Here is a 63,785-nt window from a genome sequence, read left to right as displayed (position 1 = left end):
GAATTTTGCTCAGGACACTACCTTCAGGAGTCCAACAGCCCAAGTGAAGCACAAAACGAACTCCTAGTTAAACAGAGGAAGCTTCAGAGCCAGCTAGCCCTGGCCTTATTCAATCATCAATCAATTTTGGAGCAATATGTATTGTGCCAAGCATTGTGCTAAAAGTGTCAAGAATACACTGAGGAGCAAAAGATCTTACTGCTATAGAATTCATAGTCTTGTGGGAGAGAGAGACAGACTTTAATCAAATGAGCAAACAAATACATTTATAATTACAATCCATTAATATGCACTCCAAAGAAACGTATAGGATGCTATATCAGTTCTCCTATGAGAAGCAGATGCCACGAATGAAATTAGACATGCAAGAGATTTATTGACGGAAATTCCTGGGAAAGACTAAGGGAGAGGAGGCAAGAATAGGCATGGACAGACTTCAGAATGCAATGCAGGTCTAACAATGACAAAGGAGGACAGAAAGAGGATTTGGTAGGAAGAACCACAAACAACATTGTTGTTCTGACAAAGTCTTGGCAAGATTGACAGGAATTCCCTGAGCAAAGATTGCCCATAAAGCCATCCTGCACTGGGCAGAAATAACCCTGCTCTAGTGTCCTCACCATGTTTGGTCATTGCCAAGGGCAGCCTGGGAAAAGCATAGGTTCACTGCTGTGTGAATGCAGCAACGAATCTGAAGGTTCAGTTAGCTACACTCTTCACGGCAGTTTTCTTTAAGGGAGCTCTAAGGGCACATCTCCATGGCCATTACCGTGACTAGAAAGGCAGTGTAATGGAGTAGGGGGAGTATGCACTTCAGAATCCAGCAGATTCCTCACCGAAAAGTGAGGTCTTCTTGAGCAAGTAACAACATCTGTGAAGTTGAGCTAATAGTGCACACCTCCTGGGACTGTTGTAAAATGTAACTGAACTGATACATTTAGAGTGTTTATAAAGCTGGCTGCACATACGAAGTGCTCAATAAATATTAGCTATTATTATTGTGGAGCCATGACAGTAAATGAACCTGATATAATCTAGGAGGTAGAATACTGACTTTTGATCTGAGGCACAAGTCTAGAAACTGGGCTGTGCAAAGACTCTTAGGCAAGAGGTAGCATGCGATGTTTGAGAAAATGAGAAAAAGAAATCTTGTGACATTCAAAAAGGAGACTTTAAGCAGCACCAAAGCAAACTAAAGAAAAATGAGAAGGCGTCGGCAGGTTTTAAAGGAAGGTATGGCATATTTAGACGTGCAGTTTTAAAACATCCCTCTGCCTGCAGGATGGAGAATGAATTTGAGAAGGCTTCCTAGAGCCCAGCTAGAATCCATGGCAGAAGGGACAAGATGGTAGTGGCTTGGAAATAGAAAGAAGTTGATGGAATCAAGAAATATTTAGGAGATTTAATATCTACTCCAACCTGACTTAGTAGCCACATGACCCAAGGATAGGGCAAGTTTCTCAATCATTCTGAAACTCAGTTTCTTTATCTGTAGCATGAAACTTTTTATACACAATTTACAGACAAGCTGTGAGGATTCAATAGACAATCTAAGTAAAATAATGTACCAGAGGTGACCTTGGCAATATTTGTTCTTTCACATCTCATCCCTACTTTCATCCTCATGGATAGAGTTTATTCCCTGCTTCTTTCTTCAATCTGTCTGATATTTACATATTGTCACTGTCACACTCATGCAGCTGTGACCTTTTATGGGGGACTTGGGAGGCTCACCTGTCTCTTTCCATCACACAGTGAGATCCCTAAAGGCAATGACTGAGATTTGTTTTGCCCTTGCATCTATTTGAGGGTCTGGCGCCTAGTTAGCCATTAACAAGTATTTGCCAAAATGAATTAAACTAATTTGAGATTGTCTGTAACGGATTTCCTCCAAACACCTGCATGCATCAGAAATGGAGATGGGTGAGGTCAAACATCCTTATCAACAATGCCACAAATCCGTTCTTCAGTTGATCGCCATCTCCAACCATTCCACAAATGACTGAAACCACAATAGGGGTTTATGACATGATGTCAACATCCATTCCTGAGCCTTCCCAGACATGTGCACCTTCATGAAGCAGCAAAACACTCTTCCAGGGAGGTAAAAGGAAATGAAAGCCTTTTTTCAGATATTCTGGTTGTGGAGAGATACTTTTAAACACATTCATGATCAACACAAATGTTCTGTAGAAGATGCTGATTACAGAGTGATGGGGACAAGCACAAGGGTTATGCATTTCTAGAGGGAGCCTGTAACAGTTCACAAAACCTTTTCAAATTGCTGAGCACACAAACGCATGAAAAAGGCTTCACATCAGCTCTTCTCAATGCTGGGATGGCTCAGCCATCCTAATTTGGCAATCAGGGAAATGGCTCTAGATCTCAATCCAAAAGGCTACTTATTCAGCACCCTAGGAAAGGTTGAAAAAATGAAGGAGCTGTTTGTGGCCATGTCTCAGCAAAAGATAAAGAATAGAAATGCATTATTCCTTCAAAAGAATCTCTCCATTCTTGCTTGTGTAGCCAATTGACATTGCAAATGGCAGACGCTAATCACAGACTTCCGTTGCTGCCTAAAGCCCAGCCAGTAGGGGACTGCACCACCCCAACCTGCTATCAAATGGAACAGCAATTGAATCATCTGATTTGACTGCCTAATTAATAATAGATAGTTTTGAGTGACTGCCTTTCAATTCTAGAGGAACTACAGAACTCACCCAAATACATCGTTTGGAACTTCAAATGTCAAAGGCTATACATTCACACTACGCACTCACATGTTTGTATGAACGTATGGTCCTGTGAATTATGAAAGCATCAGTCTGTGGATTTATTTGTTGTCTGAATTCTGGTGATATAATGCTGAACAATGAATAATGTGCAGGCAATGGCTAGAAGAATGTAGGGTAAGGTGGAACACTGACAGTTTCCAAAACCCTATCATTTGTAGTTCATCTTCACAATTTTTGTCATATATACGTACTATCTGTTCTGTCACTTACTTAATATTTTTGTTTAAATCAACTATAAATTATTCCTTTTTAAAAATTTAGCCTTGTCCTGAGCAACAATACACATGAAGTTATGGATGGGCAGCACTACCTGTATTATTTTTCAACACACATTAAAATAAACACATAGTTGCAAAACGTTTTTAAAATGTTCATCTTCCATGTAAAATGCTATTCTTAACCTGGAGTAAACAAATCACTAAGGGGTCTGAGGATAGAATCCATAGGGTTCATGAACATGGAAGGAAAAAGTTTACAGCTTTATTTTCAGAAAACCATAATAGAAATCTAACACTTTCTTCAATTATGAACGTAGATCATAAACCACAGTACCTCCGACTGTCACCAACAGAAATCGTAGATATTCCCATTTTATTATAAAGATACGTGCACGTGTATGTTCACTGCAGCCCTGTTCACAATAGCAAAAACATGTAATCAACCCAAATGACCATCAATGATAGACTTGATAAAGAAAATGTGGTACATATACACCATGGAATACTATGCAGCCATAAAAAGGAATGAGATCATGTCCTTTGCAGGGGCATGGATGGAGCTGGAAGCCATTATCCTTAGCAAACTAATGCAGGAACAGAAAACCAAATACCATAGGTTCTCACTTATAAGTGGGAGCTAAATAATGAGAACACATGGATACACGAGAGGAACCACACACACTGGGGCCTGTCGGAGGGTGGAGTGTGGGAAGAGGAAGAGGATCAGGAAAAACAACCAATGGGTACTAGGCTTAATACCCAGGTGATAAAATAATTTGCACAACAAACCCCCATGATGCACGTTTATCTAGTAACAAACCTACACATGTATCCCTGAATTTAAAATAAGTTAAAAAAATAAGAAATAATAGATATTTCTTATTTTTTAGGATGGTAATTCCTAAAAACCAGAAGAAAAGTGAGGTAAGCTCTATGATTTCCCAGCTTACTACTTTGAGAGAAGTTCCAGGCTTTGGTATAGGAAAAGGCAATTGAAGTCGAGGCTGGCAGACTCTCAGATGAAAAGATAGAGCTGCAAGTTTTGAGGACAGCAAAGAAGCTTAATTTTGTGGGACAGCCTGAAGAAATTCCCACCCAAAAGGAGTAGAGGAAACAGTATCTAGTACTCACACAAAGGCTGGGAACAGGGCCTCTTCCAACCAGTCAGACTGAAAAAAAAAAAAAAAAAAAAACTCATAATTCACCAGACTAAGATGCGCCTGGCCTCAATCGTGGGAAATAATTAGCCCTAGACTAAATTCTGCTCTGGTGTTGCTTAACAAACCTTAAAAGCAAGAGTTAGAAGAATCAAGTAGTTTTCATGTAAATAAACTGAGTCCCAGAATAAAGCTCAAAAATGTTTTGTAGAAATACAAAAACATTCAGGCCACAAAAAGGTAAAATTCATAACGTCTGGCATCCAAGCAAAAATTGCCAGGTGTATAAAGAAGCAAGAATGGGCTGGGCACAGTGGCTCATGCCTGTAATCGCAACACTTTGGGAGGCTGAGGTGGGTGGATCACCTGAGGTCAGGAGTTCAAGACCAGCCTGGCCAACATGGCAAAACTCCATCTCTACCAAAAATACAAAAATTACCCAGGCATGGTGGTGCATGCCTGTAGTCCCAGCTATTCAGGAGGCTGAGGCAGAAGAATTGCTTAAGCCCAGGAGGCAGAGGTTATAGTGAGCTGAGACTGTGCCACTGCACTCCAGCCTGGGTGACATGAGACTCTGTCTCAAAACAATAAAATAAAATAAAATAAAATAAAATAGAATAGCAAGAATGTAAGATTCAAAATTAGAAGGAAAGTCAATCAATTGAAATGACCCAGAACTGACATATATGTTGGAATTTGCTGACAAAAGCATTGAAACACAGATTTCATAACTGTATTCTATATATCCAAAAAGTTTAATAGAAATATGAAAGATTTTTTTAAAAGCAGAGAAAATTTAATATAAAAGATAAAAAATACAGTAACTCACATGAAAAATACACTGAATAGGATTATTGGCAGATTAGACATTGCATAAGAAAACATTAGTGAATATAAAGTAACAGGAATATTAACTATGCTAAATATTTCTTTAAAAATAAACAGAATATCAGTAAGCTGTGGGAAACTTCAAGAGTCCTAAATAGATATGCAATTGGAGTTCCTAAAAGCAAAGGCAGTAAAGGTAAAAAAAAAATAATAATATTTAAAAAAAGAATGGCAGATAATTTTCCAAATTTTATGAAAATTATAAACACACATATCCAAGAAGCTCAATGAACCCCAAGCATCAGAAACACGAGAAAATGAGACCAAAGCGTATCATAATCAAATTACTTAAAACCAATGTAAAGATAATATCTTAAATGTAAAATAGAAAAAAGGTATGTTTACACAATGTATATACACACAATGTGTATAAAACAAAAATAAGAATAGTCGTAATTTCTTATCAAAAACAGTGCAAGTAAGAAGACAGTAAAACAGCATCTTTAAAGAAATGAGAAAAAAAAAGTTTGTCAACCTAGAATGTTATACCCAGTGAAAATACATTTCAAAAATGAAGGCAAAATTAACACTTAGGATTTTATAATCAACAGAACCACACTAAGAAAAATGTTAAAGGTTTTTTTCAGGCCAGGGAAAATGATACCAGATGAAAACTGGAATCTATACAGAAGAATGCAAAGTGCTAGAAATGGTAACTATTGGAAAACATATAATAAATTTTTCTTATTATTTAATTTCTTCAAAAGATAAATTACTGAATGACAAAAACAGTAACAATGTAGTGTGCGGTTTATAATATGTGTAAAAGTCAAATATATGACAACAATTATTTCTCTCAAAAGGGGAGAAATGGAAGTTTACAATTGTCAGGTTCTTATACTGTATATGAAGTAGTGTAATATAACTTGAAGGAAGACTGTGATAAGTTAAAGATCTATACTATGTACCCAAAGTAATCAGTAAAATAGCAAAAGAGTTATAGCTAATAAGCTAATGAAGGAGATAAAATAGAACCATAAAAAATTTTAACTAATCTAAAAAAGACAATAAATGCAACAAAGAATAAATGGAGCAAATAGAAATCAAGCCACAAAATAATACATTTAAACATGATCATGTCAATATTCACATTAAATGTAAATGGTTTAAGACAAAGATTGAGAGATTTCATTTAAAAAAGACCATCTTAATTCTGTCTACAAGACACCCACTGTAAATACAAAGACACAAATAGGTTAAAAAAAAAAGATAAGTAAACATACACAGTGCTAATGCTAATCAAAAGAAACCTGGAGTGACTATATTCATCAAAATGTAGAATGTCTGCTCTTAGAAAGATGATGTTAAAAGAATGGAAAGATATGCCACAGAATGGGAGAAAATATTGGCAAATCATGGATCTGCTAAAGGTCTTGTATTCAGAACATGTAGAGAACTCTCAAAACTCAATAATAAAAAAGCAAATAAACCCAAAAAGATGTGAACAAACACTTCACAAAAAAAATATGGATAGCAAGTAAGCACATGAAAAGATGTCCAGTGTCATTAGTCATCAAGAAAATTCAAATGAAAATCACAGTGAGATACCAATACACACGTTCTGACAGAATCACTAAAAGTAAAAAGACTGACATAACAAGTGTTGGTGAGGATGTGGAGAAACTGGTAATCTCATACAATGCTGTTGAAAATGTAAACTTGCACAACCACTTTGGAAAATAGCAGTTTCTTTAAAAATTAGACATAAACCTACTATGTGATCCAGCCATTTTACTCCTCAGCATTCACCCAAAAGAAATGAAAGCACATGTTCATGCAACGACTTGTACATGAATGCTCATAATGGCTTCATTTATGATCGCCCAAAACTCGAAACAACTCACACGTCCATCAACAGGAGAATGGATGAACAAATTGTAATATATTCATACCATGGAGTGCCACTAAACAAGAAAAAGGAATGAACTACTGAGATGTAACATGGATAAACCTCAAAATAATTATGCCTAGAGAAAAAAGTCAGAGCAAAAAAAACCAGTACATAGTACATACTACATGAATTCATTTGTTAAAACTACTACACTAGGAGGCTGAGACAGGCAGATTACTTGAGGTCAGAAGTTCGAGACCAGCCTGGCCAACATGGTGAAAACCCATCTCTACTAAAAATACAGATATTAGCCAGTTGTGGGGGTGCATGCCTGTAATCCCAGCTACTTGGGAGGCTGAGGAAGGAGAATTGCTTGAACTCGGGAGGCAGAGCTTGCAGTGAGCCGAGATTGCCACTGCACTCCAGCCTGGGTGGCAGAGTGAGACCCTGTCTCAAAAAAAAAAAAAAAAAAAAAAAAAAAAACTTCTGGAAAAAAATAAATGAATATATCCTAACATCAAGCAGATCAGTATTTGCCTGGCCTTGGGAAGGGCAGGGAGAGAAAGAAGGAGTGGGTTACAAAGGGGCAGAGAGGAAACTTCTGGGGTTGATGGATTTGTTCATTACCTGAATGGTAAGGATTGTTTCCCAGGTGTATACATATGTCAAAATTTGTCAAATTGTACACCTTAAATATGTGTGGTTTATACTGTGTTAATTATACCTCAATAAAGCTGCATAAAAAGCAAGAGGAGGAGGAGAGAGCGAAGGGAAAGGGCCAAGGGAGGAGAAGCAGCAGCTAATGCAATAGCGGAAGCAACAGCAGCTGCCCCCAAACAAACGTCCCCTCAGGTTCCCTTAGCAGAAATAAGTCACATGGCTTTGCTCTATTTACAAGGGAGGCTATAAAGTAAACGTCCAGGGAGCTCACCCTTATTGTAGAAAGTGGGCTCTGGCATCAAGGGAGAAAGGAAGAAACCAGGAAGATGGAGTTTCAATCAGTAGCCAACAGTGTCTGCTACTTAAATGCTGGACGATAGATGATCCTTTAGCTCTGCTTTAACAAAAACTGTTTTACTAAAAGTAACTAATTTCCTCATAAGAGGCATTTCGGATTGTTATATTTGTTTGCCTCAGGAAAACTCATAAAAGCAAAAGTGGATATACATGGTCTAACGACAAGAGAAAAAGTCAAATCCTCAATTCTGGTCCTGTTAGAGACTCTCTCAGAAATAGGATCCAGACTGAGCTTCCCCTCTGTTCACTGCCAGCTTTGCAAGATGTCCACTATGTGGGTATGGCCAGCAGAGGCCTGGTGAAGTGAGGAATATCCTTGGACAGAAGTCAAGATCTTAAGGAGAAAAGCTTGCCATTCTAAGCATAGCTTGGTCAGTGAGGGCAGGGGAAATTCCAAATACATAATGACACTGACATTCCCAGTTTCTCCAAAGCCAAACCCCTACACACTCATGTCTGGAGTCAAGAGAAAGCTATAAGGAAAAAAAAAAAAAAAAAAAAAAAAAAAAAAAAGAGTTGTTTGGCTAAGAACTCAATTAGATTTGATCACAAGCAAAACAGACTGGTACCAACAGAGACATACAGGAAAGAGGGGTATGGAGTGGCTTATTCTCCCAATTTGTAGTTGAGTATTAACAAATCACCAGCATTTCAGGATGGAAGTGCATGTAAAACAGGGCCCAGTGAGAGGTGGTGGTCCCCAAGAAAAGCAGTGATGAAACCAGGGCAGGGGAAGGAGGACAAAATGGCCGAGAGACTGAAAAACAACCACATCTGTTCATGAGCAGATGAAAAACACCCACCCAGGGAACATGGAGGGCTATGCACCAGTGACTGTGGGAGAGAGCTGGGTTCTGCAATTACAGGGGATGGAGTCTATTAGCCAGGCTCTTCTGGTTGAATATAATAGAAACACAACTCAAAATGTCTTAGCAGAAAATAAAAACAACAAAAAAGGAAATGTCCTGACTCATGTCATCAAGTTTAAGGGCTACAACTTCCAGACGCTGCTGGTGCTCAAATAACACCGTCAAGCAGCTCTGCTGGTGATCCCTGGTCTTGGCTGCATTCTCTAAGTTAGCACTGAATGTGAGCATTTATATTTTCAAAGCTATCAAACAAACCCAGCACAATTAAAAAGAGCACTTTTGGCTGGGTAATTCCAAAATCCATAATAGAATTGAGTGTTACTGGGTTGAGGGATGTCATGTGTCTGTTTCTGAAGTAACCCCTGTGGCCAAGAGAGTAGAACTGACTAATTGGCTAGACCTGGATTATGCACCCATCCCTGGAGTCAGGCACAGGAGGTCAGCCCCATCATTTAGACACAGACAGAAAGTGGGGAAAAAGGGGTTCCCAGAGGAAAGCTGAGCAGCTGATATCAGAAGAAGGGAAAACAGATGCTGGCCAGGCAGCAACAACAGATTTCCTCTCTGGAGTAAGAGCTAGTTTAACCCAACAGGAGTTCAAGCTCATTCCTCCAAACAGGACTGGTCGTCAGGCTAACAATGGCTGGCAGTCTGCCCTCCACAGCCTCTCAACTCTCCTTTCCTTTGTTTCCCTGCACAACTTCACACCATGCTTTCAGGGTCTCTCATGCTGACTTTGGCCTACAGCCTCATATCAAGTAAATATATCAGGTAAAAGCATTTGCTCTATGATGTTAATAGTAATATGTAAACTCATCCCAGGGTGTCTTGTACAACATGGAAGCATCTCCAACGTCCATTCCAACTTTACCTGTGATGCACAGTCCGAGGAGTTTCGGGATGACCCCAGCTACTAATATAAAGGTTAAATTAGGGGGAGAACACTTCCCCAAAAGGAAACTGTGGCATTTTTAGAAAGGGGAAATGGGCACAGAGTTGTCCAGAAATTATGAATCTTACTCTATATTCAAAGCTATTAACAATGTGGTGGCTCACACCTGTAATCCCAGCACTTTGGGAGGCCAAGGCAGATGGATCACTAGAGCCCAGGAGTTCAAGACCAGCCTGGGTAACATGGTGAAACTCATCTCTGAAAAAAATACAAAAATTAGCCAGGTATGGTGTTGCACGCCTATAGTCTCAGCTACTTGAGAGGCTGAGGCAGGAGGATTGTTTGAGCCCAGAAGGTCAAGTCTGCAGTGAGCCATCATCGTACTACTGCACTTCAGCCTGGGTGACAGAGCAAGACCTTGTCTCAAAAAAATTAAAAAATGAACAAACAAACTATTAACAGTGTTTATAGTAATAAAGGATGACTTATTTCTACATTTTACTTTTACTTAATTTTTTTTAATTTTTCAAAAACATGCATTCATTCCAATATTGTATAAAAGGAGAAACATAGTACATTTTAGATAACATTATCCTCTTTCAGCACTGATTGTTTTCATCAGTAAGGCTGTATTCTAAGCAAAAATTTTCAAGTTCAGAGGAAATGATACCACTGGCTTGACATCCTGGAATTTGACCATCTATTCCAAAGTTATTTGAATGCCTCTGGCAATAATATCTTGCAAAAAAAAAAAGATTCTACGACATTTCTTTTTTCTAAACCACATCAGATTTTTACAGAAGATGGGACACGAATTATGAATAAATCAATCAATATTTGTTTCTCCTGTTCTTCTGAGAGCCTGTCCTGGTTCTATTTTCTAGGGTTCATTGGAAATAAGTTCTTTAGGGGAAATCTCATGGTGTCTGGGATCTTTTTTTATTTCTTCATTTCCTTTCTTGTTAAGCCATATTACTCATAATGGCAGAGTGCTAGCTGACTATATAAATTTGCCCCTTTCTGTTTATCCTGTAGTTGCCTGTCAAAGCAAATAAGCCTGCTTTGCATTAGAGCTTGGAAATTAAATTGTGGGAGAGTAAGACCCTCTAGTTAAGGTAAACCAGAGTGGTGTGAGTTCATACCCAAAGGAACAAGAAGCAGAACATCTGTATCTGTGGCAATTAGGTGACCTCGGAGTAGGAAGTGAAAATTTTTCCAAAGCACACTTATATACCCAGTGTAGCCAATCAGTTTTCTTAAATATAAAAGCATCTGTTTTTAACCATCTTACCTTATCAAGACTGTGGCTGTAAAAGTTAATTCTCACTGATGCCATTCTCATAACTAAGAAGAAAATCTCACTTCCTACTTAACTTCCTCTACCACTGTGTCATAACTTTAAATGGAATCCAAATCACTAAGAGATTCTCTCTTAAAATACAGAAGCGCAGAAAAAAGTGCTTCTGATTATGGCTCTATGTTCTTAACCCTGAACACCACTTGCATATTTTCTGGAACACTTTACATTTATCACGAGTTAATAGTAGTAAATATTATTGAGTGCTTGCTATGAACTTTCAATTGCTAGGCCCTTGATATACATTACCTTTTTTAATCCATACAACTCTAAGCAGTTAGCATTTTATGCTCATCTTACAAACACCAAAATTGAGTTTCAGTTAAGTAACTTTTCAAGTGGAATTCATCCATTTTTTCCAAATATACATTAAAATAAATATATAACTCTGAAAATAAAAAAGCACTTCATCCATGTACTGTGTGAAACTTATCTCTTACTACTTGTTGTATATGTACCTCAGATTTTGAAAATTTTAAGGGAAAAGATTTTTTTGATCTACTGAATGCCTTGCTATGCCCACTCCTGCATGTGTGCATTCCAAACTGTTAATTGCATTTGAGCTACACAAATGGAATGATTAAGTTGTATTACTAAGACCAAGCGCAAGCAATGGGCAGTGCTCGAACTTGGACCTCGGTCTCTCTGAGGAAGATATGGAAGCCAGCGTTAATCCATAGGTTGGAACTCAGGTGTATACATTACAATCCCAGCTCCACTGCTCACTAGCTGTGTGACCTTAGACAAATTAGTGAAACTCACCTTTGATTTCTTATAGCAGTAGATCCTACCTTGTATTGCCACCGTTCCTCTAAAGATTCAATGAGGTAAAGCACATAGAGGCAGTGTCTGGTGCATGGTTGGTTCTTATGGTAGTCAGCCTCCAAGATGGCCCAGGTGATTCTAGCCTCCCAGTACTCATATTCTTGTATACACCCCTCTCCCACTAAATAGGACTGAACTGTGTAGAAAACTGTGGAGGTGACAGTGGTGTGATTTCTGAGACCAGTTCATAAAACATTTTTTAGCTTATGCCATGGTCTCTTAGCTCACTCTGGAGGAAGCCATCCATTATGCCACGAAGATACTCAAGCAGACTTCTGAAAAGGCCCATGTGGAGAAGAACTGAGGCCTCCTGCCAAGAGCCAGCACCAGCATGCTGGCCATGTGAGTGAGCCTTCTTGGAACTGGATCCCCCAATCCACCATAATCGAGCCTTCAGATGACAGTGACCCCAGTTGACACTTGGACCACAATCTCATGAGAGACCTCAAACCTGAACTACCAGCTAAGCCACTTCTGAATCCTAGACTCACACAAACTGTGAGGTAATAAATGTTTATTGTTGTTTTAAGCCATGAAGGTTTGAAGTGATTTGTTCCACAACAACAGACAACTAATGCAGTGCTCCAACAAACAGCATGTTCTTTACCAAAAAGCATCTTTCCACAAAGCAAAGACCTTTACAATAAACTTTAAGCTTTCTAGAACAGAGTAGGAGATGCAAATAATGGTTTTGTTTTGTTTTTTTAGGTTTGGGGGTTTTGAGTGGTGCTATTCAGGTGACCACATGCCTGCACGCAGGATCATATCCATTGAGAAGTTCCAAATTCCATTACTAACACCACCAGTTTGGACACCCACCCTAATACAACTACAAATCAGCAAACTAGTTTGCATTTTCAACATCCATCTGCAGATCCCAAATATGCCATCTTTCCCCCATGATTTCCGCCATTCACTGCCTTGTTTCTTTTCTTCTGATTTCTCCCAGAAGCCTAAAGCAATGAAAGAAAAGCATGCAAAGCAGTATTTCCAGTGAAGAATCTGGTTTTTCCTGTATGTTATATCTTCCCCACTGGCAGCACGCAGCAACAGGCACAGAGGGAACAAGAACAGGATTAATATTTTCGTATTAACAAGACTTACAGTAGTAGCAGTGTTAGCAGTCACATCAAAATAAATCACTATCTTATCAACCCATCCAAACACCCCAGTTTCTGTTGCCCTGTACAAAACGCCTCATCTACCATTCCAGAAAAAGTTTTGGAACCGCAGAGAAGTCCTTAGCTTTTTCCCCAGGTTCTAGTGATAAGTGGATCTACTTCTCTCCTACCCTGTCTTAAATTGGGGAAACATATACGAGTAAATGATAAAACTTCTAGATACTCTCTCCTAGATACTCTCTCTGCAGTCTATGCTATTGATGGGAATGTAGCTGGATACAACCATGTTAGAGATGATTTAGTGACATAATTATACTGTATTAACTACTCATTTCACACTGACTTTGAACTCAAGCATTTGTCAGATGCAATCCCACCGTAGCGTCAGGGATCATGAGAGCAATACCAGGGACACAAAAATGATGGGGCTGAGCAATAAGTGCCAACTTAGAAAAACAGGTCGCCACATTCTATTTTAAAGGACAGTGTGTCAAACTTAAACAAAGCAAATACATGTTGAGCACCTACTGTATGCCAGGCTTTGTGCTCAGTTGCATTTGCATACATTATTATCCTTGCAGTCCTCAGAGCAAACAAATCTATTGGCACGTGTTATACTTATGCAGAACAGCATAAACTAAGGGTTGGAAAACCCTTTCGCCCAGGAACCAAATCTCCTGCTTCCTGTGTTTTAAATCAGTTATACTGGAATGCAGCCACATCCACACATTACATATTGTCTATGGATGCATTTGCACTACAACAGCAGAGTTGAGTTTGCAACAGAGCCAGTATGGCCCATGCTATGAACTAAATTTTGTTCGCCAAAAATTCTTAGGTTGAAGCCCTAACTCCCACCCTAAATATGACCATATCTGCAGACAGGGTCTTTAGGCAAATTAAGATTTAATGAGGTCATAAGGGTAAGGCCCTAATCCAATAGGACCATGGCCTTATATTTTTAAAAAAGAAAATGATCGATCTCTCTCTCTCTTTCTCTCTCCACCCACCCACCCCCTCAACACCACCCCTGCCAGGAGAATACACAGCAAGAAGGCTGCTGTCTGCAAGCCCAGAAGAGAGCCCTCACCAAAACCCCACCATAATGGTCCCCTGATCTCAGACTTCCAGACTCCAAAACTGTGAGAAAAGGAATCTCTGTTGCTTAAGCCACCCAGTCTATGGTATTCTGTTATGGCAGCCCTAGCTGATTAATATAGCCCACAAAACCTCCAATATTTACCATTGAGTCCTTTACTGAACAAGTTTGCAGAGCTTGGAAGCTTTTCAAGCAAGCCGGAAGCCCTTGAGAATTCTCCACTCACTCTCTGCTCACCATTGGGAAACCTATAGTTCTCTTAACATAGGGTGGTTTGATTTGAAAATGCCTAAATATATAACTACTCATTTTCCTTTTGCTTTTTTCTTTAGTCCATAGCAGTTCCAAAAAATATGGTGAGCATAACAGGGATCTTGAATGGAACGTTGAACTTCTGGTTCCCAAGCCTACCATCCCGTTTCAGCCAGTTACTTCATCTTTCCAGATCTCAAGCAAAATTCCCTGGTGTCTTCCTTGACCCCACTTTCTCTCTCAACCTACCCTCACCCCTCCAATCCATCTGCAATCAAATCTCCCTCCAAAGTAGATTTGTAATTTAAACTCTTCTCACACTGCTGCTGCTACCTCCCATTCCATCCCCAGCAGGGCTCCCTGATGCTACTCTTGACCCTTTTGGTCCATTCTTTACAGGGAACTGGTGTTTTCTGTTCAGCTTTAAGTCAGATCATGCCACTCCTCTTCTCAAAGCCTCCCATGGGCCCCACAGCACACTCAGTAAAAAGTAAAGTCCTACACCACCTGCCCCATCCGCTCCTCCCTGACTTCATCTCCAGCTAATCTCCCTCATGCTCCATCAGCTGACCTCTAACTGTTCCTCAAACACACAAGGCACCTTCCTTCTACCAATTCTGGTCCCTCAGCTATCCACATGGGTCTCTTCATTCTGCCTTCACATCTCTGTCACCTTCCTGATGAGTTCTTCCATGACAACGCTATTTATAATTGCAGTCTCCCCAGCAGCACAGCAACCACCTGGAACTGCTAACTAAGTGAACCGGAGCAAGTCATCCCCTCACTCAGACTCTGACCCATAAAACAAGAGGGAAAACAACTATATCAGAGGATTACTTCGAGGAACAAACAAGATAATGCAAGGATACATATTCTATGAACTATAAATCTCTAAGCCAGGGGTCAGCAAATGTCTTCTGCAAAGGGCCAGATAGTAAATATTTTAGGTTTTATGGGTCGTAGGGTCTCTTTTACAACTAAATTCAGCCACTGTCACCACTGCAGAATGGAAGAAGCCATAGACAAAACTTCATGAATGGACATGGCTGTGTGCCAATAAAACTTTATCAAGTAGTGGGCCAGATTTGGCCACGGGCTATACGTAGCATACAGATCCCTGCTCTAAATCATTACTTACTGTTATTATTGGTAATGATAAAAATATACATGAAGATCTTAAATGCCCAGGAATACAAAACGTACTCTGTATCAGTTGCGTGTGTGTGTGTGTGTATTTATAGTGTGTGTATGTATATATATAGTTTGTTTTCTCCTGGTAGAACATAAACTGCAGGGGGAGCAGGTATCTTATTTCCTGTGTGCCTTGCATACTGTTCCAACTTTAGCACCAAAAACAGCACATAACACATAGCTGCCCTTCAGGAAATACTTCTGAAGGAATGAATGAATCCTGTATTTTATCAATGATTTTAATAGATCTTCTGATGTATTTTTGACTACATGTAATGGTTGCCTTACATTCTGATTTTGCAGCAGTAGCTCTCAACCAAGAAACATTCAGTCATGTCTGGAGACATGCTTGTCACAACTGGGAAGGGGTGGTGATAATGGCATCTTGTGGGTAAAGACCAGGGGTTCTCTAAACACCCTACAATGCACAGGAAAGCCCCCCAAAACCAAGAATTCTCCAGCCCCAAATATCAACCGTGCTGAGGTTGAGAGACCCTGCTTTGGAGCCTAATGTCCCATGAAATCTTACTCCACTGTGTGTACCAACATTTAAATGCACATACTCCATATCCATTAGAATCTTAAACTAATAAGGCATTTTCCCCCTCACATAAATAGAAGCCATCATTAGGAAATCCAACATGCTAAACAGCTCGCAGAATGTTCCATAATGTCTCTTGCTTAGACAGCTGAGGACCTGTCAACTCACAATCACAAGATGGCTACGCCCCCTTCAGTATCACATCCCCATTCTGGGCAAGAAAAAGCTGAGGATCAAGTGCATAAAGAATATGTCCCAGATGAGTGTGACGGCCACTGCCTCCTACCCCCCTGGAGCCTTCCTGGAAGCTATAGCCAATTATTTCACTTTTATTGGTCAAAACTATGTCTCTAACATCAAAGAAGGCTGGGAAGTATAATTTTTAAAACTAGGCATGTTGACACAGCCAACAAATTGTTGTTGTGTCAGTAAGGAGGAAGGAACACTGGACATTGTATGAGTATCTGGCATTGCTACCACATCCTTCAGTTTAGAATTATCACATCTAAGAATTTTTCACAGCACACAAAGATGTGAATAGTATGAGAATGTTCATCCCAAAATGATTAATATAGAAAACTGGAAACCATCTAAATACATGTAGCTGGTGCTGATGGTGTCCCACCAAGATCTCTTTAATGAACTGGCATTCCTCCCGTTAAATAGCAGTGAGAGTTGGCTGTTAAGAGCTCAAGCCACAGCATCATCTCAAGAGGACAAGAGGATTGCCAGGATTCTTCCTCTGTCCTCTCCTGCTTCATCCACTCCCTTGATAAATCACGTTTATAAAAATGCCCATCTCAGGCAATGGTTCTAGGAAACCAGTACTTAAGACAACATACATCAATAGGAGGCTGACCATTTAGATTAAAATATAAGCACAAAATAATGAATGCCAGTTAGAATTAAGCAAAGCTATTTACAACAATATTGACAAGATGTCTGAGATATTTCATTGAATGCAAGATAAAAAAGCAAGTTAAAAAACATTATGTATAATATCCCTTGATTTGTATTTTAAAAACACTATACTTCAACCTGCTTAAATATGTGTATTTCAAAAATTTCCATAAAAATGCAAAAGAAAGTGTTAGCATTTGTTTCCTCCGGTTACTTTTCCATCTTCTATTATTCTGTATTGTTTGAATTAAGAAAAAATTATTTTTATTTTGTGACTTAAAGTTTTTACTTAAATCATCTCCATTATTCAATAAGGTGAGATGTTTAGATTTTTGGTTAACATAGTATTTGCTTCCAAAAGATTTCAACGTTTAAAAAATTAAATAGAAAGCTTAGGTTCCGGCCGGGCATGTAGGCTCACACCTGGAATCCCAGCACTTTGGGAGGCCAAGGCGGGCGGATCACCAGGTCAGCAGTTCGAGATCAGCCTGGCCAATATGGTGAAACCCCATCTCTACTAAAAATACAAAAAATTAGCCGGGCGTGGTGGCATGCACCTGTAGTCCCAGCTACCAGGAGACTGAGGCAGAACTGCTTGAATCCGGGGGGCGGAGGTTGCAGTGAGCTGAGATCACACCACTCACTCGGGCCTGGGTGACACAGCCAGACTCCATCTCAAAAAAAAAAAAAGAAAGCAAGCATGGGTTCCAGTCCAGTTCTGCCATTTACTGAGTCAGCTTAGGCAGGTTATTCCACCTCTCAGGTGCTAACTTACAAAATAAGGGTTAAAACAAATATACTAACCTACAGTGTTATATGAGGAACAAATCAAGTAATGCATATGTAGGCATTCTGTGAACTATAAATCCTCAAATGATACTTACCATTGTTATCAATAATGATATAGAAAATATATCAAGACTTTAAATTAAACAGTATTACATAGTAGGCCGCAGACATGGTTCTGTGATGCAAATAAGAAAACCTGACTGCACTCAGAATCATTTAGGAAGGCTAGAGGACAAGGCACGGACAGGGAGCTGCGCAAAAGATGGCTTTTCATCCCTAAGCGCAGAAAAAGCACATTACGGCCCAGTCTGGTGGGGATGTGCTGTGGCCCCCATGGAGAGCACTGGAAGCTGCAGCTTGTCTGGCCAGCACCCCCAACCCTGCAGCCTGCAGGCCCTGGAGAGAGGCTGCTCCTGTAAACCATCCCTGCTAGAGTTCGCACTGCTGCCCCCAAAACCTCAGTGCAGCTGCAGCATCGCGAAAACTTAACCTCTGCCACTATTTCTTAACCAGCATTGGTTACTCAGTCTTGAATCAAAGAATCGGACTCTAGGCCGGGCGCGGTGGCTGACGCCTGTAATCCCAGCACTTTGGGAGGCCAAGGCGGGCAGATCACAAGGTCAGCAGAAACCCCGCCTCTACTAAAAATATAAAAAATTAGCCGGGCTTGGTGCCGGGCGCCTGTAGTCCCAGCTACTTGGCAGACTGAGGCAGGAGAAGGGCGTGAACCTGGGAGGCAGAGCTTGCAGTGAGCCGAGATCGCGCCACTGCACTCCAGCCTGGGCGACAGAGTGAGACTCCGTCTCAAAAAAAAAAAAAAAAAAGAATTGGACTCTATATTAAGAGGCAGGAAAATTTCTTCCAACTATTAGAAGGGGATTTAGACACCAGAAACAGCAACAACGAAAGATAAATGTTACCTGTTTTATGCAGGCATAGAAGTCCTTGCGCGTAGACAAAATCCAAGTCACTTTACTTATACATTCACAAATATATTTTTATAAATTGGATTCTCAGAGAAGCTGACTTGAGACAGAAATGAACATGCAGGACTTGACTAGAAAGTGCTCTCAGCATCTGCACCTACGAAGGGAGGGAAGGAGAGGATTGGATAGAGGCAGAGCTTGGGTTGCAGGGCAGCCCCAATGAAGGATTTGTGACACTGTTATAACCAGAGGGCTGCCACATCCTGGCCATCACAGCCACAGGAAAAATCGGGAAGTTGGAGATATAAACAAAGAAGGGACGAAGGGCTTTTCCTCAACTGGCTCTTTCCTTTCCCAGATCGTAGATTTTTTTTTCCCAGAAGTCCCTGGAACAGTGGGACTCACATCTCATTGGCCAGAACTGGTCACATGGCTGTCCCTAGCTGAAAGGGAGACTGGGAAAGTGAGTTTCTGGGAAAGAAGAGAGAAGCAGCCATGTTTGGATTACACGAACTGGCAAATGACAGACAAAACATGTAAGTGCCAGTCCTCACTTTGCTTACAACCCTGTGAACCTCTCAGTGAGCACTTGCTGGGTACCAGCCATAGAGCTAAGACTTTTTACACTAAGCACCCGTCTGAGTCTTACAATGACCCATTGTGTGGCTTTTATTATGAGGCCCATTTGACAGATGAGGAAACTGAAGTTCAGAGAAGTTATTGGTCCACAGGTCCAAAGTCACAGAATTAATAAGTAGCAGAGATTCAACTGAAACCCAAGTCTGCATAACCCCAGAGTCTGTATTCATAGCTACTTCCCACCAATGCTTCCCGGCAGATAGCTATCTAATTATGGTGGCTGTGAGGAAGGAATGAGATCATCTTTGTAAGGAACGTAATATAGTACCTAGTACTTAATATACAGGAACCACGAGGAGAAAGTACCTGACAGACTTTAATGAGATTTGAGCCAGTAAACTCTCAGCTACCCAAATGTGGCTATTTGCTGAAAACTTCTAGTACTAAAAAAACTTCTGTACTAGAAATGTGGGAAAGGGACATTCGAGGTATCTGAGAAACGAAGATTTCCTGCAAGTCTAGCACCTGAGTTGGACCTTGCATGGCAAAGAAAGGCAGACAGAAAGCCTTGCTTCTTCTCTGAACCTGCTGTGGATACAAAGAAAACTAAAGTGAAATTAAAATGTTTGACCAAAATTATCCAGTGCCTCGCCACTCCATGAGTGCTCCACAAGTCAGTACCATGAGCACCCTCCCAGAGCTTATTAGGAATGCAGAATCTCAGGTCCTGTTCCAGACTTACTAAATCAGAGTTGCTTTTCAACAAGGTCCCCAGGTGATCTGGATGCACTTAAAAGCTTAAGGAGCACTGTTCCAGAGGGCTCATTGAGAGCACAGGCTGAGGATAAGCAGAACACCAACTTTGAGACTAACCCAGTCTGTAACGGAACTGGACATCATAAGCCAGTCACTGTGCTTTAGATAGATTCTCTTATTTAGTCACTGTGGGCTGTCAACAACTTTATGGCTTACCACTACTATTATTGGCAGATTAAAAAACTCATCTGATTTAGTAACTTGACCAATTTCACATAACTAATAACTTGGCAGAAACACAACTTGATACTAGAAGTATCATTCTTCTCCACTACAAAACATCCCCTAATTATGGTGGCTGTGAGGAAAGAATGAGATCATCTGTGTAAAGAACTTAATACAGTGCCTGGTACTTAATATACATGAACAATGAGGAGAAATCATCTGACTTTAATGAGATTTGAGCCAGTAAATTCTCAATTACCTAAATGTGGCTATCTGTTGAAAACTTCTAATGCCAGCTTCTACCAACAAGCAGAACACATTTCAACAACTTTCTTCTTCCATCAACCCATGTTTTACCAAATGAAAATAATTCTTATTACTAGCCTAAACAAAATATAATTAGAAAGGTGAATCTGTAGCCCTGAGTCAAAAATGGGCCAAAGAAGTTTTACATAAATGATTTTGGGTTTTCCACTGTTTCGAATTATCCATGTCACTGCTTCCCTTATTGGCACTGATAACCGAGTGTTAACTATATTACATGCAATTAAATTCAAAATATTTGTGCAGCAATTATATGGATTCATCAGACCTAATGGTGCAGTCACGATGTCGTGTGTACTCATCAGTAGTACTCAAAAAAAAATGGCATATAGAAATATATTCCCACTAGCTGATAAATATGAAACAAATATTGTGTCTAGTGCCATCATATTAGCTGATATCTATCAATAGTAAACAAATTAGGAGATTCTAACAATATTGATCCTACCATCAGTACTTTTTTGCATTCTTCATTAGAGAGCTGATATATCCAGAAGGCATTTGTTCAGCAATCAATCACTAAGCCATACTTGTGTTTACTCTTTTTTTTATTCACTTATTTATTTTCTGTCTTCTTTTGAGATCCTCTCAGCTTCTCATTTTCGGTCACCCAGTATATGAACCCCTTGTAGCAAGCACTGGTGATGCCCACCCCTGATTCTCGTGGCCCACCTCCACATTTTCCAGGAATCAACGTGGACATTCTCCACGCACACTGATGCTTCCCACCTCCAGCTTTCGTGACTCTTTCTCTAACCGGGGGCTCCTTCTGGTGCCAGGAGAGCTTGCTCAGCCGGGGATGTAAGGCCTCTATGAACAAACCTCAACCAACGAAGAATGAGAGTTGGAGGATACATATTCTAGCTTTCCCACTAAAAAGCTAGTGGGTCAGTTCTGAGGTGAGTCCTACATGATGCTTCAGAGGCTCCTCAGTGGGATGGAGTCCCGGATGCCCACAATGGAAAGCCACTCACTAATGCATCTTTCATTGACTTTCCTTCCTTTTGTGTCTCATTTTGCCCACTCCTCCATTCAGTGCTTTCTGGGATCATCTTCCAACACACTCCCTATACCCAAAGCCTTGACACATTATCTGCTTTTGGGAGAAACCCAACCAACCAACACAGCCCCCTGTTAAGGACCTGACCCCTTTAAGTAATGCAGTGGAGTCAGAGAAAAACTGTCACTGTAGAGGTTTTATTCTCACTTTCCTGGACTCCCTTGTAGTTACAACACATAACATATGATATAGGAGTTAAGAAAGAATAACTTAAGCAGTTAGTAAGGGTATGAGAGTCCTCCATAAGGCTTTTCTTTTTTTAATGAAAAGCAGCCCTAAATCATTCTTTCTTTTTTTTTTTTTTTTTTGAGATGGAGTTTTGCTCTTGTCACCCAGGCTGGAGTGCAATGGCACGATCTTGGCTCACTGCAACCTCTGCCTCCTGGGTTCAAGCGATTCTCCTACCTCAGCCTGCTGAGTACCTGGGATTACAGGCGCCCACCACTGCCTGGCTAATTTTTTTCTATTTTTAGTAGAGACGGGGTTTCGCCATGTCGGCCAGGCTGGTCTTGAACTCCTGACCTCAGATGATCCACTCGCCTTGGCCTCCCAAAGTGCTGGGATTACAGGCATGAGCCACTGCACCTGGTCCCCCAAATAATGATTTCTAACAAAGAGCAGCCCATAAAGTTGAGCTGCAGACACAGACAAGCAAGCTGGGAGCTTGCACGGGTGAATGCTGGCAGGAACTAAGGACTAGACATTTTCAAGATGGCGGCTCCATCTTCCCTTCTCTGCCAGCCACATGTACTGTTAACAAGCGGACAAGATGGTGTGGATCAACTAGAAAGCCCATTTGCATAACAAGATTAGGGTGGAACAACCAGCCTTCCCCACGTGCTATGTAAACCTCATACCTGATGGAACCAATCTATGAGCTCTATGTAAATCAGACACCACCTGCCCAAACTGGACTATAAAATTTGGCACATTTGCCACCAGCCAGTCCTTTCTGCTGGGAGATACCTTTGTCTATAGAGGAAGCTGTTCCTCTTTCTCTTATCTTCTACATATTAAAACTCCGCTCCTAAACTCCTTGTGTGTGTCAATGTCCTAAATTTTCCTGGCACATGACCACGAACCCCAGGGTATATACCCCAGACAACGGAGCCACTTCAATAGGCTCCAACAATCAAGTGAATCTTGGAGAGTTTACAACACAAAAAAGCAGAGCTTGTGCACAATCTACTGTGGCAAAGTTACCGGCAGTGGTGCCAGAACTACATCCAGTTTGTACAAATGGTGGTGTCAGTGATGGTAGCTGGAGTTCCTGTTTCCAGTGAGGCTGGTATCCCTGGCCCAGGCAGCAGCATTAGGACCCAGCGATGATGACAGCAGTGTCTTCATGACACCAGTTCCTTCTACAGACCAATTTTGACCCTTTTCCTGGTTTCTCTGATTCCCTGGCCCTTTTGTAGATCCTCTAATTAATTCCTTCTCTGTTTAAATAAGCCAGAGTTCATTTTCTATGGCTTGAAACTAAAAGGGCCAACTTACATAATGTGTTACAGTCTCCTTATATATCGAAATAACAGGGATATTGATTATGAGATTGTCTGTCAGAGGCACATGTTGAAGACAACCTAAATATCCATCAGTAGGAGTCTGATCAATGATGAACTATCAAGTCAACAGCTAAGAACAATATAGCTCTGAATGTGAATATGTGCAATTATTCCAAGATTAAGTTTTCAAAAAGCAAAACCATATAAATGGTTTGCTACTATTTCTGTTTTAAACATATACACATGTAGATATATATGTGTATACATGTATATGAATTATAGTTAGATATATATACATACACACACACACACACACATATATAAAAGAGTCCCATATGCTTGCACAAGCAATAAATGTCTCCAGAAGGGTCTGGTAACAGGGTTCCCCTGGAGAGGAGAACAAGTATCCTAAAAATCAGATGGGAGACCAAGTCTTATGTTTCCCTATATATTCATTTAAATCTTTTCAGTTTATACTTATGAACATGTCATCTATTCAAAAATAAATAAAATTTAGATGTAAATGTGTAAAAGAACTTTGAAATTTGAAGGAAAAAAAAAAAAGAACAGTGATATGGTTTGGCTGTGTCCCCACCCAAATCTCATCTTGAATTCCCACATGTTGTGGCAGAGACCCGGTGGGAGGTAATTGAATCATGGCAGCAAGTCTTTCCCATGCTGTTCTCATGATAGTGAATAAGTCTCATGAGATCTGATGGTTTTAAAAAAAGGAGTTCCCCTGCACAAGCTCTCTCTCTTTGCCTGCCACCATCCATGTAAGACGTGACTTACTCCTCCTTGCTTTCTGCCATGATTGAAAGGCCACTCCAGCCATGTGGAACTGTAAGTCCATTAAACTTCTTTCTTTTGTAAATTGCACAGTTTCAAGTATGTCTTTATCAGCAACATGAAAATGGACTAATACAAACAGATTCCCAGACCCTGACACACTCAGTCTATGGTGAGATCAAGACTGTATTTTCAGCAAATGGCACAAGTGGCTCTGATGCCAAGGCATGCTTTGGAAACCTGGTATAGATTCTCATAGATCAGGAATGTTTTGTGCATTGTGCTGCTTCCATATTGTCCCAATCTCTGCACTGAGCCCAAATTAATATTGTATTTTTAAAGTCAATATTTTAAAAAAAAAGAGAGAGAGTTCATCCTGGGAAGAGGCACACTCACTGGCATCCTAAGATTTCACCAGATGTGCAAAGGGAAGCATCAATATATTGACACCAGCACTTTCCTAGACTGGTACTAACTGCCCAAAAGGCAAAGGTTCTTATTTTTACCACCTTTCCTGTGTTTCCTTGAATATTAATTGGAGACAATCATATATGCTCATGATGTGCTTTTTATTTCTACATCAGCTCACACACAGGCACACATGCACACATACACTACTTTTAGTTCTCATAACCCAGTGTTTTCCACTGGAGTATATTTTGGTCATGAGGACAAAGATGACTGTTGGAAAGTTGAAAGGTCGCTATTCTCATTGAATATTAGTGTGGCTCCTTTCTCAGCTCAAATGCCCTCTGCCCTATCCCAACTTTTGTCTCTTTCTTACTTTTTTACTTTCTTTCTCTGGGCTTCATGCCAAAGATGTAAAGAGGTGACCCACTTTATCAATCTATTATAATCTTTTAAAACCTCTGCCATTTCAAACCAATTTATTTTTATGTGGCATCTCCCATAAAAAATCATCTCAAAATACTCTGTTGAGAAGAAAGCAAAGTTATGATAAAATGGTTTAAGCATTTTAAAATTTCTTGGAGGTGAGGATCAAGAGTTAAGCACATTTCAATAACTTCCTGTAAGTTCACAGCTCTTAATGTAAGAGTTTTATTATTCTTAGCAATTCCTGTTTTAGAGAACCGTGACTGTCAAAAACTTACACCTAGGACCAGATTATTCAGAGTGTGAGAAAAGTATAAGAGCTGGATTCAGGAAGCACAACTGCTTCTGTTCCAGATCTGCAACCAATGCTTTAAGCCAGGGTCCTGCTCAGCTCCCCGCCGCGCATTTCTGTCCTGTTCATTCGTCTCTGGTCCTCTCAGGGGCATTTAACTCCGTTGATAGTTCCTCTCTTATCTCTTCCTTGCTCTGGCCTCTGTGGCTCCAACCTCTACAACTTCTCCTCCTAACATTCTGGTCGTTTCTTTTACCTCATTTTTTCTAGAATCTTCCACCTGTCCCTCAGATGTCCCTCAGGCTTGGTTTTGAGGAATTTGTGGAGATCTAACTTGACACCAATGCTGTCCCTGACTCTCTGCACTCTCCTTCTTGCTCTTGCATCTTCTTTCCCCCAATGAAGCCTTCTACTCTGCTGACCAGCATACTCTTAGTGAACTACTCTTTTTTTGTTCTCAAAACGTTCATTGCTCAGCATCCCTTCTCCCTTATTTTGGTATTTTCTCCCAAGATCTCTTTTGGAAAACAAGCCCTCCCTCTTCTGTGATCTACATGTTTTAAGTGGGGTTGACCCCAGGTCCAGGTTACGGAGGTGGGCACAGGATTCTGGTTGGTCCAACCAGAGCTTTGCATTCCCATGGACATCGTGATTGGTTCAAGGATGAGCATGTGGTCCAAGCTAAGCCAATATATGTAAATTATGGAATTTTCCACTGGAGTTGCTAAGCTGGTAAAACATCACTCTAGAGCAGACATCAGCAAGCTTTTTCTGTAAATGGCGTAAGCGAAAATATTTGAGTCTTTGTGGGTTGTAAGCTCTGTGTTGCAACTACTCCATTCATGAAAGTAGTCATAGACAATAGGTAGCAAATGGGCATGGCTGTGCTCCAGTAAAACTTTATTCTCAGGAACAGGCAGCCTGCATTTGGCCTTAAAATCACAGTTTTCTTATTCCTTGTCTAGAGTTTCTAGTAACAGTCTTTACCATTTCATGAGAAGAACCTATCTGAGAGTGATAGTCTGAATAATGGCCCTCCAAAAGATATGTACATCCCAATCACTGAAACCTGTAAATATTACCTTATATGGTAAAAAGGAACTTTGTGGATATGATTAAGTATCTTGACTGAGATGGAGAGACAGAGAGAAATTTGACACATACAGAGAAGGAGAAAACAATGCATATAGAAAAGGAGAAGGCAGAGATTGGAGTGATGTGGCCACAAGCCAAGAAATGCTGCCAACCACCAGAAGCTGGAAGAGGAAAGGAATTAAATTTTCCCTAGAGCCTCCTGAGGGAGCACAGCCCAGCCAACACCTTGATTTTGGCCCAGTGACACTAATTTCAGATATCCCACCTCCAAAACTGTGAGCAAATAAATTTCCATGGCTTTAAACCACAAAGCTTATGGTATTTTGTTACAGCATCACAGGAAAACAGTACAACCAGCAAAAACTTAAAATCTGATTTTTACTTAAAGTAGTTTAAATTGGGTTTATGTCATTTTCAACCAAAAGATTCTTATTCAATATTCAAATCTTTCTTATGAGAACATCCTTTCTTCATTTCAGCTTCTGCTCAAGCTACTCTTTCTTTACACAGCCAGATTTTTTGAAAGAACAGATTACAATAAGCCCATAGCTCCTTATCTGAAATTCTAAGAACCAGGTATCTTTTGAATTCAGGTTTTAAAAAGATCTGAAGGTATGGTAGACTGCATCTGTTATACAAAATATTCACTGCCCTCCCTAGGTTGGCCCTCCCTGCAGGAGGAATATACGTCTTCATTCTACTGAGCTCCAATGGTCATGTGACTTGGCTTGCCATGTGAAGGGTTAGCAATAGTGACATGTGCCACTTCCAAGAAGCTCTGAGAGCCAGCATGTGTTTGCATCACATTCTCACTTCCCTCTGGCATAATATTGGCAATATCCCAGGTAATGGAGGCTCCACCAGCCTGGGTCCTTAATAAAAATGTCAGGAAGCAAAGTCCCAACTGACCCACAATGGGCATGTAACACTGCGTAAGCCCCTGCTATTTGGGGCTTGTTTGTTACTGCAGCATAAGCTACCCTATCCTGATCTATACTTGAGCATCTACTGCATATTATGTAATACCTCAGGATGCCCAAGACACCACCCTAAAACAAATCACATTAGTACTTTCAAGAGCATGTAAATACCTGCACTAAAGGGGGTGGATTAAAATATGTAAATAGCCTCATATTAGTTCAGAGATTTGGGGGGGTTACGAGTTTGGGATTTCAGGCTCTATTTGCTCTATCATGTCTTTACCCACTCATCTACCATTTCCAGTTGTCTTTCATCCCTATCACTCTACTGCACCTACTCTCTCACAACCACTGAGCTTCTTACTCCCAATTCCCTCACTTTGTTTTAACTCCAAACCTCCCTAAGCCCAAACCAGTAGAGCCATTAACATTCGATGCTACCATTCACTACTTCTTCAAAACCTTTCCCTCCTCTGACTTCAATGACCCCATGCAACCCATATTGTTTGTCTTTTCTATCCCTTTTCCATCTAATTACCTAACTGATTTCTCTTTTCTCCTCATTACCCAAGCATTGCTACAGAGTTGATTGTCAATTCTTGTCTATCCTCTTCTATTCCTATTGCTTTACCCCAGGCGATCCTTTCATCCCCCATGGCTTCAACTCTCACCTCTACATGGATGGCTTCCAAATAAATATTTCTAGACCATATCAACAGCTCCAGACATAACCTTTTTCCTGAGTTTTACCTCATGCACAGACAAGGGTAATGTTCTTCCTACCCCAGCATATAAGTAAACCAACAAGTATCTCTTGAGCGTCAGGTGGCTAACGATGTACCATTTCAGTAATACTCATTAGAGGGGCAAATCCCTTAGGATAGTAAGTTTAAATCATAGAGGAAATGATTTGAAATAACACATTCAATATTATGGGTTTATATTTGAAAACCTCTTTAGGTGAGATTTGGTTTGGTTTTGCTTCCTGATACAAATTACAAAAAATAAAGCTTAATAACATCTTCCTACATAGGTCTTAGTTTGGGATCCCCCTGAAGTATACTTTGAGACAAGGATTAGAGAGCAACTAGTTCATTTTGTACATAATCCCCAAAAATACAAGCAGGGGAATGGAGAAGTGAAACCCAGGATGGAAGGCAGCCAATATAAGGTTTGTTATTAATGCTGTTTCCATTTTGGGTACTTGGAGATCAATTCTTCTCAGAAGCTCTGGCATTCAGTGCAAAACATGCCTCAGAGTTATCCCACCCAAGGGATCAAGGAGAAGGGTTATTTATATGCCAGTGACTCCCATTGGTCATTGATTAATGGCTAATCCCAGGGATATTAATTTCCCAGTATTTCTGGCTTGCTTTGCAGGTGATAAAGCAGGCTCTGGCTGCAAGAGAAAGTCATTTGGCAAAACAATGCAAACCTTGGAGGTTGAATTTGGGCCAGCATGCAATGAATTGGTGATGGCTCAGGATACAAGCAGGACATAGGGAACACCTACTACAGCTCATAAGACTTAATGGACATTGCCATGCTTTCTTGCCTGCCCTAAATATGAATCCTCTTTCATATGCTCAGGTAAATTCCTGGTTATGAGTCTTGATGGGAGGTCATGGCCATTTATAACTACGGAGACAAAAATCCAGCTGCTCACATCACAAGTTACCCTTGCAACTAGGATGCAGGCATGTGACCCATCTTCAGCCAATCAAATGCATCCAGGCCATATTTAAATAGGGAACTACTGGCACTCCATAGCAGGAGTCTGTTCTGGTGAGGTTGTCTAGGTTGCTGTAAGTAGTCAACAAATGTCTGCTGTTATTATGATTAAAGGAATATTTCCAAATATTTTCTTAAAATATGGGACCTTTCCCTTTGACAAAAAAAAAATCCTATGCCCTAAAAAATGTTATTTGATCTTCAAGAAGAAACAAAGTATCATTGTGGAAAATAAACCAAAGCAATGGAATAAAGCACTGCACTATTGGCAAACATGCCCAGCCCAATCTCCCCACATGTGCTGATGTGCCCACCTTGGACACCTTCCCCTCACTGAAAAATAGAAGTGTTTGAAAGATAATTTATTACACTGACTACAATAGCTAGCTGAGATTCACCTTGTTCTAGGTTCTGCTCAGTGCTGGGAGTAACAAAATGAAAGACAAATTGCCCACCCTTAAGAAGAACACAGACTAGGTAGGGAGAGACACTGGTAGAGTAAAAATTACCAATGCATAACCACAAAGATATTTGAAGAGGGCAATGAGAATGCCAAGGTGGGTGCCTAAAAGAGACAAGGTCACCCAATGCTAGTTGCTTAACCTGTATTTTGAAGTTCAAGTAGGATTTTTAAGAAAGAGAGAACAGAAACATATACCAAAGAAAGGGAATGGCATGGGCAAAGGCAAGGAGATTTAAGAGTCTGTGAGAACTCTGGCTAGAACCAGGGCAGAAAACTCCAGTTAGCCACTGCATCCATTCCATGCTAGACAAATCCTATCAAGGCTTGCATTTTCCAGAAATAGAGGAAGAAAAGGAAGGAAAAAAACATTGAATGAACAAACAAAGGAAAAAAGGAAGGACTGATTTTTCAGAGAATAAATCAAGGCTGTTGCTTGCTATCCTCTTTTGAACAAACATTATTAAATACAGGCATACCTCAAATATATATAGCAGGTTTCATTTCAGACCATTGCAATAAGGTGCATATTGCCATAATGCAAATCACACTAATTGTTTAGTTTTCCAGTGCATATATAAAAGTTATGTTTACACTATACTGTAGTCTCTTGAGTGTGCAAATAGCATTAGGTCTGAAAAAGGAATGTACATACTTTAATTTTAAAATACTTCAATCCTAAAAAACGCTAATGATCATCTGAGCCTTCAGCAAGTCATAATCTTTTTGCTGATGGAGGGTCTTGCCTTGACATTGATGGCTGCTGACTGATTAGGGTAGTGGCTGCTGAAGGCTGGGGTGGCTGCGGCATTATTATTTTACTATTCTTAAAATAAGACAATAATGAAGTGTGCCTCATCAATTGACTCTTCCTTTCATGAAAGATTTCTCTATAGCATGCAATGCTATCTGATAGTATTTTACCCACAGTAGAATTTTTCATAATTGGAATCAATCCTCTGAAACCCTCCTGCTGCTTTCTAAGTTTATGTAATATTTAAAACCTTTTTTGTCATATCATCAATGTTCATGGCATCTTCACCAGGAATAGAGTCCATCTCAAGAAACCACTTTCTTTGCTCAGCCATAAGAAGCAAGTTCTATCTGTTCAAGTTTTCTCATGAGATTGCAGCAATTACGTCACATCTTCAGGCTCCACTAATTCTGTTTGGTTTGCCACTTCTACCATGTCTGACGGTATTTCCTCCACTGAAGTCTTACGCACGCTCCTCTAAGTCATCCATAAGGGGTGGAATCAACGTCTTCCTAACTCCTGTTACTGTTGATATTTTGACCTCCTCCCATAAATCACGAATGTTCTTCATGGCATCTAGAATGGTGAATGCTTTCCAGAAGGTTTTCTATGTACTTTGCCTCCATCCATCAAAGGAATGACTATCTATAGAGCTATAGCCTTATAAAATGTATTTCTGAAATAATAAGACTTAAATGTCAAAATTACTCCTTTACCCAGGGGCTACAGAATGGCTGTTCGGTCAGCTGGCATGAAACAGTATTCATCTCCTTGTACATCTCCATCAGAAGTCTTGGATGACCAGCTGCATTGTCAATGAGCAGTAATATTTTGAAAGGAATCTTTTTTTTTTGGAGCAGTAGTTCCCAACAGTGGGCTTAAAATAATCAGTAAACCATCCAGTAAACAGAGGTGCTGTCATCCAGGTGTTACCACTACATTTCTAGAGCACAGGCAGAGTAGGCTTAGCATCATTCTTAAGGGCCTTACAATTTTCACAATGGTAAAGGAGGACTGGCTTCAAATTTAAGTAACCAACTGCATTAGCTGCTAACAAGAGAGTCAGCCTGCCTTCGGAAGCTTTGAAGCAAGGCATTGACTTCTCTCTAGCTACAGAAGTCCTAAATGGCATCTTCTTCCACCTTAATGCTGTTTTGTCTACATTAAATATCCATTATTTAGTGTAACCTCCTTCATCGATGGTCTTAGCTAGATCTGGATAAGTTGCTGCAGCTTCATCAGCACCTGCTGCTTCACCTTGCATTTTTATGTTACGGAGATTGCTTCTTTCTTTAAACTTCATGAACCAACCTCTACTAGCTTCCAACTTTTCTTCTGCCCCTTCCTCATTTCTCCCAGCTTTCATGGAATTGAAGAGAGCTGAGCCTTGCTCTGGATTAGGCAGATGAGGCTTTACTTAACGGAATGTTGTGGTTGGTTTGATATTCTATCTAGACCACTAAAACTTTCTCTATATCAGCGGTGAGGCTCTCTAGCTTCTTATCATTTGTGTGTTCACTGGAGTCATACTTTTGATTTTCTTCAAGAAGTTTTCCTTTGCATTCACAACTTGGCTAACTGTTTGGCACAAGAGGCATGGCTTTCAGCCTGTCTCGGCTTTCGACATGCCTCCCTCACTAAGCATCATCATGTCTAGCTTTTGATTTAGTGAGAAACCTGTGACTCTTTCTTTCACTTGAACATTTAAGAGGCCATTTTAGGGTTATTAATTGGCCTAATTTCAATACTCTTGTGTCTCTGGGAATAGGGAGGCCCAAGGAAAGGGAAAGAGGTGGGAGAAAGGCTGGCGAGTAGAACAGTCAGAACACACACAACACTTATCCATTACATTTGCCATCTTATATGGGTACAGCTTGTGATGCACCAAAACAATTACAGTTGTAACATCAAAGATCACTGATCACAGATCACAGTAACAAATATAATAAAGAAAAAGCTTGAATTATTCCAAGAATTGCCAAGATATGACACAGAGATATGAAGTGAACAAATGTTATTGGAAAAAATACCAGTAGACCTGCGTGATGCAGCATTGCCACAAACCTTCATTTGTAAAAAATGTGATATCTACAAAGTGCAATAAAGCCAAGTACCATAAAATGAGGTACGCCTGTGCTAAAAACTGTCCCTACATGTGCAGCATGTAATGTTTAAATGTTATTATTAAAGGGATTAGGTAACAATTTATGTATTATAGATGTGTAGTCCATGTATTATATTTGCAACATTGCTGGTCCCATTACTTTACAATACATACATACAACTGTCTTTGAAAGTTTGACTTTTATCCAACTTCATGGAAAAATTTTATTTTGGTCTTCATATATGTCACCAATACAAGAAATGCCAATTATTCATTTCTCTTTTTAATTTAAATCAAATCAACATGCCTTATTGAATACTGGTTATAGTACACCACTTAGTATTGAGAACCTAAATTTATTCTTGTCTCTTTGCAATTACTACTATGTTTTTGCCATGAAATACGTTTAGGAGACAAGAGAAGGAATTTTATCCAATTTCTTATCATGTAGGTAAATAATAAATAATTTTTAACTCTGAAAGGCACAATATTGGTCAGCAAACAGAGCATACATATGACTTTGTTTTTTAATACATTCTGTTTGGAGTCTAGGATCTAAAATTTAGATGGGATACTAGTTTTAAAATCAAATAAAAGATTAATGCTTATTTACCTATAGCCCTTCTTCTGCAACTTTAACAAAATCATTCTTCTCCTTCCAGGTCTGTAAGACAATTTATCTGGATGAGACTCTAATTCAAACTCCTACATAATTTTGGATTTTTTTTTTTTTTGGCAAGTGGAAAACCCAGATGTTAAGGGACTAAGAGGTGTATTTGGAAGATGTGAAATGGATGATTCAGATGTCGAACACACTTCTATATTATTTCTACTCTATGGACACAATGCTAGAAATCCTTTGAAATATAAGATTATCTGGGCTTACTATAGTGTAAAGAGATGAAATGATAAAATGTGGGGCTTACTGGGCCTAGAAATCTCTAGAAATAAATGGTGACTTTAAGAAGGGGATCCTTTTGCATGGTTTTACTTTGACTTTCATCTTCCTAGAAGGCGGCTTTATGATACTCTCTAAATCGAAGGTGTACTGGTTGGCTAGGTACAAGATGCAAACATAGTGAAGTGGCAACTTACACAGGAGTTGAGCTCTAAAGGCGGCACATGAAGTGCAATTTACAAATGGCCAAAATTATCTTTTTAGAGTGTCATGTCAGCTACTCACAAGCCATCTCCCAGTAAACCCATCACAGACCATTTTTACTACAAAATTGAAACAGATGGTTGCTTTTCAAGTTCACATTATAGCTTACTTACATTTAACGACCATGTTAGAAAACCAATATACCTCTTTCAGTGTTAGAACCGCAGCAGATAGGGGGAACTGCTCAGTCTTTGAGTGAAATGCAGGAACAAAGACCAACTGAAGAAACAACAAATTCTCCTTTCCCATCCTACATTCCCTCTGGAGCACAGAGTTAAATAGACTGGGGAGTATATTCACTAGCTTTATTAAATTGTTTCTCTTGTTCTCCTTTGCTTTATATATGCTTAATTGATAGACATTAAAAGCATATATGATGGACTCGACTAGTCCCCATCTAAGACAACTACGTGACTAAAAGCACACCAAATGCACTAGCAGCATGAGTGCATTCAAGGCCACATTCAACTGCTACGCTCTGGCAAGACGATGCCAGTGGTTCACTTCCAGCATGTGTTCTGACAGCCTGGGTTTCTCTCCTGACTGGCTGGTGCTTGTGGTTTAACAGTTTTAATATCCCTCACTGGACACAATTTCCTAAATCCAAGGATACAGAAAAAAAAAAAAGTACATTAACAGAGTTTTCAGGAAAAGTCTAGATGTTTCAGCCTAACCAGGATGCAAACTTTTGAAACCTAAGGGAGTCAAGATTTCCAAGAACAAAAAGAGTTTTCTCCTGTCTCTCCATGCCATCAAGGTGTGGTCAAGTGGGCTCATATTTTCCAGTTCTCCCACCTGCCCTCCCCACTCCCCATAAAAACCAGCTTCTATGGGTACCTCCTGCTGGTCATGTGGGCCTCGTGGCATAGTGATGTGATGGTGGGAGGGGAGATTCCTGTCATACGCCTCTAATGGGCTCCTCTGTCAAGAAACTCAGCACAGACATCCCCATTTAAGGCAGCGGGTCGCCCTCCTCTTGCATGGAAAACTCAAGTCTTCCTCTTCGCAGCCACACAAAGGCAGCTCAAGAGGAAAAAGTAAGAGAGAAGGGAACTCAAAAGGTAAAAGAAAAAGGTTGGAGTAACATGAGAGAATAGATAGAAAGAGGTAGAATGCAGGAAAAACTTCCCAGTTACCTCCCAACCACTCACATCAAATTTGGCAGGAAAACAATGGGTCACCCCAATGGCTTTGCCGATGAAGAGCACATTTCACCCATTCATCCCTAGGTTCTGAGAGCCAGCTCAGTCCCTCTTTCTCCGTGGTCATGCAGAGGTTTTGCAGTTTCCTGAATGTCACATACCTGTGCCAGGAGAGCAAGGTACACGATTTGGTCTCCAACTTCAACCTGAGCGTGGGGGAGGAGGTAGGAGAGTGTCCTTTATCATATTCAACAGGCTTCTGGTAGAACAGCAATCTTGTTTACTTGTTCTTGCTAATGAGAAATTATTAGCTGGCTTCCAGAGAGAGGGTACACGTATAGTGCCTCAGCATCTGTAGCGCTGTCTGCATCCCACGGCTGTATTTATTGAGAATCTAGGAACCAGTACCAGGAGTACAGAATATATGCAAATTCCAGGTAAGTTCTCTCCCCTAACCACCAAAATCAATCCGTGTGCTCTTCTCCTTGCTAACCAGATAGGCTGTGGGCAGCCTGCAGTGAGGACTTCCTGACCCCATCCCAAGTCACAGTCCCATGAAACCATACCTGTGTGTTCATGATACTGCCACACCATGGAGTGACATGCATAAATCAATGATAGTCTGAGAGAGTGGCAGAAAGGGAAAAAAACACAGCATGCTGGTAATTTTGCTCCCATTTCTCCTCTGTGAAGCACGTGCCCCAGAACAGGTGCAAACGGTAAGGCATAAATCTGTGCTTCCCTCCGTACTCCTCCGTCCTCACATCCCTCCCACAGGGTGAGCATCTCACCTTGCAGAGCATAGATTTTGTGTTAAAAGATGCAAATTTTTCATACAACACAGCCCCTAAATGCAAGCCAACTCTTTCATCTGGAGTTCCACCAAGGAAGCTGTGAACCACACTAACACTGGAGGAAAACCTGCTTCATGTGGACTTACTAAGAGCTGTTGCATTTTTATGTTATGGTTTGGGGACTTGGTGAGGGCATTGTTTGATTCCATGAGAATGTTCCCCTCAGTGATGACTTTAGAACCCAACTCCTGTATAGGACGAGTCTTCCTATGGGTTGATGAGAAACTAAAGCATGACCCAAGGCAACTTCCACGAGGAACATTTACAAAGCTGCGACCCAGGACCAGTCCTGTAAAGTCCCTGTCTGTATCACAATTAAAGGAACATGTTGGGCCAGGCACAGTGGCTGACGCCTGTAATCCTAGCACTTTGGGAGGCTGAGGTGGGTGGATCACTTGAGCCCAGGAGTTTGAGACCAGTCTGGGCAACATGGCAAAATCCCGTTTCTACAAAATAAAAAATAAAAAAACTTAGGTGGGCATGGTGGCATGAGCCTGTAGTCCCCAGCTACTTGGTATGCTGAGGTGGGAGGCTCACCTGAGCCCAGAGGTCAAGGCTGCAGGAAGCTGTGATTGTGCCACTGCCCTTCAGCCTAGGTGACAGAGTGAGATCCTGTATCAAACACAAAAACAAAAAACAGAGTGGGAGGGACTGTTTCACACAAGCAAGTAAGTGATTTCAGAATTTCTCCAATTCTTTATTTGGACCTGTTTTTTCCCTCTCTCCACCACTGCCTCACATAGGTCAGTGTCTTACCTCAAAGCGCCCTGAAATGCTCAATCTACCCAAACACCTCTTCTTACCTGCCTCCTCTTTTCTTCTCTTTATTCACCACTGCAAAGATCTGAGGGACACAGATCCTCTTTGAATGGCAGAAAAAGGGAAGAGATAGCCACAAGCCAAGCCAGAGTCTTTCTAGCAGGCAAGAAATGTGGGAAGGGTGAGGAACACTCTATCATTCATATTTCTACCTTGTCACCCATCTGGAAGCTCTTGAAAATCACAATTTTGTTTAGGCTCTGAGGACTTCAGCTATGATGGGATGTCAGGTGGTCGAGGCGCCTATCTGGTGCCTTTTCAAGCTGCACTATAGAAGCAACTAAGCTCCATATGGTCAGGTGGTTAAGTCCAAGTTCTTTATTTTGTCAGTTGCAGCCCACGGGAGGACACCCCAGTGGGTATCATTCAATCTCAGTCTTCTCTCTCCCTAGGCTTTCTAGTACATTTCGCTCCTGCAAAATCTACCTCCTTGCTATGCCTCCAAATCACTCATGCTTTCCAGCTACCACTCCTTAGCCTGTGCTGTTCCCTCCACCCTGATGTTATTTCCCTCGTCCCCACATGTTCAAAATCCTTACAGTCTCCAATACCCCATTCAAATGCCACATCCTTCATGAACCCATTCTTAACCCCCCAGTTCCTCCACATATTTAGTGGCACTTACCACTGTCTAACTTGTGTTCTTTGGAGACCCATTTTATTATAGTTCAATGAATATGACTAAACCCCAACACAAATCGAGACAACTAATGGTCAATTATTAAGTGAAAAAATAAATATTAGGTGAGAAAACAAAATATGCATATGTCAAAGACAACCAGGGAATTTTCTTAAGCCATCACTGTAACCATGATTCTAAATCAGGGATTGCAAATGTGTAGCATGTGTGCCATCCTGCATAACTCCAAAATCCATGGCAGACATTACCAATCAACCATGTCTCTCTCTCTCTCTCTCTCTCTCTCTCTCTCTCAACTCCAGCACAACCATGCCTCTAAATCAGGGATTGCAAATATGTAGCATGTGTACTGTCCTGCATAGCTCCCACACTCATGGCAGACATTACCAATCAATCATGACTTCCTGCCTCCCCAGCCCCTGGCACAGTCCAGAAGCCCTCCAACACACAGCTCTTGGCAGACACTACTAAGTAATTTGGATTACCATGAGATGAAACCCATTGCTTTGCCAGCTTTCCTCCAGTCAGAATTGCTTACTCCTATTATTTTATATAACTTATTCTAGTCTTCCCTTATTCCTACTGGCTTCCAGACTTAATGCTTATCCTGGCCTCAACCTTTGAACCTAGCACTAGGCATTGCTTCCCATACAACAAGCTCTGCTAGCCATTGACCACAGTTAGGGCCTTTCACTCACCCAAACTGCCTTGGGTAAACTGGCCACTAAGTTCAACCCATGTATATGACCTCTGCCCTTCCTTTGACACTGTTCCTAGCCCAAGAAAAGAAACTCCCATTACGTGCCCATCCAAGAAGCAAGAAACAGACACTTAGGTCAGGATGGTCAAATACATATTGTATAAACGGCCTCTACCTCTTCGCAAGCCCATGGCAAACATTGCTGGTTGACTAAAGTCATCTCTTACATGAATCCAGAGGCATCCTCAGAAGTTTTCTTAGCATAAGACCCCAGAAAACCATTAAAAACCAATCTCATTTGCATTTGAGATAAAATTTGCCAGTCATTCTACATAAACCAATGGAAACTCTAGTTCCAAAATCATATAGCCCAGCAGAGTGAATTAGGTTGCAAAGAATCCTCTTGATCCCTGGGAGATTCTTAGAATAAACATAGAATCCAAATGAACCCTAGGAGGGTCATAGCTAACAAGACTAAGGACCCAGCAGAGACTGCTGCCTGATGTACCAAGCACCAACACTGTGGCAGCCTGGAAATGTGGTCCTGATTCAGAGGTCCTGGGTACTGCAAACCTTCTCAAATCCACTTCCTGCTTTACACTGAGGAAGTCTTACAAAAATAAAAATTACAATCTGTCACATTACATTACCTCAAAGCATGATGTAACATCATAATTTTTTAAAGCATATGTTTTAATTTATGATGTTGTGTGATGCCACAAAAAGCCTGATTTTCCCTTGAGTACCAATAAATTTTGACAGTGATGGTTTATCACAAAACTTTGGCAGACTGAAACACAAGGAAGGTTGGCCAAAGACAGGTATTTAGCCACCACTGAAGAAATGCTTATGAGTCAGTCACCAGTACGTCAATCTGTCCTTGTCCTTTAAAAGCTCAAACTCTATAGTCCTGCGCTGTCCAATATGGTAGCCACCATGGCCAGTGACTAGTCCAAAAATCTAGAAACACTGCAAGTACAGAATACACATCAGATTTGAAAGGCTTAGTACATAAAATATATAATATTTTGTTAATAGTTTTTTTTTTTTTTTGAGATGGAGTCTCATTCTGTCACCCAGGATGGAGTGCAGTGGTGCAATCTTAGCTCACTGCAACCTCCCAGGTTCAAGCAACTCTGCTGCCTCAGCCTCCTGAGTAGCTGGGATTACAGGTGCACACCACCATGCACAGCTAATTGTTCTGTGTATTTTTAGTAGAGACCAAGTTTCACCATGTTGGCTAGGCTGGTCTCAAACTCCTGACCTCAGGTGACCCACCCGCCTTGGCCTTCCAAAGTGCTGGGATTACAGGCATGAGCCACCACGCCCGGCCTTCAGTATTTCTTTATAGCAATGCAAGAATGGACTAATACAAGGTGGAAGATGACACTAGAAGGGGGAATGAACATATTTTGATTTTGTACAGCAGTAGTCAGCAAACTAGGACCGGTGGGCCACATCTGCCTTGTTTTATAAGTAAAGTTTTATTGGAACAGAGCCACACCCATTCATTTATGCCTTGTTCATGGCTGCTTTCAAACAGCAGGGCTGAGGTGTAGCAACAGAGATGGTGTGGTCAAGAAGTTCAGAGTTTGGCAGATTAATTCCCATAGTGTCAACCAAACCAAGTCCTAAATGCCTAGCATGGTGTCCTTCATCTTAAAGACAGAAAAGTGGGAGTTTATGGGGATTTTTGGAGAGGATGGGGTTTTTTGTTTTGTTTTGTTTTTTCTTTTTTGACAGAGTCTTGCTCTGTTGCCCAGGCTGGAGTGCAGTGGTACGATCCCGTCTCACTACAACCTCCGCCTTCTGGGTTCAAGTGATTCTCCTGCCTCAGCCTCCCAAGTAGCTGGGATTACAGGCATGCACCAAAATGCCCAGCTAATTTTTGTATTTTTAGTAGAGACAGGGTTTCACCATGTTGGTCAGGCTGGTCTCGAACTCCTGAACTCAAGTGATCCACGTGCCTCAGCCTCCCAAAGTGCTGGGATTACAGGCATGAGCCACTGCGCCTGGCCCCCACTTTTGTCATGTTCTATATGAGGGCAGAGAGGGCAAATGCAGCCTGCTGCCTGTTTTTGTGTGGCCCAGGAGCTAAGCATGATGTTTACATTTTTTAATGTTTTTTTTAAATCTCCCAAAAAGAGTAGTATTTTATTACACAAAAATATGTGAAAGTTAAATTTCACCATCCATAAATAAAGTTTAATTGGAACACGACCATGCTTATCTATTTATATATCATCCATGGCTGCTTTCAAATTATAACGGCAGAGATGAGTAGTTGCGAGAGAGACTTCACGGCCTCCAAAGCAGGAAATAGTTACTCTCCGGCCCTTTACAGGAAAAAGTTGCCACCCTCTGGGTTGGGCCTTATAAAGTATAGTGTGGACCTGGGTATTTGCTCGAAGTGAGAAGAGGAGCCAAGAGGGTTTTGTGCAGATGTGGCATGACCAGACACATGGCTTAAAGGGAGTACTGATAATAAATAGCAGGAAGACGTGCTTGACACGTGGACACTCCTGGGTCAGCCCATACATCCACAGTCTTCTTAAAGACAAAGTTCCTGTGTGATTAACCTCCAAGCCTAGGCAAACGCTTCTTTGTGAGAGGCCCTCAGTGAAGGTTTGTTGAATGGCTGACTGAATGAATGGGAAGCTAGCCCCTGCCTTTATCCACCACACATCATGAGCTGGGACACAGTGTGGGTTTTCTTAGGTCAGAAATACTCTGCCTGTGTGCCCATAAGAAAGTTGCTCTGCCTCTCCACGTAGATGGTTCCTAGGGTGCATGCAGTTTTTGTCCTATATGCCTGCTACCTGCATTGGCCTAGGAACTTCGTCTTATCCATATTAAAGTTGGCTCTCTATCACCTGATACAAACAAGAGGCTGCTTCCTTTGCTACATCAGGCTTGGACTGTGGCATAAAAAAAAAAAAAAAAAAGTAAAGTAGCTTAGAATATGAGCAGTCAGGACTGACCCAGTACAGCTGCCCCGATGATGTTCCTACAGCAATGCCAGGGACACGCCTCTGTCCTGTATCCTGCCAGCAGCCTTTCTGATTGTACAGGGCCCCTGCAACATGACCCCTAAGTATTTTTTTAACATCACCCTGAACAAGCCCTTGCTGTTCAGTCCTTTTCCCTTCCCCTGGCTCCTCAAAAACAGAAGCTTCAGTGTTTCCTCCTGCCAGGATTCCACAGACACCTCCTTGCTGGCCCTTGGCTTCTGCACTTAGATCCCTTACTGAACCCATGCAGACCAACCCATGCTGGAGTGTGGCTCTTGAACTCAAAACTCTCTCAGGTCTCTCACTGCACTCAGGCTAAAAAGCAAGTCCTCATGAGGCTCCTACAGCCATGGTTCTCAACTGGCTGTGACTGTACTCCCCAGAGGACATTTGGCACTGTCTGGAGACATTTTGGTTGTCGTCACTTGGGGGCAGGAGGAGCAGTGCCACTCACATCTAGCGGGTATAGCCATAATGATGTTAAACATCTTTCAATGCACGACAAAGCCCCTCCAACAAAGAATGGACTGGCCCCAAAAGTCAACAGTGTCAAGGTTGGGAAACCCTGCCCCACGGGGCCCCAGGGATGTTCCCCTTCTCACCCACAGTTTGTCTGACCTCATTGCCTTTGGCTGATCTTCTCTCTCACCCCACTCTAGCCACACTGGTTTCCCAGCTGATTCTTGAATATGGCAGGTGCATGCTGCCTCAGGACCTTTGCACCTGCCACTTCCTCTGCCTGGAAGACCCTTTCCCCAGGTATTTGCATGGCCCTTCTGTCACCTTCTTTAAATCTCTTCTTAGAAGTCCCCTGATCACTAAGGCATCCTTGGCCACCCAGTTTGAAATGGTATCCTGCCCAGAACTCTCTCTCCCCTTTCCTGCTTTATTTTCTCTTTTCTTCACAGCATGCATTGCCATCTCACATACTACCTATTTGATTTTTCATTTTATTGTTGCCTATCCCTGAGTTAGAACTATTTCTCTTTTGGTTTTGTTTTTTAATTCCCAGCACCTAGAACAGTAGCTGATACACAGTAGCCATGTAATAAATTGGGGCTGAATGAATGAATGTAGTCGCATAGTGATTTGTTCAAAGAATCAGTAAGTGATTAATACAAAAAAAATTTTAAGATGGAAGAGTATGTTGATGAATTCTTTTTGCATAAAAATAAAGACAACACATGCCCACCAATTACAGTCTGGGACAAATAAATAAAAGAACACGGATTTTAAATCCTAATAGTCAGATTGGATTACTGAAAATATTATATCATTTACATTTACACCTCAGTTTCCCAATCTTTTTACCCCAATGACCCATTTTTAAGTGACCCCAATATTCTCAAAAGTTTGTATCTACTAAAATATATTTCTAAAATAATTATTTATATTCTCACTTTTAAAATTAACTATAATAGCAGCTCTGCACACAGGATCTTCTGATTAGCAGTAACTGAGTAGTACTTCCTCAATGAGTTGTAAGTCCCAAGAAAAAAAGTGAAGAAATGTAATATTCCAGTTAATTTGGAGTAGCCATACTACAGAAATCTAGAGTTTCAATTCAGGAGTTTGGAAAATTAAAATTGTCTTAGGGTTCACATTTTTAATTGCAAGAAACCTGAAAGTCTGAATACTTCAGGCTGGGAACAACCGATTTACTCCCAACCTTCCCATTTTACAGATGAGAAAAGTGAATCTAAGCTCTCTTATCTCCTAATGTCATAGAATAACTGCCTTGAAGTCAGGTAGACTAGACTTCGGAGTCAGACCTGAGTTGTTCTTACCTGTGTGTTTATTAGCCGGGGTCCTCTTTATATTACAGGTATTCCTTTGGTTGCCAGTGACAGAAATACCAACTCAAACAGGCTTACCCACAAAAGATAACTGGCCTATGTAAACGCAAGGCCTTAGGTAGATGGGCTCTGGGTTCAACCAATGTCATCTAGGAGTTCAACCAATGTCATCAGGACTTAGTCTTTCCCCAGCTCTGAGTTCTGCTTTCTCCTGAGTTAGCTCCATTCTCATTCAGGTTCATGCCTCATGGTGACAAAATGGCTGCCAGAAGCTCCAGATAAACATCCTTACAGCTCCTGTCCAGCAGAGAGAACATTATGCTCCCACTGGCTCCAGTAAACGTCCCAGAATTCTCACTAACTGGCTCTGCACACTCATCCCACAGTCCTCCTTTGAAGCTGGGGGTATGCTCTCCTCTGATTGGCCAGGCCTGTGTCACATGTCTATCCTTAGCCCTGCCCCACCTTCTCCCTCCACCTTTTCCCTCTCATCTGCCCACCCTCCTTTCCCAAATCAAATAAGCAAACTCTTCTCTTTGTCTCACGCAGAAAACTTTTGCTTTTTCCTGTAACCCTCTTTTCTCAACAACTTTAAGATTTCTGGGGTCTCACATTCTGCTCCAAGTACATCTAAAACTTTGTATTTCCCCAAATAAAGATAATTTTCATGTCTTTAAAAACTCCTAGTGCCACCTGTCAGAAAAATTTTTTCTCGTTCCTACATTATTAAATTCCTGATCACTTTAACCTAAACAGCAAAAAAAAATATATCTTTTTATATTTGCATAGGCAAATAATCAAAACAATTATATTTTGCCTAATGTTTTAAAATGTTTCCATTATGTAGACTAAACTTCAGAATATGAGAAAAGCTACACCAGACACTAGGGAAAAACTCATACAATTAAAATTCTACTTTCTCAGATTTAAAAAAAAGGGGGGGCGAGGAATAAGGTAAGCCTTTGGACACATAAACCCTTGATTCTGCACCACTGGAGATTCTGAAACATAGAAAATAATAATGGCAACAGTGGTGATTATGATAATAATAATAAAGTATCTAGTATTTATTGAGCACTTACTATATACCAAGAACTCTGAAGAGCTATTTAATACATTATTACATTTGTTGTCCTAATTTAATTGAAATTAAAGAGTACGATTATCCCCATTTTACAGATGCAAAAGCTATAGTTGAGAGAAGTGAAGTGGCTTGCCCCAAATCCTGGAGCTAGTAAATAATGGAGCTGAGACTCAAACCCCCTTCATTCCAACTTCAGACTCCAAGATTTGCAATCCTCACCCACGCTGCCTTTATTTTACCTGCCTGATCCTGATAGTTTATCACATCCACCCTTTTCTAGATATTTCTATGAAACCTTCCAGGTCTTGCAAAGACTGGCCCTGTGCCTGGGCCTTCGAGAAATTAATTGAGTTTCCAAGATCATTTTACACCTGCTCACTTCAGTTCACTGAGGAAAAAAAAAAATCATATCCACATGAAGCAACTGCATGTCCTCAACCTGCTTTCACTGCCTAAATGTCTGCTTCTGGGCACAGAGATGTTCCTTTCAGTGCGAATGAATACACGACTCTGCCTTACAAACACAGTGGATGCAATTCTCACTCTTTGCTCCTACCAGCAAGTCATCTGCGGAATATTGGAGAACAGGAAATTTTCATAACTGTGGACACTTTTGATCCTAGAGTTGGTAGGGAATAAGAATGTATTATGCAAAGCCAAAAACCATAGAGTAAGCTTTCTTAACCTTGGCACTATTGAGATTGCTGGCCTCATAGTTCTGTACCGGGGCACGGGGACAGGCTGTCCTGTGCATTGCAGGATCTATAGCAGAATCCCTGGCTTCTACCCACTAGATGCCAGTAGCACTCCCACTCAGTCGTGACAACCAAAATTGTCCCCCTGGGGACAAAATCACCCCTGGTTGAGAACCAGAGCCACAGAGCTTCAAAATACCCAACCAAAGTCTGCTATTTGCAAAAGACCCCATTTTGATCCCAATCTGTTTCCTGAAAGAATGATTTTACATTAGCATATCAGCATTTCCATGCTGAACCTGCAGAAGAAAGAAAGAAAGAAAGAAAGAAAGAAAGAAAGAAAGAAAGAAAGAAAGAAAGAAAGAAAGAAAGAAAGAAAGAAAGAAAGAAAGAAAAAGAAATTCTCATTGTTCAATTCCCACCTATGAGTGAGAACATGCGGTGTTTGGTAAATGACGAGTTAATGGGTGCAGCACATGAACATGGTACATGTATACATGTGTAACAAACCTGCACGTTGTGCACATGTATCCTAGAACTTAAAAGTATAATAAAATATATATATATATAAAAAGAAAGAGAGAGAGAAAGAAAAAAGAAAAAGGAAGGAAGGAAGGAAGGAAGGAAGGAAGGAAGGAAGGAAGGAAGGAAGGAAGGAAGGAAGGAAGGAAGGAAGGAAGGAAGGAAGGAAGGAAGGAAGGAAGGAAGGAAGGAAGGAAGGAAGGAAGGAAGGAAGGAAGGAAGGAAGGAAGGAAGGAAGGAAGGAAGGAAGGAAGGAAGGAAGGAAGGAAGGAAGGAAGGAAGGAAGGAAGGAAGGAAGGAAGGAAGGAAGGAGAAAGGGAAAGAAAGAAAGTCAGGCAGGCAGGCATCTAGTGGCCCCGCAACCAGGGAATGGCACAGAGCCCAGCAATGCCCAGCCCCAAATTCCCAGCAGCACAGGAGGGTCCTCCCCGCCTGCTGGAGCCTGTGAGGGGCCACTCTGCCATTTCATCTCAACAGCTCCGCTTGCCCAGTGAGTGCAAATTCACTTGGGTCCCACAATTTTCATGCTTTGATGCAGGAAGCACACGAAAAACGATCCTGAATATCACAGACATTCTGGCTTTTCATCTTCAGACTCCAAGAAACTGAAAATAAAAACTAAATTTTCTTTAGCTTTCTAAAATCTATTTTCACGTTTTCTTCCTGGCTACCTGATTGCTTGCATCAGGATTTCTCAGCCTGGGCACTATTGATATTTGAGGCTGAATAATTCTTTGTTGTGGGGCTGTATTTTTTATTACGGGATGTTTAATATCGTGCCTCGTTTTTACTCAATTGATGCTACAGCCCCCCCACCACCTCCACCCCCGCCCGAAGTTGTAACAATCAAAAATGTCTTTAAAGGTCCCCTGGGAGCAAAACTGTCCCTGGTCGAGGATCACAGGATTACACGGATTTCTCTTTCCCAACTATTCTGTTTGGTTTTCCCAGATATTCCATTGTTGACTTTACCCAGCCTCCAACACAGGATCCCAGGAGCCATTTAATTTTTAAATACTTGGTCAACCATTAATACATATATGTTGTATCTATAGCTGTACTCTATTAATAAATCCTTACATTTCCTTTTGGAAGAGAGGAAATGATTTTCTGTAGGTAATCACAAAATATCGGCTTGCAGGACGTACCAGGAAGCGAAGGCGGCTCCTTTCTGGAGAGTTCGGCCACTCTCCCCAGCACCAGAGCATGTGTTGCACTACCTAACCTTTGCAGCTGCACAACGATGATCCGTCATTTCAGAAAAATAGGGAAAGAGCCTCGAATCCTTACTGCCCTCTAGAGAAATTCCGGCAGAAGAGCTCAATCTGTCGCAGTCAGCAGAAAAACAACGCTGCCAGAGGCTGCGTTGTAAAAAACTGCGTTGTAAAAAACTGTAAAAAAAACTGCGGCTGGCAGTTGTAAAGCAAACAATTTATTTGCTGAATTTTTTGAAAGACGAGTCTAGCAGACCCTTCCTTTACAATCTCACACCTGAACAAGAAGCCGATGTGGGCTGGCACGTTCATGCAATCATAATTTTGCCAATTCCAGGTCTACCGCCAATGCGATGATTTTATGCCCACCGATGAATCAAATTCTGATATTCTACAAAGTAACTGTAGATCATGTTTTAAATGCAAATTCTCAAGTTTATACAAATGTCTTCTCTAGCCTTTGTTTACTGGCCTACCAGTGGTGATATAAACAAAGATTTCTTTTTCTTGCTCCTCAGAAAAAACAGGACTGAAAAAATATTCACTAATTCTTCATGTTTGTATTAGGTTTTGGTGGGTGAGGACTTTTGGACATTTTGGAGTTTAGAGTGACATTTTTTTAATCTTCTGGGGGTGGGGCATGGTGGCTCATGCCTGTATTCCCAGCACTTTGGGAGGCCAAAGCAGAAAGATCACTCGAGCTCAGGAGTTCAAGACCAGCCTGGGCAACATAGTGAAACCTCATCTCTATAAAAAATGTAAAAATTAGCCAGGCGTGGTGGCCCATGTTTGTAGTCCTAGCTACTCAGGAGGCTGAGGCAGGAGGATCCCTTGAGCCCAGGAGGTTGCAGTGAGCTATGATTGCACTGCTACACTCCAGCCTGGCAACAGTATGAGATCCTGTCTTAAAAAAAAAAAAAAAAAAAAAAAAAAATTAATTAACTTTGGTTATTGTTATTTTGATAAAGTCTTTCCTGTTGCTTAATGGCCATCTATATTCCAAGGACAGCTTCGTCACTGAGATTAAAGTGAGCTTTCCCTACCAAAGTCCTGAAAAAGTTGTGCCAGGTCTAACTCACGTTTCTAGCACAGCTGAAAATCAAAAGAAGTAAGTTTGAAAAGTATATGCTTGAAGACATACACTAGATAGAAAATTCTGCAGGTTTAATCAGAACTTTCAAATCATTGTTTTCATTATGACAGGCAACAGCAAAAAATGCTGAATGTTTATGCCTAATGGGTTTGCCCTTTGCCAGACAAATCCTTTTAGCTATGGCAGGAAACATAATTTTTATGGGCTCTTGGAGAGAGTGCACACTGCCCTCTAATGGTGACATGTGCTCACAATTTTATGGGGTCCCTTGATCAGGTTTCAGGAGGCTGTAAGTAGAATGTTATTACCAAAGGTAGACCATAATCCTGTAGATTGATGGGAGCCAATGGTTATTTTTACTATTTCCATTTTTTCCACCCTCTTGACAAGGAAATAAGATATTTGGTCCTTTCCTTTGTTATCAATAGCTGTGAGAATAATTTTGCTAAGATGGAAATATGTCAGAGTAATACTTAGAATATTTGAACTCCATCAGGCACAAAACAATATGCACATACATACCACAGATATAAAGCCTCAATGAAATAATGTTTTACTGCAGAATAAAAGACATTTCTCTCTGGATTTGAGCTATCAATAAATAAGCTACTAAGGTATCAGAAACTCTTTCAGATTCAAAATTAACAAAAATAAATAAATAAAATAACATGGGAGGGTGGGAGGATCTGGGGGTTTAAGGGATGCTTTAGCTAAAATATATACAGATATTCTTTAAATGAATGAGACAGAAAATGTAGCATAGAATAAATTTTCCCCCAAGCCTTTTTGAAAGTCAAGATACAGATACTGGTTCATTTTGACCTCTTTCAAAATATATGAATTTATCATATTCAATTATTTTCATCTACCAAATGACAAATGCCTCCTAATTTTGCTAATCCCCCACAGCTAAGAAAGAGAAACAGGGGAGAATAAAAGCCAGCACATTCACTGTCACTGCAAAGCTCCTGGAACTGTATCCAAACAGGAGCTGTTGATCTGTGGAAATGTAAATGTCATTTCTAAATATAGCATTGGGAAGCCAGAGAATCAGCATTTCTATGGATGAAACACCTTTTTGGGAAGTAACACATGCAAGCCAGTGCTTCCCTATGACACATGAGAGAGACAGGAATCTTCCCGCCCAGCCCTGCATCTGGAGGGGCTCAGAAATGCCACGTGCGTGCACAGAACCCTGCTCGTTCTCCCCGACTTCCTTAACCTGCTCCTGCACCAGACCGTGAATCAAAGCAAATCATCTCCTGTGCCTCTCCCACCTTGTCTTAAAAACTAAAAAGTAGAATTTCATTCTGACGTGCATGAATTCCTTACGAGTTAGAGATGCTCTCAACCTCACAAATGAAACCTGAAGATAAAGCCACATGCTGGGCCTCACCAGTGAGTTTGTAATGGGGTGTGGGGATGACTACACAACCCTACACAACCATCAGCTACGAGGACCCAACCACTGGCCCTGGCCCTGGCCCTGACCATCATCTCAGCCGTGACCCCCACCATTCTTTCCTCCTTCTACTACTCTGGAATGCTTTTAGGTTCTTGAATATGCCATCCTCTTTCCCACCTGGGTCCTTTGTGCTGTTCTCTTTGCCTAAAATCTTCTCCTACACACTTTGCATTTTCTCTCATCTTTTTCACCTTGTATTATTTGTCACTTTCTAGCAGAAGCATTTATGACATCCTTAACTATAAAAGGTCTCCAGGCCCCTTGGCTTTAGTCTGTTTCAGCCAGATTGAGTGTGCAACTTGTACTCAGAAGGACCCCGGACTTCTTTAATGTTTGGCTATAGCCATTTAAAATTCTTAAGTTTTTTTTGAACGAGGGTTCATGCATTCTCATTTTTCACTGGGCCCCACGCAGCCAGCCCTGATCACAGACCTTGGCTTTCCTCATAAAACAGAATTCTTAATTGTTGATTTGTCCATTTACTGGCAGTTGGGAGTGGATGGGGGGAGGCAGAGGGCTGGTCTATTTTCTCATTAGGGCAGAAATCGTGTCTGTCTTGTTTATTGTCTAATCCAGAGCTGTCCAGTAGAATTTTCTGTGATGATGGAAATGTTCTATATCTTTGCAGTCCAATATGTTAGCCACTAGCCATCTGTAGCTATTGAACACTTGAAATGTACCTAATGCAATGGAGGAACAATTTTTTTTCTTTTATTTCATTTTAATTAATGGAAATTAAAAGTTAAACAGCCTCATGTGGCTGGTGGCTACCATATTCGACAGGTCTCACCCTAAGGCCTAGCCCAGCAACTGGTAAATGCACAGAGGATATTATGTTCTTTTTAAAAGAAGCTCCATGGCAGTAATATGGCACTTTGACATGCATCAGAATTTCAAAAATTTAGGTATCCCTGTTCCCACCCTTTAAAACTCTGATATAAAAAATTTGCAAAAGGTCCAGGCCCCTGATATACCTCAAAGATTGAGGAGGAATCTCAGTTGCTCAAATATGAGTATGTTCTACGGAAGAAGCTTCTTGGCATCAATTATTCAAATCTTTTTAACACTTCCAAGTCAAATAATAGCAATACAAAAATCATCCTTATGAGAATTTCGCTACCCAAAAAATGTTCCAGCCACAACTAATGGCTTATTTCAAGCAATACCTAACCCAATAAAATTCCAATGGAGAAAATACATTTTGATCACCCCTTTGGTTTTATTGTAATAAACTTTGACCTATTACTTAGACTTTGAGAGGTCAAGAGTGATAGATGGCTCTTTTATCAAGACTCAAAAGTATTGATTAAATGTATTTATAACACCTGGCATTAGGTAAATGGCAGAACTTTATTAAGGAGATGTATAGAGCTCAATTAGGACAGTGAGAAAATAGGAATGTCTTTGTCCCTAAATATGGAGTGTATTTTTTAGTGACTTGATATAATCTTATTCTTTCTTCTCACACACAGACAGACAAAAATGTAAAAGGCTGTTAGTGTCCCAGCCCCCCTTGATGTACCTTTGTCTTTAACCATTATTGTAATTTGACCCTCTAACAAGAGCACTTTTTCCTCCACTGAGCTATCAAAGACACCTTCCTAATCAACATCACACACAGTAGCATAATAGATGGCACCAGAATGAACACAAGGATGAGCCGTAATTCACTCTGGGGCTCTGCTGATGTCATAAACTGCACGACCAGCTTTATGGAGAAAGGCTGAGCCCAGAAAGTGAATTCCGATCTCAGCTCACTCTGGGAGCCATCTGTTAAGGAAACAGATTTAAATGCCGACCTTTTCATCTCTGTCGTTGACAGAGATTTCAAACTTTTGCTGTAAAATTTAAACTTTCCAGCCATGAACAGATTAAAATTCCTTTCTGGAGGCACTTTTGGTTGTGTATTCCCTCTTCTAACGGACAAATAGATTAGTGGTCTTTCCACCCTATGCTATCAATCTGTTTAAAAAGAGAAAAATGCACTCTGCTCTAATGAATGTTGTGGCTATGCATACCCGTTGCCAATGCCCTAACCCACCTCCCACTCCAAAGTCTGAAAAGACCAGTGATTCCCTTCCCAACCTCCTTTGCAGCAAGTGCTGGCCCATAGGGCCCAGTTCTAGTCAACGAGACATAAAGGAGTCACTTCTGAGAGTTTTCTCCTTGTTTCAGGGAAAGATGCATGTGAGGAAAGACCCTTTTTACCTGCTGCTCCTCCACTCTTAGGCCCACCCAGCTCTTCCAACTTTTCATGCACAGGTGAAGGTGCATTATCCAAAGCGGCAGCAGCCATCTTGAACCATGAAAAGACCTGAATAAAGCCTAAATGTCCACTGCTGAGGCAGAAAAACTGGAAGGATAGAAAAGTCTGGGTGCTTGACAGCCTTGCTGAGCTGCTGAGTTAACCATCTCTAGTACTACCGACCTACAAGCTTCTTATTAAGTAAATATTTTACATTGAGGTTCTTCAGAAGCAGAGCCTGAGACGGGCATTTGGTGCAATTCATTTATAAGGGAGGTGATCCCAGGCGGCACCAAGGAACAAGAAGGAAACCCATACAGAGTATGTTAACGAGGAAGTAACCCCTGTGGGCAACCAAGGCCCAGAACTGCTGGGTATATGCTTCAGTATTGCCCCACTGAGGGGCAAGAGGACTGGGATATGTACCTACCAACGTACATCTGTCATTTGTTGAGGACTGCTACTGAGAGTGCTAACTACCTAGAATTTCCCACCCAACCCAACAAGCATGCTCAAACAGTGAACGAAATCCATGAAGCAGAGAACCCCAGGTGCTTTGAGTAATAAGCCGGTGACCTGCAGGAGAACACTGTGTGTGGGGCCTAGGTGATCAGAGGGTATTGAAATTAGGCAAGACTCCAACAGTTTCTTTCAAAGTAACTATCTGTCAGTAGTCTGTTATTTGTAGCAGAAACTGTTCCTAACTGGCATTACTGTGGAATTGTTCCTCTAAGTCATTCATACCCCTCACATTTATCTACAACTCCACGCCATGAAACAACACAAATGCTCATTCATTTAGCATTGGCTATGCATCCAACATCAGCAATGCAGTGGTGAACCCAATGAATGTGGTCCTTGCCTGTGTATGGCTTACCCTCTAAGGGGGAAGATGGATACAGAACAAACACTCTCACACATCAAGTGATAACACAAGGCAAAGCAAAAGAATAATGAGGCCAGGCGCTGTGGCTCATGCCTGTAATCTCAGCACTTTGAGAGGCAGAGGTGGGTGGATCACCTGATTTCAAGAGTTCGAGACCATCCTGCCCAATACGGCAAAACCCTGTCTTTACTAAAAATACAAAAATTAGCCAGGCGTTGTGGCACACACCTGTATCCCAGCTACTTGGGAGACTGAGGCATGAGAATCACTAGAACCCAGGAGGCAGAGTTTGCAATGAGCCGAGATTGTGCTACTGCACTCCAGCCTGGGTGACCGAATGAGACTGGGCGAAGAAGAAAAAAGAAGAAAGAAGAAAGAAGAAGGGGAAGGAGAAGGAGAAGAAGCAGAAGCAGAAGAAGCAGAAGGCAGGGGGAGGGGAAGGGAGAGGCAGAGGGAGAAGAATAATGAAAGATTGCCACCAGTTTAGAATGTGAAGTCGGAGAAGGGCTTGTGAGTCAGGGACTGGAAGGATGAGTGGGAGTCAGCCAGGAGGAAAAAGAGAATCTTTTCCACTAATCTTTACCACTAATCTTTGCAAAAATGGGGAAGAAGTGCTGTGGGATAGGACATGATAAAGGCCCCAAAAAGAAGGTCATTCAAATAACATCTTGTATGGAAAAAGAAAATAAAAATTGGCCCTACTCCAAACCTTATCACTAGGTTGGTTTGACTGAAAAGTAAGTTGAGTCATCATAGGAGCCATCATTTTCTCTAGAAGCAAAAAAGTCAAGGCTAAACTAAACTAAATTCTGATCTTTCTACTTCTCTGGACTAGAAGACAACTGTTTGGGGACTTTTTCTTTAGAAATAAAAATGATTATTCATAAAAAATTTTCTTGTGGGAAAAAAATCACCATTTCTGTACCACCACACATGGGCATTTCTATGCATCCACATGTCAAGAAGGTCTGATTCTAGAACTCAGTGTCTGGAAATACCACGTTCACGAACGTGCCCAGTGCCCTTGGGTGAGGCCTCCTTCTCTTTGGCCCTCATCCTTCCAATACTGCTGAAGACTTTTATGCAACTCCACCAAAACCCCAAGGGACTACAGTACACAATTTGAAAAATCCTAATATAAAAGATTTTTTTTATTTCCTAATAGTAAGTCAAGACATATTTAAAGACATTGCTGAACATCTAAGTCAGGAGTCAGCAAACCATAGCCCTCTGGTCAAATTTGCCCCACCACCTATTTTTCTACATAAAGTTTTATTAGAACACAGCCATATCCATTCATTTACCTGCTGCCCTTGGCTTCCTTCATGTGGCAGAGTTGAGTAGTCATGACAGAGACTTGCAGGGCTTGCCAAGCTTAACATATTAACTCTCTGGCTCTTACAGAAAGAGTGAGCCAACCCCTGACCTAAGTCATTGTTTGCAGAAAAGAATCATAAGACATGAATTCAGGCCAGGCACAGTGGCTCGCGCCTATAATCCCACCACTCTGGGAGGCCGAGGTGGGCAGATCACTTGAGGTCAGGAGTTTGACACCAGCGTGGCCAACATGGTGAAACCCCATCTCTACCAAAATATATATATATATAAAAATTAGTCTGGTGTGGTGGCAGGTACCTGTAATCCCAGCTATTCTGGAGGCAGAGGCAGGAGAATCGCTTGAAGCAGAGGTTGCAGTGAGCCGAGATTGCACCACTGAACTCCAGCCTGGGTGACACAGCGAGACTCCATAACAACAAAAAAAAAAAGAACATGAATTCAAACCCCAACCCTAGCTTGTAACCAAGCCACAGGGTTGTAATGAAAGCTTGAAATAGTAAAAAGAACAAAAGGAAACCACAGCCTCTGAGAAGTGAAGGTAAAAAAGAGGTATGGCTTGGAGCAGAGAATTTCCTCAGAACACCGGAACACACTGAGTCAACCTGCAGCTGACTTGCCTCACCTCCCATGAGACAGAGCACCAGGGGCCTCACCTGGCCTCCAGTGGGATCTGTCCCTCACTAGGCTCTTGGTAAGCTCTTCCGTCCCCCAATTCCTGGCCTTCAGTGTTGTCTTTAACAGCATGGGCTTTGAGAGTCTTCCCTGAGCTTCGAACCTGGGAAGTTTCCCTCATCTACACTCTTGTACTCCTTCCCTTTTCCTCCAACTCCATTGGTCACTGGTGATTACTTGCCTGATAGCTCTGCAAGATTATAAGCTCCATGTGATCAGGGCTACACCCGTCTGGTTCGCTGTCGCACTATTCCTGATACTAAAACAGTTCCCAGCACATGGTAACACATAAATGTTCATTGAGTGTATTCCTTTGTATGAACGTCTGGGGATGAAATAATGGAGAGGAATAATGTGATATAAATGTAACAAGGAGAATTACACATGGGCTGCCTTGGTATTGGTCCCTCACCCTATTCCCTTAAAGTATGCATGAGAGAGGGCCAGAAAGAGAGGCTAGCTTCTGCGAAGGCCCTGAGGCAGGAAGGAGCATGGAGCATTGGAGAAATGGAAAATAGACCAGAATGGCTGTAGCAAGAAAGCCAAAGCAGAAGGCTACAGGAGAAAGTCAAGGCCACATCACACGGCACCTGTTATACCATGTTAAGGATTTTCAGTCTTATCCTTCCGTGGAAAATTTTAACTAGGGTAGTGGATGATTCAGTTTGCACCACCAGCAGCAGAAGTTGTGAATTTACAGGCAGTATGTATGTGCATAACAGAATGCCTACCATTGTGTTAGTTATTAGGGATGTGTTCTTAATGAATCATTGTCCTTGCCCTAAGGATATTTTATGTAAGGAAAATACAATTACAGTTTGATAAGGGCTTCAGTAGAGTTAAGCTTAGGGGGCCACAGAGCAAGTGCTTAAAAGGAGCCTCTACATTTTGCTTACATGCATGAAAGGAGGCGGTTCCTGTAAGAAACCTCTAGTATTTCTCCTTACCTGGGGGCAGAAAGTAATTCAACCCAACGAAAGTATTCTGTAGACAAAATAGATCATAATTATTAAGCCTCTGAAAACATGTGAGGTTGTACAAATAAACTGTTAATTTTTAAAAAGCACAATACTAATTCTAATACTTACCCAGGGATGGCAAATTTTCTCTGTGAAGGGCAAAACAGTAAATACTTTTAGATGTCATGAGCCAAACAGTGTCTATTGGAACCAATGAACTGCTGTTGTAGCATAATGTTTTCTATAGAGGGCATGTGAGTGAACCGACACAGCTACATTCCAATAAAACTTTATTTACAGCAGTAAGTGATGGGCCAAATTTGGCTCCTGGGTTGTAGTTTGCTGTTCTCTGATCTATTCTATATTATAATTATAACCAAATAAGGGTGTGATCTTTATGAACACAGACAAATGGGAACAGAAGAATGGAAGCTCTCATCTCTTTGGGGATTGAGATTATCAGTTGGGTGGCTCTCTGCTATTTTTATCTATTGATTTATTCTTCTGGGAATGCCACCCGGATTAGGTAGGAGGGAGTAGAGAACTACTTGTCCATCATCTTTAACTCATTGAGTCCAAGAGATTAACCCACCCCTAGATCCAAAGTAGGGCACATACCCGAGACCTGACCGCCCCCCACTCCCACCACCCTGGTCATTCCACTGTCTTGGCCATGGTAATCTGTTCAGACAGGAGCATGAGCACAAGCAGACCAATATGAAACTCACTTCCTTGTTTTGCTTTGATTTTAATATTAAGAGAGAGAGAACCTCAGGCTGCTGAGTTTACTGAAATCAAAGCATAGGAGGCTAAAAGTTTCTCATGGACATTTTGCACCCCCAGGCATTGGTCCTGCTCAAGAATGGTGCCCACACATTGGGAAACAGAGCTAAGAAATGAAGAAATTATTATTCTACTTGAGCATTGTTTGAGTCTCAGATCAAGTGATATCTAAAAGTAATTCTGTTCCTGGGTTTTTCTGTGACTCAAGCCCGTATGTTTTTTCTCCATCTGAGCTTGTTCCAATTCAGTTTTTGTCACTTTCAACCAAAAATTTTAAATGAGATCATTGTTATGGTGTTTTTTTCTTATTTTAAAAAGTCTTTCAATATCTGTATAATATCACTTTAGCAACAAATAAAATTGAGAGAAGATGGATGAAAAGGTAACATATTTTATGTATTCATTTCTGAAGCAAAACTCATGTTCCATTTTGGCGGCGGGTGGCGGCAGGGGGGGCGTTGTTTGTCATTGGAGTGACTGAGCCACTTGTATTTCTGAAATTTGACTGAACAAATCTAAGTACTCTCTCCAAAAATGGACTGGGAGCCTATTTTTAAGCAAATATATAAAGACAGGGCTATAGCGGAGATCACAAATGATGACAACAGAAAATAATTCAGAAAAGACCATCTGACTCTGCAAAAATGCAGTGACATATGTGGGACAGCTGAGAGTCTCCAGGAGAGGATAAAAGCAACCGTGACCATCACGTGGCCACAACCTCCCAGAAAAAAAGACTTCGGAAGGAAGCACAAATCCGACAGTATTCCTGCCATGCTTAAACCTCAGCCCCAATTCCCAGCTGCCTTCTTCAGCCCAGACTCCCATCGTGGCTATGATTGTCACAGAAGATAAACTTGAGTGTGCAAGAAATAAAATCTTTTAAAATTCTTCTGTAACTCCACTTAAACTGTTTTTATGTCAAGCCCTCCATCTACCTAATGGCAGAAAATTTAGTCACTTCCAGGTAAATGCCATCATTCTGTGTTAAACACACAACCAATTTAGGATTCTGCACACACACACGTACACATAGTCACAAACTCCTTCCTTCTTTTTTGGTAAGCATCCAAGGACCAAGACATTTTGGAAAATAATCATGTTAGAAAGCAGAGTCTGGCCTGTCGCTATACTTTGCTCTCTAGTAGCATCTGGTGGCATTTTCTGGTCTTGGGTGCTGTTGGTGTTTATCTCCCAGCATGTTCTGAGAAGCCTGTGTTACTCACTGTGTCTCTAGTTTTCAAGTCTACCAAGGCCAACATCTGGCCTCCACATCAGGTCCCAGTGAGGCGTTCTACAGCCAACCACCCAACTACATTCCAGCCAGCGAGCAGCAAGTGGCCTCTCTACACAAAGAGGCCCCCAAACAGTTGCAAAGAACACTTCCACTTAAACCACTCTGGCCAGAAATTAGCCACGTAGTCACACCCAGACACACAAAAAATGCTGGGGTTTTTCATGTTATTCTCATGTGCCTGGATAACCTTTGTGGATCCAATTACTAAGAAAGAAGGGTTATATTAGCAGAAAACTTGCACTTTCTATCCAGATATTTCATATGTACCTCAAAATTGTTCAAGGCATAAATGTTACTGGAAAGGGGTCCCTATCCAGACCCCAAGAGAGAGTTCTTGAATCTTGTGCAAGAAAGAATTCGAGGTGAATCCATACAGTAAAGTGAAAGCAAGTTTATTAAGAAAGTAAAGGAATAAAGAATGGCTACGCCATTGGCAAAGCAGCCCTGAGGGCTGCTGGTTGCCCAGTTTTATGGTTATTACTTGATGATATGCTAAACAAGGGGTGGATTATTCATGCCTCCCCTTTTTAGACCATATAGGGTAACTTCCTGATGTTGGCATAGCATTTGTAAAGTATCATGGCACTAGTGGGAGTGTAGCAGTGACGAGGACCAGAGGTCATTCTCATCGCCATCTTGGTTTTGGTGGGTTTTGCCCAGCTTCTTTGCTGCAAACTGTTTTATCAGCAAGGTCTTTATGACCTGTATCTTGTGCCAACCTCCTATCTTATCCTGTGACTGAGAATGTCTAACCTGCAGGGAATGCAGCCCAGTAGGTATTATTTTACCCAGCCCCGATTCAAAATGAAGACGCTCTGGTTTAAATGCCTCTGACGTAAAGATAATCATAGAGAAGCAATAAGTCAGAATACTGAAAACAAAGAATAAAAGAACAAGGGCAGATGACAAAATTAAAAAAACAAAGGTAACAGTTACAATTTAAAAGTAAAGATTTTACGATTCTCCACGGCCAAACGTTGAAACAGAAAAGATAAAATAAAGAGTCAATAGCTGGGGAGTGAGAGAGGTGGATTCCAGCCAACAGTAGAGTAAATTGAGGCCACCTCAAAATGTGAACAGACTCTTCAGTCACTTTCTTGATCTTTAATGGAAATAAACTGAGTGTGAAGCAGAGAAGGTGAGAAAAACACGGCTTATAAATGGAAATACACCAAACAAAGTGGAAAAATCGCATCAAGCCCACAGACAAGTCTCTGAACAAAGGGAAACTCTTCAGGGTCAAAAAATAAAAACAATTAGAAAAATGTGACCAAAGGGAAAGGTAAGCTTCGGGAAGAAACTAACGACGGTGCTCCCACCTAAAGTGGACACAAAGATTGGTAAAACTTGAGTGTTTGGTTTAGCAAAATAGAAAATCAAGTTTTATCCTGAAGTTTGATGCCTTGCACATTCATCCATCCTCTGGTTTTACACAGTTCTAATTCTCAGAAAGAGAGAGAAGAACCTGCCTGCCTTAAACAACACGCAAATTAAGGTGAGACTTTGGCACCATTTTTTATTATATATAGCTATCATCTGCTCTAGAATGAGCTGGATTTCTTCCACTGAGTTCATATCTCCTTCTGTCTTTTTAAAAATGCATTTTAAAGCTTCGTGTTTCTTTCTGGAAAATCTACCATAATGTAACAACAGATTTTAAAGCTTAAATGTATATTAATCATGATGCCAACAACTACAGTCTAATATAGTTCTTACCTTTTACTGACAATGTGAATTTTAATTAAGTGTATAATGCATAATTAAGATCCAAAGTGCAGAATATATTTTTGGTCCTGTTTACTGTGTGTAAGAAACTCTAACATGGAATGAAGTTAGCCTCCCTCCTGCAAAAGACTCAAAATTTTACAAATTAAATGAATGGTGGCTACAATTGGGTTTTCAAAGACATTTTGACTACTCATTCAAGATGGCTGACAGAAATTGGAAACAAGCTTTATGTTCATCTGTGGAGTACGGGAATGATTAAATAAATGATGGTACATCTACACTATAGAAAATAACAAAGTAGCACTATAGGAACAGATACGGAAAAATCTCCAAGGTACATTACGTACATCATTTATATAGCATGACTTCATTTAACTAAAAATATTATGTGTGCATGTGTGCATATGCATATGTGTGTGTGTGTGTGTATCAGTATGTATTTTTGTAATTACATATATATGTGCATACCCAGACATATGCAAAAACATGAGAAAAGGTATGAAATTAAAGACATAAAATTTGAACACTGATTAGCTCTGAAGCAAGGGTTGGCAAACTTTTTACATAAAAGGACAGATAGTAAATTTTTTCAATTTTGTGGGCCAGTCTCTGGCATGACCATTCAACTCTGCCCTTATAGCCCAAAAGCAAAACTAAGTGCATGATCGTGGCTGGGTCCCAATAAAATTTATTTTCAAAAACAGGTGTGGATGTCAGGGGAAGAGATTTGGTCTGTGGCCCATATTTGCCAGCCCCCTGCTCTAGCAAAATGAGTATTATCTGGGCAGTGAAGGTGCCAATAGGGAGTCAACAAAGCAATGAAAAGGAAATTCTACTATTTATTCTATATTTTTAAAAATTAATTAAAAGACTACCATATATTAAAATTGACTAAAGTTTTTTATTTGAAAATTCTTTATTTCAGATTAAGATTATGATTACTTCACATTATTTAAGTTTAAATTTAATTAATTATAGCCTATCACTGGAATTTATTCAAATATTGGAAAATAACTTATGGCTTTTTTTTTTATTTTACTTTAAGTTCTGGGATACATGTGCCGAATGTGCAGGTTTGTTACATAGGTACACATGTGCCATGGTGGTTTGCTGCACCCATCAACCCGTCATCTAGGTTTTAAGCCCCACATACATTAGGTATTTGTCCTAATGCTCTCCCTCCCCTTGCCCCACACCCCCTGATAGCTCCTGGTGTGTGATGTTCCCCTCCCTGTGTCCATGTGTTCTCATTGTTCAGCTACCACCTATGAGTGAGAACATGCAGTGTTTGGTTTTCTGTTCCTGTGTTTAAAAATTACAAAAATAAAGAAAGAAAGAAACTACTTTGCATCCTCTCTCATGCTTTATCCTAATAAAGTGTGTGTACGTATTTATTTATTTTAGAGACAGGGTCTCACTATGTTGCCCAGGCTGGAGTGCAGTGGCTATTCACAGGTGCAATCATTATTCCCTGCAGCCTCAAACTGCTGGGCTCAAGGGATCCTCCTCCCTCAGCCTCCAGAGTAGCTGGGACTACAGGTGTTTGCTACCATGCCCAGCTCTAAAGTACGCGTTTTATCCCCATTTCACAGATGAAGCAATCTAGCAGATGGATTCAAGCAAGCAGATTCTGGGGCCCAGCTCTCTGTCTTTGGATCCAGCCCTGACTCTTCCTAACTTTTAGACCCTGGGCAACTCACTTAACCTCTATCAGTCTCAGGTTCCTCATCCATAAAATGTGAATTAAAATAACACTTTACTTGTAGTGGTGTGAGGAGACTTAAATGAGCTAATACATATACAACACAAAACCCAGACTCCTACGCATAGGGTGCTGCTATAACTGTCAGCTATTGTCATTACACTGCCAAACTAAATACAATGTCTCTTATTTTTAAAAATAAAGGGGAAAAAGTGCTTATTTTTGCTATAAGTGACTTAACTTACTCTGGACTGTAAGTTCTGAGTCATCGTCATGTGTATGAAAGGCAGCTAACTGTGCCCACCACCCATTCCCAATTTCTTTCTTTTCTAAATTATTTTTATTTTTATTTTTTGAGACAAGTCTCATTCTGTCACCCAGGCTAGAGTGTAGTGGCGCGATATTGGCTCGCTGCAACCTCCGCCTCCCAGGTTCAAGCAATTCTCTGCCTCAGCCTCCCGAGTAGCTAGGATTACAGGCACCTGCCACCACGCCCAGCTGATTTTTGTATTTTTAGTAGAGATGGGGTTTCACCATCTTGTCCAGGCTGGTCTTGAACTCCTGACCTCGTGATCCACCCACCTCACCTCCCAAAGTGCTGGGATTACAGGAGTGAGCCACCGCACCCGGCAATTTTTTCCTTTTAATGGTAGAAGTCTGTGGATTGTAGCTGGGCACATGGCCACGGAGCTGGAGAGTACATTTCTCAGACCCCCTTTTAGCTAAATGTGGCCATGTGACTCATGTGTCTAGCCAAGAGAATACGAACAGAAATAATGAGTAGAACTTAAAACAAGCTGTGCACCCTTTTCTCATGCTGGAATACAAGGTGCTGGTAATGAAGCCAGCTCCACTGGGTCAAGGGCAATGCTCCAGGACACGGCAGAACCGAGAGAGAGAAAAAATCCAGATCATGGTTGATATCACGCAACAACCCTGACCACCGATCACTCTAGTCTGTAGAAGAGAGAAAATATACTTGGATTAAGACATGTTAAAATTGGGGCTAATAGCTATAGAGCAAGCATAATAAAAAAAACTGCATTCATTAGAGAAAATCTAGCTGATGGCAAAAGTTGACCTAAAAATATAAAAATGGCTCAAACACAATTGCCATGTATTTCTTGCTGATATAACAATACTAAGTGGTTCCAGATTGGTATGTCTGTGGTAAGGGGAGAAAGAACCTTGACTCCATACTGTCACTCAGGGCCAGCAGGATAAGTGCTGCCATCTTCGCGAAGTGGCTTCCAGCTTACTATGGTCATGTCCCTGCAAGAGGAACAGCTATGAAAGAACACATACAGAATTTTGTATGGGCCAGGCCAGGAAATGGTCCTCATTACTCCTACTCATGTTCTATTGGTTAGAACCATCCTATGGCCACACCTAACTGCAAGAGAGGCTAGGAAACCCAGAAGAGCTATTGCGCAGGTTAAAGTTATCCATCTCTGACACAAGCACTGTGCAAGCCCTTCAGGCAAAGATTTTTGTCTTTTTTTTTTTTCCACGCTGTGCCCCCAGCATCTAGAACAGGGATCAGCAAACTTTTTCCTGTAAAAACCCAGATAGTGGCCGGGCGTGGTGGCTCAGGCCTGTAATCCCAGCACTTTGGGAGGCTGAGGTGGGTGGATCATGAGGTCAGGAGATCGAGACCATCCTGGCTAACACGGTGAAACCCCGTATCTACTAAAAATACAAAAAAAATTTAGCTGGGCGTGGTGGCGGGCACCTGTAGTCCCAGCTACTCGGGAGGCTGAGGCAGGAGAATGGTGTGAACTTGGGAGGCGGAGCTTGCAGTGAGCTGAGATCGCGCCACTGCACTCCAGCCTGGGTGACAGCAAGACTCCGTCTCAAAAAAAAAAAAAAAAAAAAAAAACCCAGATAGTAAATATTTAGGCTTAGTGGGCCACACATTCTCTGTTGCAACTACTCAGCCCCACCGTAGCAGCATGAAGCCAGCCATAGACAATATGTAAACAAATGAGCATGGCTGTGTTCCAATAAAATTTTATTTACCCAAGCAGACGGAGAGCCAGATTTGACCAGCAGGACCTCATTGGCTGATTTAGAACAGTGCCCGACACAATGGTTGGTGCCCAATAAATGCTGGCTAAATGGGTGATAAGGAATGAATAATACAACTTTGCAAGTTTGACCTAATAAATAAGTAAAATATTACATGAAAACATTTAGCAAAGTGCCTAATGCATAGGAATTGCTCAATAAATACTATTGACTCATTATTTGGAGATATAAAATAAGAATAAAATATATTTCTCAAGGAGCAATCAGTGTAGTAGAAAAGACAGGTATTTCTAGGAAAGCAATTAAAATAGTATTTACATGGAATAATAGAAGTACATACAGTGGTCTGATATAGTATAGGGTGGTTAATTTAGGAGAAAATCACAGAGGAGATGAAGCCTGCAAGGGGGTAGAATTAGAAGGCATTCTAAGAAATGAAGACTTTTTTTTTTACATATCTGAGCCAGAAACTCATTAAAGGCAAGCTGATGGCAGACGCCAGAGTCTGTGTAGGAGATGTTCTGTCTGCCTGTAACAGCCTTCCCCTCCCACACTTCCATCCTTTCCTTCACACTCACCCTCGAAGTAAGTATCAGCTCAAACATCACCTCCTTGGGAAACTTCCTGACCATCTTTTCCTGCCCTGTGTCCCCCAGACCAGGTCAGCCTCCACTATTGCATGCTCTCTAATGTCTGTTTCTTGTAAATTTATACTCAGCTGACTCTGTGTGTGTGTGTGTATGTGTGTGTGTGTGTATGTATGTGTGTGTATACAATGTCTACCTCCCATAAGGACAAACAGCTGGACTGAGTTGCTCACCACTTGGTACCTAACTGACATAGAGAGCAGTCAATCATTATGTGTTGAATGAAAGAAGAAATTGTGCATTGTGTTCTCTGATGGTGCCTTAAATGTGGATAATTGGAGCCTCTAATTGAGGTCAGATTGATCTATACTTCAGAAGCTAGATGAGCTGGTGGTGAAGTTGACATGATTTGGTAAAATCTTAGAGGCTTAAAGAACAGCAAAAAGCAATGGCTAAAACAGTAGGCTTGTACTATAATATATGTGCAACTTTTCTGCAAATCTAAAATTATTCCCAAACTGAAAGTTCATTTTGTATAAATGGCAAGCCCTAGAGCTGACCATTGGGGCTGCAATCTCGGCCCTGCCATGTATTTATTCACCGTCACTGGGTGTTCACTCATGTCAACCTCTTCATCCATCACCTGGGGACGGCAATAATAAAGGCTCTGGCTACACAGGAGAGTAAGAGAATTCACATAGAAGTGCTTGCCCATGGTGAGTTCTCAGTAACTGTTAGCTACTCCTGTTATCATTTCCCTTCTTACCATCGGAGAGCTAAAGAAGAGGGTCATTCCCCATTCCCACAGAGGTGAGCCATGGGACTAATGCAGGTGAGGGAGGCACAGGGTGAACGAGATTGAGTTCCGAGTAATCATCATCATATTGCATTCTCTAGATGTTACTATGACTTCATTTCCTTGAGACGATTTGCAGATGTGCACACACCACGGAGGGGAAATAGAGCCACTCTGGATAAAATTAGGTCAATATTGATCGAGAAAGCCAAATGACGTTCAGACACACTGCTATGTGCACCCATTAAGCTGTGATATAATTGACGTTTCAAAATTAAGACCACAGGCATAGAGATGAGAACATGACTCACAGATATTTCATATACATTTGTTTATTGACTCTGTGTGTTATATATATACACACACAAACCATGCATTAGTCACTTGATAATTCAAGATTAGATGCACATAAGCCAACAGTATCATTTCTATTTAAATAAAATGAGTGTATGTATGCCAGTGTTTTGTAAT

At 41.0% G+C, this 63,785-nt stretch overlaps 1 long non-coding RNA gene across 1 annotated transcript; it reads left to right on the top strand.

The window, feature by feature from the left end:
* The first annotated feature begins 19,113 nt into the window (after window positions 1-19,113).
* Window positions 19,114-33,815, top strand: LOC129052147 (uncharacterized). Its single transcript, XR_008516992.1, has 3 exons — window positions 19,114-19,204; window positions 28,428-28,637; window positions 32,759-33,815. It is a non-coding gene; the product is annotated as an uncharacterized LOC129052147 (long non-coding RNA).
* The last annotated feature ends 29,970 nt before the right edge of the window (window positions 33,816-63,785 follow it).

This window comes from Pongo abelii, chromosome 21 (genome assembly GCF_028885655.2).
Source record: "Pongo abelii isolate AG06213 chromosome 21, NHGRI_mPonAbe1-v2.0_pri, whole genome shotgun sequence".
Lineage (NCBI taxonomy): Eukaryota > Metazoa > Chordata > Mammalia > Primates > Hominidae > Pongo > Pongo abelii.
Note: the sequence above shows the minus strand (reverse complement) of the source record. Positions and strands in the feature narration are given on the sequence as shown.